The 72089-nt window shown below is 37.8% G+C and overlaps 2 protein-coding genes across 2 annotated transcripts; one reads left to right on the top strand and one right to left on the bottom strand.

Moving 5' to 3' along the window:
• Positions 1-3809: 3809 nt before the first annotated feature.
• LOC142842514 (small ubiquitin-related modifier 1-like) lies at positions 3810-4112 on the top strand. The gene has a single exon (XM_075959239.1). The coding sequence runs from the start codon at positions 3810-3812 to the stop codon at positions 4110-4112; it is 303 nt and encodes a 100-aa protein (XP_075815354.1).
• An 8159-nt stretch (positions 4113-12271) lies between these two features.
• Positions 12272-66013, bottom strand: Rfx6 (regulatory factor X6). Its single transcript, XM_075959238.1, has 19 exons — positions 65794-66013; positions 65353-65509; positions 61880-62003; positions 60046-60107; positions 48184-48261; positions 46898-46925; positions 34734-34841; positions 31592-31669; positions 31389-31502; positions 29618-29667; positions 27866-28025; positions 26279-26423; positions 24753-24862; positions 23164-23281; positions 21648-21770; positions 20805-21011; positions 18517-19029; positions 17516-17728; positions 12272-12447 (listed from the first exon to the last, which is right to left on the bottom strand). The coding sequence occupies exons 1-19, from the start codon at positions 66011-66013 to the stop codon at positions 12272-12274; spliced, it is 2784 nt and encodes a 927-aa protein (XP_075815353.1).
• Between the last annotated feature and the right edge of the window lie 6076 nt (positions 66014-72089).

The raw sequence follows: 72089 nt of genomic DNA, 5'->3' as shown, positions 1-72089 counted from the left end.
TTTGTGGTGTGTCACTTTGATAATGGGGCTTCTCTTTTGGGTGGGGACCACTGAATTGGGAGGAGGATATGCAGTCTGGTGGCATCATTTTATTGCTGAGGTAGCAACTCAGAGATAGTCAACCAGATAAGGAAGTAGATCTGATGTGGGTTTTTACCTTCACTCACCAATTTCCTGCATCATTTCAGTTTTCATTTGCCAGGATGTGGAGACTTTGAAGAAGAAGGCTTTTCAGCAGACAAAGGTTGCAAGTCTTGATGAGACACAAGGAAACACAATCGACAGCATGGGCAGTGGGTGTCATGGTGTGGTTGACGCTGCTCACAAACTTAAAACGTATCTTCATGACCACATGTGTATGCTTCCAACGATTACAGTTCCCAAGAGTTTCATGATGAAAATACGGTAACTGGGGTATATTCCTGCGACACCACAAGGTCCGTCTATTTAAAATGGCTCCTCCTCTTTCTGTTCTTCACCAGAGAGTGCAGCAGGAACACACCACTTCCTTCTTGATCAGTTGGCAGCACCACATGTGTGGTCTCTTGATCAGGTATTTTCCCTCCCATCTCTTGCCACCACCTTCTCTAACACTCAGTCAATATTCTCTGTATTTTCAGTTTATTCTTTATTTTTAGCATTTTGATTTTTTTTCTCTATAAACCCACGATGACCTTAAACTCACTACTCTGTTTCAGCCCCAACTGATAACATTACAGATGCCCATCACCACACCTGGCCAGTATTCTCCTTTTTTTTTTTTTAGCTTATCACATTTATTCTGAGTGTTGGGACCTTAACCATATCATGCTTATAATACAATAGTATATTTGCCATTGATCAAGAAATTATAGTAACCCAAGGCATTTTAGGAACCAAATATAACTTTCATTTTATACCTAAGGCTTTGACCTAGAATTTGTTCCTACTCCAGCAGATGAGACTGTCTCCAGGAAAAATTGTTCAAATAAAAGATTTATCTTCATATGACTCGAAAAACTCTTTGCCTTTTATTTTATTTTATTTATTTATTTATTAAAGATTTCTGTCACTTCCCCGCCACCGCCTCCCATTTCCCTCCCCCTCCCCCGATCAAGTCCCCCTCCCTCATCAGCCCAAAGAGCAATCAGGGTTCTCTGCCCTGTGGGAAGTCCAAGGACCACCCACCTCCATTGGTGAGCATCCAAACTGCCTAGGCTCCCCCAAAGCCAGTACATGCAGTAGGATCAAAAACCCATTGCCATTGTTCTTGAGTTCTCAGTAGTCCTCAAAAAACTCTTTGATGAACACTAACTACTTGCTCTGAGCGTTGATGGGAAATTGGATTTCATTCCTTGGGAAGGTCTGTGTGGAAGATGTGTCTGGATAGTTTCTCTCGTCTAAGGGAATGTGAGATAGCCACCCAACACTGAAAGCGGATGAGTTGCTAGGCTATTGAGAGGTGTGTTTGCATGGAGGAATAATTTCAAGGGAGGAAGCCATATGTTTATAACCTCATCAATACTCACTGAACTTGAAAGTGTGAATTGTGACGTCTCCATTGAGAGTGGGTCAAATTGAGACTCTGTCATGCCTAGATTTCAATAAGCTTGGATACTTATTGCTATTTACTCTCACTTACATTTTTATTTGCTGCCCAGTATGTGTGGAGTTCATCATCTCTTACCTCTTTCATAGATCTCCCTGTCTCCAAAGATACAGTTATAATTAATTTGAACACTGACAGATGTTTGTGGATTGAAGGACTTTTAGGGGGATTTAGACCAACAAAGCGATTGACAATAATCTACTTTTGAGGTATCCTAAAGCAGTTTCTCCTAATGATTTCTCAGCATGAGTATAAATCAACATATTAAATATTATTGCTGTGAAAATTAAATTAATGTGTCTTGTTAGCACTTTAGAAAGAATTATGTAAGAATAGTGAAATGCATTAGTCATAGCCTATGAATTTTGCTTTAAGTATTTTTAATTTGAGTCCTGTTCCTCTAATTCCAAAATAGGTCACACAAAATTGTATGCATACCCCCAAATGCCGTTCACTGGGAAAGTTAAAGGTGGCTGGGATAATACAAGCATTCGGCATGGGAATATCTGAGGCTGAAACTATCCGAGAAGTTGAGCCTATCATCTAGACAACTCTTTGTGATCAGGAATACTTTATACTTGAATTTACATATTAAGGTTCAATGAAAACTAGGGTGGGGTTATTATTGATCATTTCCAGCGAACTAAGAAATTACTATTTTTAAAGACTATTAACCACTTTTAAAAATAACAATAGTTAGGAAGCAAGCTGTGGAGATGTCTCTGCTGGTGAAGTGCCTGCCAACCCAATATGAGGACCTGAGTTCAGATCTTAAGCTAGGGAAACACCCAGAGTTGGGGAAGCAATGACAGGATGATTCTTGGAGTTTGCTGCCCAGCCTACCCCAAATCTGTCTCAAAAGAATAAGGTGCAATTGAAGGAGAGACACCCAATATTCTGTTGCTATGATAAACGTTGAGACCAGAAGCAATGAAGGTAAGAAAAAAGGTTATTTGGTTTACGATTCCATTCAAAGAGGAACTCAAGCAAGAGCTTGTAGCAGAAGACATAGAGTAATGGTGATTTCTGAATTATTCTCTGACTTACAGGCTCATACTTAACTAGTTTTCTTGATAGCTAGAGACTATCTAGGGATAGTACCACTCACAGTGGGTTGTGCCCACCTACATTAATCAAGACAAACTCCCACGGCACACCCACAGACCAACGTGATAAAGATAATTACTTTAGTAAGACTCCATTTTTAGGAGTTTCGAGACTGTGCCATGTACACACACACACACACACACACACACACACACTACCACCACCACCACCACCACACAACCACCACCACCAACAACAACAATTCGCTGATTGGTACTCACCTATAATCCTAGCATTTGGAAGTCTTCTGCTTCCTTCCCTGCTTTAGAGGAGGATTGTGAGTTCAAGGCCATTCTGAGCAAGGTAGTGAGATTCTTTTGAAGGGGTATGTGTGGTGGTGAGATACAGTAGGTGGGAATTGATCGTTATAACATATTCATATGAAAAGCCTATATAGCTACCAATAACTTTCTGTCAAAATCAACTATACTGTACGGAAAGGTTCACAAGCAGTAAGTATATACCAATATGCACAGAGATGTGTTAAAATCATGTATCCACATAGACATTGTGTGTATATGTAAAATTATGTAGACATTGTGTGTATATGTAAAATTATGTAGAGACTTTATTTATGAGTGATTGTATGTGGAATGTCCTTTCTTTTTTATTCCTATGCATCTTTGCTACTGTCATGAAGAAAAACATTCTCCGCTGTTGCTAAGAACGCATTGGCCACTGCCTAGCTCATCTCTCTATGGAGATAAGCATGGTTAATGGGATTCCACTTCTCTTTGACTCTTAAGAGCGCTAGTTCTGCTCCGTTCACTGCCACGTTGTTCAAACAATGTATGTGGTGAAGTTTCCATTTTAAAATTGATAAAGCTCTCCGTTTTTGACTTACTTTTCAATTTTAACTTAAAATAATATGGAATAGAGCTCTCTCTCTCTGCCTCTTTATTATAGATTGGAATGTGGGGACTGCCCCGGCCTGCCTGTCTGCTACCACAACCCCTCCCCCACAATGGTTACAGCCGCAAACCTTCTGGAACCCGGAAGTGACGCAAGATGTACAGCGCTGTTGGGAAGAGTCGGATTTGTAAGCACCAGAAGTTCTACCCCAACGTAGGCGGCTGCTGTTACAGGAGACTCTTTGGGAAAACCATTGGTCGCCATGTATGACGACGAAACAAAACCTTCAAATGAGGTCTTCGAGACTAAGAAGGAGAAAATTATTAAAGTCAAAGTGATTGCACAGGATGGAAATGAGATACACTTCAAAGTGAAAATGACAACGCAACTCAAGAAACTCAAAGAAACCTATTGTCAAAGACAGGGCGTCCCATCGAATTCACTGAAGTTTCTCTTTGAAGGCCAGAAGATTGCTGATAACCACACCCCAGAAGAGCTGGAGATGGAGGAGGACGACGTGATTGAAGTTTATCAGGAACAAATGGGGGGTCATTCAGTGGTTTAGATATTCTTCGTAATTCGTCTTTTCCCTCCATACTGTTTTATTTTTTTTAAATGGTTCTTTTGCTAAGTGGTATTCAGAGTGAAAATGGAATACTGTCTCTCCATCTCTTTCGAATGTCTGGCAATCTGAATTCTAGCGATCAATATTCATTATTGGTTGTTTTCATTGTGCTGATTTTGGCCATCAAAACTCAGCTTCCTTCGTATTGTCTCTTCTAAATGTTCTATGTGTACTGTGAGGCTACCCTTCTCAAGACCAATTCTAGCTTTCCTATGCTGTCCAACCGGCCAGGAATTTTGGCATGCGGCTGCCTCACACATGGCAAGCGATTTTCAGGGGAAGACGGCAGCGTTTTCAGAGAACTGTGAAAAACGGCCTCTTAACTTGAAGCTGCTTCTAAAACCTGAGGATCTGGACCAAGAGCAGAATACCAGGTTTGGCGTTAAGATGACAGATATGGTGATCATAACAACCCACTGCAAAGGAGCCTTCACTGAAGAGAAAGCATCTCCAGATTGAACCAGTCTTTTCAGACGAACCCAGATATGTTCTAGTAGTCATCAGCAGTTAATAATAAAGTTATTTCTGCAAAAATTATATGAGACATGTTAACTCATTGAAAAGAATGCCTGCTGTTACAATAAACAGGGCATTTAACATCAAACTTTAAAAAATACATTCTGTCAAATTTGCTTCACTTTTTAGAACCAAAGTGTTTCCTATATAAAATTCTCAATCTGGTCTTAATTACTTTTCTCTCTTTTATGCTTTTCTTTCTTCTTTAAAAATATTTATTACTTTTAGTTGTGTATGTGGAACATGAGTACATGTGCCCATAGTAGTCAGAAATGCCTGATTTCCCTGGAACTGAAGAGGGAGGGAGAGAGAAGTGGTGGGAGGGAGAGGGAAATGGGAGGCAGGGAGGAGGCGGAAATTTTTTCAATAAAAAAAAATATTTTGAACAATCACCAAAAATAGAAAAAGAGACAGAAAAGAATGGCTTTCACAAACTGGCTCTGTGAGGTTAGGATAACAGTAATAATAACAGCCAGCCCTAATGGAGACTGGGCATGTCAGGAACCATGGTGCTAAATAGCTCAACTATCCCATTTTTCAGATGAGGAAAATGAGCATCTAAGAAGCTAAATTACCTAATTTATTACACATGAATTTGATCCCTAACTCAGATCTGCTCTGCGTTGTTTTGTTTTAAATTGCTGTGTATGAATAATGCACATATAGGAAAAGACCATAATGAAACCCATTTTTGTATGTTAGCCTAAAAATCAGCAAAAATAAAGTGCTGTATGTGTCTGTCCTATCCTGAAATATTTTTGCACCAATTTTTGGCAACTCTGTGCATTTAAAGAGGTGAGTCTGGGACTTAGGAGGCTGGTTTTTGTAAGGAGGCATGGACTTGGCCCTACCATCCTGACACATCTTGCTCCTTACCGAAGACTTGCTGACTCAGCTGCAGCAAACCCAGCACAAGCTTCATAGGCATCACACTAAGTCACACTTTTTAGCACTGAAGTTGTGCCGAAGACTAGCTTGGAGCGGAGCGGGTCTGGGTTTACTAAGCAGTTTCTAACCACTTTGCCCTTGTATTTCTTAGAGAACACACATGGTAAAAACATAGCTGTGCCGGGGGTCATTTCTTCCCCTAGGGGAGATGTACCCTTAGAAGGCTTTCTCTGTTGTTCTATAATCCCCAGGAAAGCGATCACTTAGCTATCAATGAAAATGCGGCAAGGATCACTTCCAGGTACAGTCTCTTGATTCTGTGTAATTTCTTCAACAACAGAAAGCCAAAATGCATGTTACGAATTGTAAGGGTGTCCACACGATGAATAATGAATGACAAAACTGTGTATGTGTCAAACAGCACAAATACATCGCCCCATATTCGCAAATACAAAGGCAGGAGATCTTGCCAGTTTGCAATCTAAAATATGGGAACAGTTTTATTTTCCATAGAGGTCATGTGCAGAGCGTTAATAAGCTAAAGTACACAAATCCAAATGACAAATGCTGATTAACAAACTGCTCACGAAGCTCATATTTGCTTCAGTGTGTTTAAAGACGCCCGAAGGCTGTAAATCTCTGACCCTCACTGTGACTATTGATTGGTAAGAACAGCACCCATGCTTTTAACTAATAAAAGGAATAGTTTCTCTTTACTTTAGAGAAGATATCATAATGAGAAGTTAATTTTTCACTTTTGCAAATGTGTTCACTGAATTTTTTTTGGAGGTTTCACAGTTATCTTAAGAAAAGATGTAAAATCACAGCATTACACGGAGAGATCTTGATTTGGGCCTCTTTTTCTTCAGCTACCTTCGTCTTTAGGATTAAAATCATACCAACAATACAAGGAAATGTCTTTTGAGTGCATTAATATATACGTCTCTTCTTCGCTATTTAAATTTAATTTTCAAAAGATTGAATTTGTAAATATAGAATGGAGAATGTGGAGGACGAGGAGGTGGATCAAATATCAAAGTGCTTACTAGAAAACATGAGGACCTGAGTTTTATCCCCAACACCCACATAAAATACTAGACATGGCTAGGAAATGGGTGGTGGCGCACGCCTCTAATCCCAGCACTTGGGAGGCAGAGGCTGGTGGATTTCTGTGAGTTCGAGGCCAGCCTGCTCTACAGAGCAAGTTCCAGGACAGGCTCCACAGCTACTCAGAGAAACCCTGCCTCAAAAAACCAAATATATATACTTAGTGGTGAGAATATGCAACCCTAGTGCTGGGGAGTCAGAGATGAGGAGACTCCTGACCTGGCCGGCCAGCCACTCTAATCAATCAGTGAACCTAAGATTTAAAGAGAAAGCATCTCAAAAGCAAAGTGGAGGACAGTAATGACATCCAACCTCCACTTCACTCTCCACATGCACACCCAAATGTGTAAACGAGCACCTTCACACTTGTCTACACACAGAGACAGATACAGGTGCACATGGATATACCTGGGACACACACACTCACAAACACTAAAGAACCCTACTAAATTGGCTGAAATCATTCTTTCTGAAGAGATTCCTGTAGGCAAGATTGTGCATGACAGATATCGCAGCATTCAGGATGCTGAGACAGGAGGATCATGTTGTAAAGGACAGCATAGGCTACTTTGCTGAAAGCCTGTCTCAAAATAAAGATGAAAAAGGATCTCGAGGTGTGCCTCAGGGTAGAATACTATTGGAAAATCTTTTATCAAGACAAAAGGGTAAAATTCTCTTTAGCCATCAAATACCTTAAAATTAGTGAGTACATTCATCATAGTCCGCTTACAGTATGTTTTTCAGCCATTTGTCCCTAAAACCAAGGAAGGACTGAAAAGGGTTTTCATTTAATTGATGTGCTTTTTGAAACAGAAAGATTGTGCTCTTTGCCATTTATCAACTCGAAGATTTAATTTAAAGTTCATTTAGTGAATGAGATGATACAGTAACCTTCCATTTAAATGCACCACCTCTTATCTCTCCCGAAGAACACAATGTCCTATGTGGCAAGTCACCACTGTTGACTTTTCTGTAAAGTCTTTGCTAAATTTCTGTAGCTTACCCTGGATTATACATCTGCTGCTGCTACAGCGTGGACAGTTTGCTAACAAGAGCACACAGCTCTTGTGGTGATTGGGTGGAAACTAATGCCTCTCTGTGTTAAGCAGAAAACTAAAGTCCTATAATATCCCCTTTAAGGGGTTCAAGCATACTACTCCATTTCCTTCCTACAGAAACAAAACAAACACCTTCAGGTTTGCGTTTCAGAATTTATTTATGTCCAATGTTTTCTCATTCTCTTTTCCTCCCTTTGTGACTTTTAGAGGCTTAGAGAAGATGAATATCTACCTGCCTTGACTTTCAAGAAATGCATATTTTATAGCTGGGCATGGTGGCCACACTCCATCAATCCTAGCACTCAGAAGGATCTCTGTGAGTTTGAAGCAAGTCTACAAAACGAGTTCCAGGACAGCTAGGAAATCCCGCTTTAGGAAAGAAAAAGGAAGAGAAACGTGTATTTCAAGAAACTGGAAGAAGCACTGGAGAAGTGGCCTAGAGACAGATCTCTTGCTTCACACGTGCAAGTTCCTGAGTTCCTTCCCCATTACTCAGGAGAAAAGAACTAGGAGGAAGTGCAATGATATCTATCATAGATATGTGTTTACACTGACCCAGGTTGGTGGAATAATATGGATATGAAGAAACCTTATCATGTGGTAACCCTTTAAGGTCTCCAACTTGAATCTTTTTGTGTTATCAGTTAAGAATAAACTTAAATTTTAAAAAGCATAAGAGCATTTTTTATCCTATTGTTGTAGATTGTATGAGAACAGATTCATTTCATCAACAATAAAAGGTACCAGCCTAAAATTCACTACTAATCAACTTTATTTTAAGAAGACTTACACACTGTGGTGGACAGAAAGTACCACTGAGGTAGCTGTATCTTGAACATCAGAACAGAGAATGCATCCAGCAAGGACTTGGAGGGCAAATGCCAAGGGCTCAGGAGCACTGGCCCCTGTGCCGCATTGGTCACAATGACACAAGTGCGGCTCCATTGTTCTCTGACATGTCTGGGGACCTGTCTGTCAGTGTCCCATTGGAGAAGCCCACACATTACTGTCCAGGGGAACCTCTTTAAGAACTTAGCCTCTCCCCCTACTTTGCCTCCACCTGCTTATTTCTTGGAGCTATGTTGTTACAGACATCTTTCCTAAAGAGATGCTTGAGTTGGTTAGAGTCTGTCTAATAAAAAATCTTTGGCTAGTCAAAGTTTGGGGGGCAATAATCGCACAGCCTACTGTTCTGCTTTCCTTTATTCATAGAAGTATTCCTGTTTTGTGAAGTGGGACAGTCCCTTAATGTGTAAATCTATCCCACACATCACAAGATACTCAGAATCCTTGGTCCAGTACTAGACCCTGGTGCCCTTGCCCCTTAAAATGCAGTGGCAACCCTGTTTCCATAGCTCTCATTAGGTGAACCTTTCAGCATCCCCTGGATTCTCCTTTCTTAAAGCATGAACAAAGAGAAAGACTTTTTGCATTTGTCATTGGAATTTGTCTTTAAAGTACAAAAGTTATCAACAGTTTATTGGAAAATATTTGTGCAGGCATATAACTAGTAAGATCTGTGATTTCTCCTCGTAGAAAACTCCCTGGAGAGGGAAAAACAAACCAGCTCCATTCTGATCTATGATTCAGTGTAGAAAACTCAGCTGTTTTATTTTTTAAAGCAACTATGTATGACATATGTTTTTGATCTTAAAATTATTTTAAGGATTCACTGACTCAAATGGAACACATACCTGTTTTTAACAGTGGTCACAATTATGCACAATTTGGAAAGAAAAACCCTAGAATTGAGTATAAATGTAGCATTTTAAAATTTGGGTTTATAATCTTAATTTAGTATTTCATGTAAGCAACAGTTTGAATGGCTACTTTTTTATAATGAACACTAGAGAATTTTCATAATGTTCAATTTGAGGCAATGCAAGATCTTTAAACTGCAGTTAAAAATTAACAAAAAAAATATGTTTCAAAATTTCTTGAGCATCGAGGCCTTAGAAGTATGAAGGAGCATTTCCTAAATGATGAGTACAACCAAAGGTAGGTAAGTATGTCATATCATGGTCTCCTGTTCCTCATAGGCAAGGTTTAAGGTGTCTCTCCTTTGAATCATGTAGGATTTGCACTGCCTACCTTGAGGCATTTAGAGATATGATCCAAGAAGCTGTTCCATTGGAACTTAGTGTGTGAGGATCAGGGACTTTGAACTAAATTTTATACAATAAGAATAGTTATACAAGGCAGAGTCAGCTTGTGTGAATACCGGTAGACAGCATTGGGAAATATTGTCTAGCTTCTAGCAATCAGAGACTACAAAACTTATTCTCCAGGACAAGGGGAAAGTTAGTTAGGTATTGTCGGAGTTTCTGTATTGCCCAATTCCTGAAATTTTTTAAGTACCAAAGAAATCAAACAGAGGTCTATATTAGTTATAAACTGATTGGCTCATTAGCTCAGGTTTCTTATTAACTCTTACAACTTATATTAGCCCATTATTCTCATCTGTGTTAGCCACATGGCTCAGTACCTTTTTCAGTGAGGCAGGCACATCTTGCTTCTTCTGTGGCTGGTCAGGACTGCAGAGGAATAGGCTTCCGTCTTCCCAGAATTCTCCTGTTCTCATTGACCTGCCTCTACTTCCTTTCTGGTTGTCCCGCCTATACTTTTTACCTGGCTACTGACCAATCAGTGTTTATTTAAAATATAATTGACAGAATACAATTGTCCCACACCAGTTAGGTGTTGTTTCTTGAAGTTAGCATCAGTCAGGAGGACATGAAGCCCAGAGATGCTTCTTTTCTGTCTTTTGGGTTTCTGTATACACTTTGGTCTACTATTTCCACTTGACACCTTGCAAATAAGTCTGGAGAATAAGCCTAAAGACCAATTATACATGATATTGTCTCCTATCCAGTCTGTTTCTCCTCATCCTGGAACGCTGTTAGATGCTCCTGGAACATCATTTATTCAATGCTATTTTTCTACCCTTGAAACTTTAAGCTTTAACTTCCTATCACCCCATCCTTTTGTATCCACACAGGATGTTTTAAAGTATGGCAGTGCCACTTTAATTTTTATATTTTCCAAGTATGTAACATAGTATCTAAAGTACTAAACATGCCTTGAAATTTTGATTCATAACTCCCAAGAGCTATGTTTAAACACTTCTTAATGGTGTTATTTCATCCCAAGGCTATAGTTTCACCCTTCTTTGTAGTGGCACCATATTATTAGTGGAAGGAATAGAACACCTAGCTTTGTATTTCTCATGATTTCCTAAGACTGCTTTCTCTGCTTGTTCATCAGATCGTACCACATGCTACTAAGCAAATGGTAACATATCCCAATAAGTCCACAAACAGTTGCTAATTTCTTGTTGAAAACAACACCATAGTTTATTTTTACCAACTAAAGAATGATATATCATGGATATTTGGCACTATCAAATCTTATGATGTACCTGGAGCTTGTAGCATAACCTAATTCTCTACCCAAATGGTATGAGGTCCATCATAAGATTGTAAGAGATTCTTTATAGTTAACGGATATCTTCTAGTATAGGTCGTGAACCTCACAGACACAATCTATGGAAAAGAAAAAGAAACATATGTATATAGATGGTGCTATCAGTTGCATTACCCATAATTCACTTCTGAACTAGGCTTTGCATCCAGATGATCCCTGAATACCTATTCCTTCCCTGAGTTTTAGCAAGGTACTTGATAAAAGACAGCTTTTAAATGCAAGGAAGATTAAACAGTCTAATTTCTTGACATGGATAGGTAAGGAGTCTGAAACACAAATGCTCTAGAATTATAATGTCTTAAGCAGCAATCTTTTTTTTTTAATTTTTTATTCATATTCAAAGTACTTCAGCCTGCAAGTCCCCATGTTCTTCAGGAATAGCACCAACCCTAAGAATGATCACACCTTTAAAAATGCTTTTATACTTTCTTTTTAATTTCCTCATATCACTTTAAATAAAGAAGGAAAGTGTTTGTCATTTCTATTCAGTTACATAGAATTGAAACACTGCTATGTAACAGGAATCAACACACTAATGCACAGGGTGAGAAGGTCGAGTCACTTTGGTCTGGGCTGCATACACTTAAGTCTTGACCTTGTAAACATTTCCACAGGAGGTAGAACATAGACATTTGACTTTTTGTCAAGTAAGCAATAGTAAACAATGATTAGGAGAGCCTAATAAATTAAAGATTTGGTAAAGACATTGATTATATTTTCTTGTTTTAGAAACCATAGATAAAGGAACATAGAGATTTTTCAATAAATTAGAAAGTGAAACATTACATTTTGTAATGCCTGCATCTTCAAATTTCCATTGGTTTCATTTGATAGTGTTTGAAGTTATGATTACTAAGGACTTCACATTTTCACCTCTTTGTGCACAATACAAGTATTTCCATTTATTATGGAATTGCCTGAAGTATCAGGATTTGAAAAACATGTTCAGCCACTGCCCCTTCTTTCTTTCCTCTTGTGGTAGCTGGGGATGGATAATGGCATCAATACAAGAGATTTTGAATTTCAGCTACATTCCACATTGTTCATTCAAGTGCCTCCAGCTGCTGTCCCCATAAACACGGTGTTAATGGGTGGTAAAGAGGACACCATTTCTCTACTGCTTGCTCCATTGGAGTCCAGGTTATCTTGAACTGGATACTGGTTGGAAGTTCCATACATACACTGGGATGAAGACGAAGGAACCTGGGTTTGCAAGTTGGAGGCTAGAAGGGAAAATATAATCAACAATTTAAAACAAATTATTCCTTTTTCTTCAAGTGCTATTCACTTAGAACTTCTTTATGTCTTTATGTTTTTTTTTGCATTTAACATGTATCAGTTGTTTTAAATGTGACCATCCATAATTAACCAGGACAATAATATTTTCTTCTATTTTTCCCATTCATTGTCCTGTCAGCTATTATTTCATATAAGAAAATATTATATTAAAAATTAAAGTTATCTTTTAATAAATTGCTTTTGGTTAATATTTAAAGTAATGGGTGTTATCATAGCATCTATGATCTTTATACTTGCTCTGATTTGTTTCCATCTCCCATTAGGCCTTCCCCAAACTCCTTTTCCCCTTCAGCTAATTTCTCCTCTCCCCAGTTAATCCTAATGTCTACTTTCTCATCACATGCATTCCATCATAATATATATATACATATGTGTATATATATTTGTATGTATATATTTCACAGCTATTGAGTTATTCCTTCTTTTTCATGATACTTTATGATCTATATGCATAAACATATATAAATGTACTTTTCTCATATACACATAAGTATATATACATCATAACTACATATTCATATTTATTTACATCCAGGTTCCACATGTGAGAAAAAGCCTATGCTGATGAAATTATCTTTGTAATGTATAAATTTGCAAATTCATTGCCTTACTCTTCCCTTCTAGAACATAAACTTCTTCCAAGCAAAAATTATGTACTGATTACCTCATTATCCCCATATTTAGGGTCTGAAATAGAGTTGCTCTAAAAAACTTCGTTAACATGTTTAAGAGGTCTAGGTCTCTCTGGCATGGCTGATGCCGTCTCAGTGTCAAGGATCGTGTTCTCTGACTCTAAGGATTAGGCTTTATAACTAATAAATATTTAATGAGTCCCAGGCCCCACAGTGCTTGTTAACTTATCCCCTTCTCCTTTCACTCTGAAACCCAGGTTGCAATCTGCTCAGTAGCCAGCTCTGACAGCTAAAGCTTAGAATCCACCCTACTTCCAAGGCATGTTCCATCAAAGCGTCCATTATCTCTACAAGTAAACAGAACTAATAGTAACAGTAGCCACGAGGCACATTTTAGTCTGGTGGTGAGGACGTCCTGAAGTGGAATTTTCTGCTTCATTAGAGTAACCTAGAAGCAATGACTATTAGCAGATAGCAAGAGGTGAGTCGCTAGACCACTCAGGGCACATTTCTGATGGCCACAGGAAGGGAAGAAGTACTTCCTATTGAATTATTGGAAAAGTACACTGAGCGATGAGAGATGGAATTTATTTCATTTTCCCAGGATTTCTATTGGGTGTCATATGCCCTTCACTTATACCAGTGTAAAAATCAATTCCTATGATTCCTAAGATTTGAATTCTCTCATAGAAACATTAAAACTCTTCTTTTGATACTTGACGAATGCACACCTTCCCTGTGTTCCACTTTGCAGAATTTGGCAAATTAAAATATGTTCATCACACCATTGACACTTATTCAGGCTTCCAATGGGCAACTGCTCTAAGTTCAGAAAAAACTGATTCAGTAATCACTCATTTATTAGAAGTCATGGCTATCATGGGTATACCTACACAAATAAAGATGGATAATGGTCCTGCTTATGTCTCTAGGAAAATGAAACAGTTTTTTGATTATTACAATATCAACCATGTTACAGGTATACCATACAATCCTACAGGTCAAGCAGTCATATAAAGATCAAATCGAACTATAAAGGATATGTTTAACAAACAGAAAGGGGTGGAAAACACCCCCAGAAATAGGTTACATAATACTTTGTTAACCTTCAATTTTCTCAATGCTAATGAGAAGGGAATGACAGCTGCAGAAAGACATTGGATAATGGAAAAGTCTGCTGAACTAAATCAACCAGTTTATTTGAAGAATGTGCTAACCAAAGCCAGGAGATGTGCTGCGTTGGGGAAGGGGTTTTGCTCTTGTCTCCACAGGTGAGGAAAAATTGTGGATACCATCAAAATTAATAAAGGTTCAGTTTAAAAAAGAAAAGCCACTTGTAAAAGATAAATAACAATTCATTCACAAGGATGGCGAGTATACTGATGGTAAGAAATACAGATAGGTTGGGGGCAGGATTCTTTTCTTATCTCCACATAAAATACCCATCTTCAAAGAATTTAAGGGACCCTGAATATTTAATTACTGATGGATGGAAACTAAGGATCAACAATAAAACTATACATGTTCTGTAAGTATTATTTTTTATATGTCTTATTAAACATTTCTTTATAAATATATAGAGCTGGTTTTGGAGTTGGACTATGGCTCAGTCCCTCTTCAATCCCAAGCCTGTTGATAAGAGATATCTCATAGTTTCTATCTCAGGTCAGGAGCCATGAAATGGGACAGAATATGAATAATTATGTACTTGATAAACTTTCTTTGCCTTTCCTTATATCTGTGTCTTTCTTTATATGTCACTATATGTCCCTGTTGTTAATGTTTAAAATTCCCATAACAAGCAACAAATTTTCCTACATTAATCTTTGAAGTTTCCAGGATAAAGATGGGGCCACAGGACATCAACTCAATCTGGTTATTATGACGTCATGAATATTTTTTTAAACGCTAAAATTAGACCTTTTTTTTTTTTTGGTACCAACTACACGAGACAATTTCGAATGGTGCACAATTTTAACAACACCCTGGCTGGACCTTCTCAAAACGCTCAGGGAGTAGTTACAATTTTCTTAGGTCAATAGTTAATTTGGTAATTTTACCATCATTTGCTTTCACAGGACCCCCTAAGAAGAACGTCGCCCCCATGTCAGCTAAAAGCAATCTTAGAGGACGACGTCCCCTCTCCCAACAGAGTTTGCCCTCAGGGTTAGGGACATCGTTTACTGGTTGGTTTAGGGTTGAGGGGATGGGGAGATATTTTATGGAACTTGGGATATTTTCAAAAAAAGGGGGGAATTAACTGGTTTGATGGGATGATTGGTATTTGTGAATTACTGTTTTTAGAAAATTGTATTGGTACTGTTTCTTGTATATTGGTATATTGAATATTGAATGTGAGTGGTCCTACCTCTATTTTTGTATAAGAGTATGCTTATAACTTTGTCTATATTGTATTGATACATTTACCATATTACAATGTACATTTCTAACTCTGATATTATTTATATAATAACATTGTTTACATTTGATATGTAATGACATTGTTTACAGTTGAAGATCATTGTCTTCATATATTGCACAGTTGTTCATTCTCTTAGTCTTCAAGTTAGATAGGTATTGAGAATTAATCAGGTCTTTTAGATACATAGAGATTATATTTAGTATAGATAGTATAACCTTCAGCCTCTTCAAAGAGCTGTAAAAAATGGTGTTTAATTTAACTTAGAATTCTGTGCCAACGAGACACAATCACTCCTGGCGACACCACTCTACTCCCGAGAGAACGCTGAGCACCAAAGACACTCCACTGGGAGCTTGTCTTCTTGACAAAACTGGCCTTTCAGTTAAGAAAAGCACATACCTCAACTACTGACAAAGATACAAAATATCCATAAGTGGATAAAACAGGATTGTCTTATCTTGCCAAGACAGGGTAGGATAGTTCTAAGAAAGTTCCTTGCCTTTAATAATGGTATGTCAGTTATGTTAGGCCTTAGCCAAAGTTGGTTGACTCAATATTGCAAACGAGACTTTGGATGATTGCCCAGATAGTCAGTTGTCTCTGTCATTTGTTGCACATTTTGGATATCTCTCGTTTGTTAAATAATTCTCTTCTCAGATCTTTGACAGAGTTAAAGATTATATAATTGTAATTACTCTCTACATTATTTAGACTCCTTGAGATAGAATGTTTAGCAAAACTTTTGTTATATGTTCCTTGCTCAATATTGTTTGTTATATTTATTATTTGTTACTATTGTATATAGTTGTATTTGGTTTAGTTCTGTCTTATTTAGACAAAAGGGGGAGGTGTAGGGATAGCCCAGCCCATTGGGGGGGGGCGTGTTCGCCTCGGGCTAATGTTTATGTATAAATCTGGCGGGAGTGAGCCCCGCTGCTCTCTTTTTTGTATCTCCTGCTCATTGCTGGATCCCTGGTGTTGTAAGCTATACCTTCATTAAAATTTGCCGTTTCATATTAAGCTAGCCTGGTTATTTATGCCACTTACATTTCTCCAAACTAAATGTACTCATAGATTTAGGTTCAAAACCTATTTTTATCAGAAATAACTTACCAATTAAAGTAGACTATGTGTATGAATAGATTTAAGGTTGCTAACTTGGTGCTAGAAGTGAAATCCAAGGCTTCACATATGACAGGCAAGCGTTGTGCCACTGGAGCCATACCCGAAGCCTCTGGAATAGTTTGCGTTCTTTTCTACTCATTGATTTGCTAAGTTTCCGCTGTTCAGACAATGAGGTGGTGCATCTAGTTGCTTCACAGATGAGGCTCAGGTTGGAAGAAGCAGGTAGAAGACTTCATAGCAGGCACACTGATTTGCTCACTTTGACTTGAATTGTATGTTACAGAATAATTAAAAATAGCAACATTTTCTTGCCTGGGTGCTTAATCTCATTTTACAAAAAAAAATTGGAAAAATGCTAGCTGCCACCATCACTGGCTACACTTTTGCAAATACTCCCAGCGGTGTGGGGTGCTGATGGAGATTATGGAGCCTAAAGATAACTCCTGACACTTTCTACTGAGTCCACTGTAGTCATAAAGGAATGAGAAAAATGTATCATTCCTGTTCCCATAAAGCTCACTAGTATTTAGAACGCCTTTGAAAAGCTGTACTAAAAATTTTATACACAAACATAATTTATTATTATATTTGAAAGGAGCAAAAGATCTTAAACTAGGTGTGCATTAATCATACAAAGAATAAGAAATGGAAATTTACTCTTTACTCAAACACAAAAACAGCTTTGAGCCCAGTGATAAATTACTTTAGGGTCACGCATGCCTAGTTCACCTGGACTCCCCCCACCCGACCAGGTCATTCTGTGTATCTGAAGTCTGTCACTTAATGTTTTCAATGGCCATGAAAACAACTTACCTACTACAGGAGTCCGACATGCAACTGGAGAGGATGTGTCTGGATAAAACGAGCCACTCTGTTTCCGGCTGCTGTCATCTAAAATGTTAAGTGGATCATGAATATCACTGTAGGGAGGCAGTGAGCGAACGCTGCTGATGACAGAGACGTGTTGGTTCACCATCGATCCCAGCCTGTGAGTCTCCGAGTAGTTTACAGTGTTTCCATAGTATCCTAGAACAGAACAAGTTGAGAATATTCTGTTTGCTTATTACTGAATCACCCCAGGAAAGGTGAAAGCAACAACGTAGTTGGGTATCATCTTAAAAACATCAAATGATCAATATCATTTCTATTAACTTGAGAGTTGGACTCACACTTTTAGGTAGTATGGTTTAGTATTATATTTTTGAGTTAAAAGGTAACTGACATTTTACTCATTTTGAGACTGACTATACCATTGTCATATTTTCTTTATCTATCTTTACTATGTTTTTATAAAGCATGTTTATGAAGAAAGTCACAAGTACTGTTATCCCTTTAAAGCTTACTTCTCAAACACAAATTCTATTCACAGAACTATGTTCCTGGCTGAAAGACTGGGCTACACCTAGGAGAGAGTCTTTTTAAAAGTTTAATGCATTCAGAGGTCTTTCAGTTTTCTTAACTTCAGGGTTTTGTTTTCAACTAAACAGGGAATAGTGATTTTAGCGCCAGTCTTATGTGCTGCTAATTCTCTGGAAGACATAGCTTCCATAGAAAATGTTATCAAAGGAAAAAATAATCTTATTTGTAGGTATCTGGCATATGTTTTGACTGTTTTCAAATCATTTATGATAAACTTTAATAAATACACAAGAATTAATTGGGTGTGGCAGACCATTCAACAAGAGCTAAAATATTGTGGTTTTTTTTTTCCAGTTTTTACTGGAAGGTGCATTGCTCAGCAGAGGTGATACCCCATATCAGATTGCTCTACTGCCTTCTCCAAAGCCAAGAAAACATCTTTAAAAGTTATATACCATTAGGAGAATTAGAAGGCAAAGGGGCTCCTTGGCAGCTGCCAGCTCCTGCATTACTAAGGAAATTGAAGCTTCCTGTGCTCAAAAACTGCATGCCATGTGACTCTTGCGTGTGTGTGGAGGGTCCATAGCTGGAAGGTGGCCTGGGATTGTATGGAGACCCGGCACAACTGCCACCGAAGAAGTCTCTAGAAAGCTGTTGCTCAGTCCAGGCCATGCATCGCCCATGTTCTGCACGGTGAGGAAAGAGGCTTGATGCAGGGTGAGACTGTGTCCTGAACACAGTCTGATAGTTGGAGTTGGTCCCATACAAGTCATGGTTGGCTGCAGGGAAGGTAGGATAAATCGGCTCTGGATACGTTGAACAGTGTGTTGGAACTGGGAGAACTGAGCCCACGCTTGGGGGTCTGCCCGCCATTGGCCCTTGGTTAATGACGCTCCCTCGGCTTGCCATGGCTGGAGAAATAGGTGGTGTCATCAGATGGCCAGTGCTCTGCGAAAGCTCTATCTGACCTGGCAAAAAGAAAAAAAAGAGCGAGAACATTCTGTGAGCAGCCTTATCTGTAAGCAGATAAGACTATGACTTTAAAAGTATTCAAATGATTTATGAAATTTGTTCCAATTTAGTAATTCCTACTTTTTATGAATAACTGAATGGGAGAATATATAGTCACACATATATTCACCACACAGCTATATTTCATAGCAGTGGTAACTTGGAGTCGGTAAGAATAAAATCTAGGATTGTTTCATTTTCTCACAGGGTAGGAAGGTGGGGAGGATCTGGGGTAATCTGAGAGGAGTTGGGAAGAGAAAGGGGAAGGGGAAAAATGTGATCAAAATACATTGTATGAAAAAAATTATTTTTTGGGGGGGGTGCTTTTCAAGACAAGGTTTCAATGTATAGCCTTGGTTAGTCCTGGAACTTTATAGACCAGAATGGTGAAAAATATTTTTAATTAAAAAAATAGTCACAGATAGGATGGGCAAAGGAGCATGATGCCCACACTGTACTATAATAAAAATTGCAGTGCTCATTGTTTAAGAGACAGCTGAAAACATCATGGATACACGACTGTCAAGCAATGGGATTTACAAATGTCTCCAACTCCCTGGGCTTTCTTTGGTATAATTAAGCCATGGTGTTACAAGGCTTCTTTTGTCTTAAAATTCTGCATGCCCAATGAATTAATTTACAAAATGGGACTTTTATAAAGCCCATGAGCCAATAAGCATATTTAAAATATTCTCTGACATCTAGTTCATATCACTGAAAATTCATTTTGCTGCAAAGCATAAAATTATTGTATAGCAGTCCTTCAGCCAAAAATCAAATAAGCAACCCAGTTTTTAAAGGCAGAATTTTGGGCACAGCTACTACTCAGGCCCACATCCAGGGCCTGGGGTTGGCCCAACCTAACATCTACCCCATTTATGTCCTGCTCATGAAGGGACTGATCCTGTGGAAGAATACTCGCAGGATCTCCATGACTGAGGAAAGTGGCAGGATATCCCAGAGGAGTTTTGGTAAGGGTCCAGTGATGATGATGTACCAGAAACCACAGACCTTGAATCTGACCAATGACTCATTGCAATGAACATTTGCAAGTAAAGCTGATTGGGTAAAAGCATAGACTGTGTGAGGAGGTGTTGGAGAGGCAGGAGGGAATTAGAGTGCATGATGTGAAATTCCCAAAGAATCAATATAGAAATTATGTTTTAAAAGTAGAATCTGAAAATTCTGTCAGTTGAAATGTTCTTTGTGTTAATAGTTCATATACAGTAAGGGATTTTAATTTTGCTTAAAGTGCAATGCAGTGTATATTTTTATGAAGTAAATAATTTGGTGTCAAAAGAAGAAAGAAAAAGGCAGGGTTTTGCTGTAAAACTCAGCCCGGATTGAACTCGTGACCTTCTTACCTCAGTTCCCTGAATGCTGGGAGTACAGATGTCTGCCATCATGCCTGGAAAGCAGCCCACACTTTATCTTCAAAGAATCTTAAAGATTTTAATGCATATCTAAGATAGGTTTTCTTCCATTAGATGAAGAGATGCTTTCTTGCTTCTCATATGAGTTATTGTTAGTATGTGATAATCTCATAAGTAATGTATAAATATAAATAATATTGCAAAAGTGAGAAATCTAAACTCATATGTTTAAAAACCTTTTTTTCTTTTACAATATTTCTCCTTGGTATTCCTGGGTTTGGAAGTGTTAAGAGAAAAGAAGGAATGGGCCCAGTGTGGTGGGCTGGAAGCTACGTGTGCTTTCTTGTTTCTCCGCATACCTGGGAGTGACATGTTCTCAGCGTTCTCAGATGGGAACGGGTGCAGAGCAGGCGGCATGGTTGAAGGCTGGCTGGAAGGCAGAGAGACATAGGCTGTCTCCACGTGGCTTTCATTCTTCACGGTGTCATTGGAAAGTGAGCTGCCCTTATTACGGTTGGCCAGAAAGCACGAGCTCGGGGAAGCCAAGAAGGCAGCTTTACTCGCATCTGCAAACAGTATTAGTATTTTAAAGTGACAAAGAGGAGATTGTGAAATGCTCTTCGTGGACAAGGCCAAGCAAAAGACCCTGAAAGTGGATCTTGGTTGAGTAATGAATCTGGAAACTCCTGCATGATATTTTCCACAGGAGACAGGCTGGAAGGCTTTGATATTGTTGGAACTGGGTTTGAGAGTTGGGTATTTGTGGATGGGTATATTCTGAAGGGCACTAAACAACCCATTCTGGGCTAAACAGGTTTCAGAATGCAGACTTCTCACCTGAAACGGGCTATCCTTCTCCCATCTCCCATTGCATTTCTATATGGCATTGCTACATGTGTTGTTTGGATTACAAGAATTTTTTGCGGGGGTGGGGGTATGGCAGATGCTTCTCTAACTTTATCTAAAGTCTCAGAAATTAAGAAGGTTAAGTTGCGTAAACTTCCAGCTTCCATCGAGAAACTCACTACTATGTCTAAATGGAGGGGAAAAGGTATTACTCCATCTCGGGTCCAGGTACGATGCTAGCGGTGCTAATCTGGGAGGAAAATTAAGACTAGAGAAACCCCCCATGTGTCCCTGCAGATCTTTAAACTTGGGTTTCGATAAGGAAACATGGACAGTATAATAGTTGTTTAAGTTACCTGAGTTCTTCATGTATTTGTCCAATAAATTCTGTAGTTCCTGCTCTTTGTCATTGTTAAACTGAGTCTCCATGGCCAGGAGAATGTATTCATCCAGAAGCATCCGGATCAGGTGGAAAGATCCTTGTTTATAGAAGAGGGGGCGTGCACAGAGAGAAAAGGGGGGAAGGGAGGAAAAAGGGAGAAAGAGGGAGAAAAAAACTTATCTTTGTGACCATCTCACCACACTTTACAAGGAACAAGTGAAATAAACAAACACGTGTTGGACTTTAAATGACCCGCTAAGACCAACATGCTTCACTTGGGTCTCTAATCTTTCTGTGTACCTCCTGCTCAGCTCCCTGTGTGCACTGTCCTGCCAGTCTTTCGGCCACTAATTACATCAAAGGGAACCGCGGATGAAAGTGAGACAGGCTTTATGCTTTAAGAGGGCACACACCAGAGCATGATAAGCTTTAGCTAGGGAGAATGAGCTCTCTTCTGCTTGATTTCTGTTTACATTGTACTAAATAATTAGACGGTGACCAACGTTCTCTGAAATTTTTATCAAATAAGATGTCTTTCTAGCTTGAACCATATTTGATTTAAAAATAAAAGCCAATGAGTGATTTTCATGTGAAAGACAGACCTGGGAACTTTAAAGCTCTTTGAACTGTTCAACCATTTTCCTAACAAAAATTTTCCCTTTATACTATAGTCAGACCAGCGCTGTGCATTTTAAGAAATTTTAAAAATAATTAAAAAATATTTGAAATGATAGACTATATTGTTTTTGACCTGGCAACACATTATTTGACTTCAATTCTTTTGAATCCTAGATGAAACTTTAGTTGACTCAAATCTGTTTTGTAATATGAAAAGTTCTTAAAAACCCAACCCACTGTCTATATATTTAGTATTGTAACTGAAAATTAGTGAGCTCAGAAAGTTTAGGGCAAACAAGATACCAACATTTTGAAAGAGCTAACAACCCGATTTATATTGTGGGTTTAAAAATCAGGCAAGACAAACAGTTCAACACTTAGGAACCTGTGCCTTCTAAGTTACACATGTATTCTTCAAGTGCAGCTGTGTGGATCCTGGGGAAAGATGCAAGAGGCAGCTTTATTATACAGTGAGTAGAGCCTCTGGGGAACTGGGTTGCAGTTACTGCTTTTACTTGTTTGTTTCATGAAGAAAATCTATGCAAGCACTTCTATGCATGGTTTATGTAGGGAAAAGTGTTTTTATTTAGACCACCTCACCTAATACCTATATGTTATGAAAAGAATATTCCTCAGACTGGCTTAGGGAACACTAAGGAAATCCTCAAGGAAAGAAACAGCGTTAGGATTTGAAACTGCAGGGATCTGATTCCAGAACCACAGCTCATCACTACCATTCCCTACGTGGTTGACATTTGTGGTTTTGAGAAGGTAAAAAAAAAAAAAAATCAGCAATAAGGCACTGAAAATGGGTGAGCGGAAGAATGGGTGAGATGCTTCAGAAACCAATCATTATAAAGCACACTGAGTACCAAAACTCGACGCGTTGTTTAAGGTGAGGCTATGCATTACACGGGCACCGAAAAAGCTCCACTTCAGCAGGAAGTCCTGAGCCCTCTTCTTCAGAGATCTTCCATTTTGTTTGCTTGTCTAAAAGGAAAAGAGCAACACGAAGCTATGAGATCTGCTGTCACTGCACATGAGTCCTGTCCAGATGAACAGCAGATGAACTGCCCGACAAGCAGATAGTGTGACTATCATTTGTCCAGCAAGTTTTAACTTCAGCCTGTGGATAGTATTTTGTTTTGGTTTTATTTTTGCTTTTGTTTTTGTTTTGTTCTGTTATTTTGTTTTATAATTTTAAAGACACTATATCTTTATTCTTTATAGCTTGGTTTCCTATCAGAATTAGATTATAAAGTGAAATTTACAGTGTATTTTTATCTTCACTTGTTTTTGATAAAGCTTTAAGAAGGACAGAAGGTAAGGTATGAAGCGAGGGTTTCACTTTTCTGTAAATGATTAACAGGCTTCTCTGGTACTGAACGAGAGTCTGTTTTCCTTCCCGAACAAAAAGTCCCCAGACTATAACCAGTTTCCTTGATATGGAGTGGCTCGCGCCAGCTAGTGAGAGACATATTTGTTCTCAATGCCTTTCTTCATGATGGATGACTTGAAGGTTAACTGAAAGAGTTGAAGAAACCAAATAGAAAATGTAAAATTGTGACCTTGTGGAATCAGAATTTTAGTGCATAAAAATCACGGTTCCAATAAGTATAAAGAAAATTTGCTTCTTTGGAAAGATGCAAATCTTTCCATTTCTAAGTTTATCTTTAATTAATGCTGTTGTTCAGGCGTAACTGTATAAATTGATGATAGAGAAAAAAATAGTATCCCTGAGCCTGTGATTAAGAAAGAATCAGAACTGACTCCGTGTTCAGTGCTTTCAAACTGGTTGTATTCCTAATTCCTAATTTTAATATTTGGGACATTCAATTTTATAGGGTAGCAAAAACTTTACAAAGAATTTTAATATTTTAAGATCAGCAAACAAGCCACAAAATCTCATTATGGCATTGTTGAACAAAGTATATTTTCGTAGATGCTTCTTCTCCTCATCTCTTCCCCTCAGCTGCTACCCTTGAACTCCCATAATTCCACCCTCGTCTCTTATCTCTCTCATGTGCCATGTATCCTCTTCCCACCTTCTCCTTTCTCATCACCAGTTTTTACCCTTCTTGCCTTTACCCACAGTTACATGTAATGTGTATGGAGTTTCAGACTCCATCTCAGGCTCATGTGTGAGGAAAAACACATGGTTTTGTCTTTTGGGGCTTGGATCACCTCAATTGATACTATGTTTCCCAGATCCAGCCATTTTTCCAAAAAATTTCATCTTTCCTAAAAGGTGAAAAAATTCCACTGCATAAATGTGCCACATTTTTCGCTATCCATTTATCTGTTGATTGCCATCTAGGTTGGTCCCTGTTCCTTGTTATGACAAATAAACAAATTACAGTTTAGAAATACACAGTGCGGACCTTTTCCACACCAGTCAAAAAATACAGCCAGTTTAGGATTTTTTTCTTAAAAATACTTCCTGAATTTTTCATAAAATTACCTTAATAACTCTCTGCTCGACCACAGTATCCAACCACTCAATAAATGCCTCGACCGTAGCGTTCTTCTTAAGGAGATCCTTCAGTTCGTGGAACACGGTGATAGAGTCATCTACCGTGTCAAAAGGAAGAAAAGGGGGAGCAGTAGGAGAACACACAATAGTTGGGAAGAGGAAGGGAATCAGTGGGAGTGGGAGGAAGAAGAAGGGTAATTAATGATAAATATGATCAAAATACATTATATGCATAAAGGAAAATCTCATAACAAAACTTGCTACTATGAATAATTAGCATTGTGGTAAATAAAAATTAGAATATACCACAACTACTTTGAACCTAAGACAAAACTTTGAGCTATAAATCAATACAAATGCGGCATAAAGAGAGATGGATCAATGTGTGTTAAATGCATTAACTTCTTATCCTGATAATAGTAACAAAAATGCTTAACATAGTCATCAGTGTATCTGTCTCAGGATATACTGAAATATAGGTTTATACTTTATATGTGTACATTTACACATGTTCTTGATAGTAATAATTAATATGATGAATATTCCTTTTAAAATCAGTCCTTTGACTTATTGAAAATAACTCATTAGCTACACAGAAAGCTAATGAATGACCTAGGCTAGGCTTGTTGGTTTTCTGATTTCTGAAAGACTATCTTCTACAAATTAGGCTCTGTACTGCAGAACTGAACCATTTACACAGATACCATCTCTCAAAAAATTTAAAGGGACAGTCTAGGATTATTATCTTGTTGAAGGGTTGCAGTCTTATAAACCATGGAATTAATAGAGCTAACTGAAATGAGGCTTGATGCTGGACTCCAAGATCAAGCCATTGCCATGTTCTGTAGGAAGCTGCAGGGTCTGTCTTAGCAGACAGAAAGTAAGGGGAAAATAGGCTGCTGCTATACCTTAGTATTGAGCCCAGATGCTTAACCACACACATGGGTTTGGCTAACTTGGTCAAATCATCTAAGCCTGACTCAGATCTGTATTTTTAACAGCATTATGTTAAAGCACAATCTTTATATGTGTCAAAAACAGTACAATGACAGGAACATAGGACATAAGCAAATATTATTGTATCTCATATAAAAGTGGAGGCAAGTTCAGAAAACTCAAAGCCATGTGGATCGTTTCCTGGTTACTTATGTTTTGGTTGTTTCTGGACAGTAAAATGATCAGTTACTTTCATTTTCTTCAGTGTTTTCTACAGCAAGCATAACTTTTCAATGAGCACAGTTTTTGTTTATTTGTTTGTTTTTAATTAAAATGTTTCCATAAGACTTTCTCCAACAGATGTCATTTGTTGTCAGGGACATTTGGTATCTTCTAGAGGCATTTTTGGTCGCCGCAACTGGAGGGAATATGCTGTTTGTGACAACTAGTGCACAGACGCCAATGATGCCGATAAAGGCCCTATAAATAATGTCACAGCCTCCCTGCCCCCTAGTTATCTACCAAAGGGCCAATAGTGTCAAAATTAGGAGACTCTGTTGTTAGCTAAACAGACTCACGTTCATTGTAGATGTCAGACTCCGTGTCTGTACTGCTGGGTATGGTGAGAAGCGCCTGAGATCCGATGCTGTTTAAGTCAACCTTTTCTATGTCTGATACCATGGAATTCACCACATGCTGGTCAAAGAGAGCTGGCCTGGCAATCTGCACATGGACAGAAAAAGGCACTACAGTGTGTCAATTATAGTCTCTCGGAGAAAGTCTTTAGTTTTGATAAAAGTAGCTTCTTGAAGGAAGACAATCATAAATAACTTTGGAGCTTATCTCTGTATAAATACACTTTTGTGTGTATTTGTTTGCATGTCTCTCTGTGGGGGCCAGAGGTCTACATTGGGTGCCTTTCTTAGTTTCTCTCTACACTATTTTTTGAGACAAAAATTTTCATTGAACCCAGAATTTACCGATTCAAGTACACCGACTGGCCAGAAAGTCCCAGGGACCCTCGTCGCTCTGTCTTCTCTGCACCGGCTTTATGGGTATAAGCTGCTGCTGCCATGCCTGACTTTTGTGTTTGTGTGAGTGTTCATCCTTATGTTTGTATGGAAAACACTTAATGACTGAATTATCTCCTCTGCTCAAACTTTTTCCTCATTTTAAAATTAAAAGTAATAGCTGAAACTCATGGTCATCTTTAAAATAGATTTGAAATTTTATTTGAGATTTAGAAGATGGAAATACTATTTTTGATCTATCATCACAAAGCAAGGGTGATTAAAATGATGATTATTTTAAAAATAACATCTTAATGATACATTTTTTTTATCTGGACCTATCTAACTAGTTTTTTGTTTGTTTATTTTTAATTTGGGACACTGAAAACCTTCATAAAGGCAACAATTAAGTTACAGTGACAACTGCATGTGGTTTTCCTACTTATGAATTAATTTCCTGCTCCATATTTGACAGTGACTGTCGGTAGCCGTTTAGAGTGAAGAGGGCTTGGAGGTTTAATAACATTATATATAGCACAGCCAGGCTGGGGAGATGGCTCAGATGGTAAGAACACATATTGTTATTCAAGAGGGTTAAATTTGATTCCCAGTACCTATGTCAGTTCGCCACCACCTATAACGCTAACTCTGGGATATCCAATGCCTCTGGCCTCTACAGACACTCTACTCCTCTACACATACACAGACACATTCATACTCACTTTAAAAGATAAATGTAAAAAAGGAACCACACAGCCTCACTCCTCACAACTTTAACTTATACCGGTTGGTATCTTGCTTTTGAGATTGCAGTAATGTTATTTTTATTTTGAAATAAATTAAAACCACAAAAGCATCGCAAAACCAGAGTAGAGAATTAAAGAATGCTCTCCATCCAACTTCTTATCATACTATACACATCATCTCACATGGGCATTGTCTATTTCCAAGATCAGGATATTAATCCTTATGCTATACAGTTAGCTAAAATACAGACACACAGATATAATTCTATATCTCTCAGGTCTAGTATTTGCCCTAGGTTTCACATTACATCTTGATGTTGTATGCTTGGTTTCCTTCAAATTGTGAAAGATCCTTAATTGGAAGAGTCCCTTTGATTTGGGTGACTCAAATTCTTGGAGGACCCCATACCTGAGCAAGATGCAAAAAAGACGTCTGTCGCTTCAGAGACGATACAAATCTTCGCACGATGGGAATTTTCTTGTCAGTAAGGGCTTCTGGCAAGTTTTCCAAGGATGAAACAACCCACTGTTCCCAATTTTTAGCAAAATTTCTTATGTCTGCTAGCAAACTAAAATGAAAACTCTGGGTTAGGTTCTACACTGTTCAAAAAAATGTATTGAATATCTACATTTTTATGGCTGGATCATGTTGGTTAGGACTTCTAAAATCATAAATTCGGAGGCAACAGACTTAGCCTAGAGCTGCTAATATATGATCTGAATTCAAAATGATCAATTCCCTCAAACTCCAGTTCCCTCACCTATTTAATAGGATAAAAAATAGTAGTTGGCTATGAGATTGTTTTAACTCATGGAAAATGCCCTTGTTTGATCCTAGCACAAAATCAATAGGTACCTTATTATTAACTCATAACTCATTATTTTCTATGAAATACATTTCTTGGAAAATTATGTCAGCTTTTTATTTTGTATTTTGACTTCTTAGATGATAAATATATTGACATAAGATTTTATGTGTTTAATCAGTTTTATTAATATATTCTTATAATCCAAATCTAATCTTATTTAACAGATGACTCTATACTATTAATAGAGTCAACTTAAAACTGCAAATTGTTTCAGCATCTATGTAAGAACATATAAATGTTTAAAACTCTAAAATATTCATATTTGTTTCACAGAAGCAGTCTAAGTATAGCTTATGTGGTTTGAACATGGGAAGCAGTGATAAAACGTAATGGAAAGACTAAGCAACATTTGGGGTCAAACTCTGGAGTTTAGCTACCTCTGGGACATTAAGTGAACTCTCTACTTCTAGCTTTCCCATTTGGTAATTTTGGATTATAATATCTCCTATTGAATAGTATTTAAGCATTTACTTATCAATCAATGACAATGAGTCTACTAAATAAATTGCAGTGTTCTTTGGGTGAAGGGAAAGTATGTCTTCTCTTAAGAAGAAAGTGCCCAACTATATGCACTGATGTGGAAATGTTCTCAGAGGAACTGCTATAATGTTAATATTGAGCGTTTGGTTTTTCAATTGTGCATAGTCAAAGGTATTTTGAAAAATATGATTTAATAAAGCTCAGCTGTTTCTACTGTTAGAAATAGTCACCTAACTAGTTGCTTGTCATTAAGAATAGCCATTGGGCCGTAATACAAAATTGCCGTGTATAACTAACTTGTGCAAATTATATGCCTAAAGTGTGCCAGGGATAACTAAAAGAAACTATTGACCAGACCAAGGACAACTATTATGTAAAGAAAGAAAGCATTCTGATGAAAATATGTATTTTTGTCAAGCTGTATGCATTGAGTATGCATCAAGGCATAAATTAGTTTGTGTTATCTGTTTAAAAATAACTTAAATTATTTTACAGACTGTTTTCAAGGAAAATTTTGTTTGTTTCCCCCCAAAGTTATATCTTCACCCTAGAAATGGCTGTGTGAAAAATCTCCCCATATATTTTAAATACAGCATTTAAGATCTTAGTTCTTTGCTGAAAGACGGTTGTAATTTCATTATGCTACTTTCCAACTTTGCAGAATAAATTAAAGTTAATCATAAAAGTACAATAATTTAAGATTTTTTTTATTCTTGAAATTCAAAGTCTTTTTTTTTTTTTCATTAGCATCGTATATGATGTGAAGCTGCCATTCTTCTGAGGACCTGTCAGGTTTTATTAGCTTAACATACCTTTCAGGCATTTCTTGCATCGTTGCAGGAATGAGGACATCTGTAAGAACCTTAACCAAAGCAAAACAGGGTTAACATAAACCTTATTTATGTTAACAAATTGCAATCAGAGTTTTGGGGAATGAGCTTGTGTTTTACCACCCAGGTTTAGGCAGAATTGAGACTGAGCCTGGACCTCTAGGATGAAAGAGCTTCATTCCCAAGAACAAAAATGATTATTTCTAAGGCCAGATGCACTATGTATTAATTACATTTACTTGTTACTTTCCTAGAGAATAACATTATTCCTTTCTGAAGGTTAGCTATTTCTCCCACAAGAGTGGATATATGTGATGTGTCTGCAAACATAGGAGATGGTCAATCAACAGCCCTAGTGAGAATTACCCATGAATTGGCCTTGTTCATCCCTCACTGTTTTGCAAACTAGAAGCTGATGCTCTCTTTAAGGGGGGGAAAGACCTCAGAGATCTCAGCTTGAACTGTTTTGTTTACTGGGCCCTCTGTGCCTTCCTGGTTCTATCATGAGGAAGAAAACCAAATGTTCTTATTGATACTTAAACCAGAAATTATTGCATTGGGCTGAAATTTTAAAAATGATTCTCTCTCTCTCTCTCTCTCTCTCTCTCTCTCTCTCTCTCTGTGTGTGTGTGTGTGTGTGTGTGTGAGAGAGAGAGAGAGAGAGAGAGAGAGAGAGAGAGAGAGAGAGAGAGAGAGAGAGAAGGAGAAAGAAAGCTATTTCTCAGAAGAGCTGAGTTGTCACCCCAAGAACATTGCTCTGACAGCTGTGTACCTGAGCCTAGGTCTCTCCTTTGTTCACACAGAACTACCTCTCCTCTCCTACCAATTGCTTTCCCAAGTGGTAAGCATTACAGACAATCACATAGTGCAAACTGAACCTTTCTTTGTAAATATTGGCATTTATTCAATAAAAAAACAAAACCAAGACAGTCCTTGCTCTCTCTTGTCCATCAATGTGAGCTTGAAGTGGAGGTGAGAAAACCCTGCACTTAGCTCTGCTTTCTCTCATTCTGTGGTTACTGAGTGGAGAAAGAAACTGTGGCCCCTAACTTCTTATCCTCAAGTCAATCCGTCAATCGTTTGTAAAGCTGCCTCTCAGTGATGTAGCTGGTGTCTCCTCTAGTTTTCCAAAAAGCTAAGAATAAAAAAGTAACTCATTTGCCCAACGTGTCTGAACTTTTATGCAAATGTTCTCAGACTATGTTTTCAAATGATACTTTTTGTTTTTCCATATGACAACTTAATAGGCAAATGCAGGCAAGATGATTTTAAGGTGCAATATTATTTCACCCTTCATTTGGGCTTTCTTACTTCTCAGCTGTGGAAGATGTTCTTTCCCTTCCCACTAAATATTTGGCCAGGTCAACCTGGCCATCTGTTCCAGGATCTCTTGCAATGATTCAAAAGAAATCTGTGGACTCTTACTAGGTTAAGGACAGAATTGGACATTAATTTATTCAAGCTAGAGATTTTCAAGGTGTTAATCCTATGAGGGTATTTAATTCTGCTTTCTCCTGAGAAAGCCAATGTTGTAGTATGTAAATATGAAAACATCTCATAAAGGTAACAAAATTTAATGATTTTTCATATATTAGCCATCTTATTTTGGATTGTCCTTAGCTATAAACAAAAAATTAAGCTGGTTTTGTTTACTGTAAAAAGTTTTTAAAATAATTGTGACTATGTTACAAGCATTCAGGGTGTCATTTAAGGAAATAAATTCTTCATGCTTAGGGCATCCCAAGGAACTTACCTTATAAAGAATTGAGTCACAAACACAGAAAATGTCAATGATAACAGGATTTTCTAGCAGGGGAAGGAGATGGTCAGGCATTCCTTGCCAAAAGTGGAGTAAGAAATGCTGGATCTAGTTGTAGAGCAAAGAGCACATTAACTTATTAAGAACAGGATGTGAAAGCTTGCATAATGCCACAGAGAAGCATTCTGTCACCTCACCTCTTCAAAGTTTCCATTGATAGCGTTGTCAAGGATGCACTGGCAGTGAGTTTTGTACATCATTATGAGAGTATCAACCTATGTTAAGGAAGAAAAAGCTTAACTAAAGAATTTTTTAAAATTCCATTGTTTGTTTCTTTCATACTTTGAAGTTCCTGTTTTAGACCAGACATTTTATTCAATGCAGAGGACCTGGAATAAGGAGCAGATCCTTATTTCAAGATACCTACCCAATGAAGAAATAAGATGAGGAAATTGGTGACCTGATGCCATACGACATGCTAAGATGCAAGATGATACAACAAGATTGTGATGAGAGCATTTAAAAAGGTAGTAGCAAGGAAACTATTGACTGAAATATCATTTAATTTTCTGCATAAGACAAAACAATGTTTTATTGGAAAAACAGAATGTAAGATCTCAAAATGCATCAACTTGTTGTTGTTGAGACATGGTCTTGCTTTGTAGCCCTCGCCAACTTTAAATTCAACTATAATTCAACTTTAAATTAAACTATATCGACCAAATTGACCTTAGACTCACAGAGATCTGCCTGCTTCCCCCTCCCAAGTGCTAGAATTAAAGGTATCTTACCACATATCTGGACTAAAATACATCAACTCTTTGCATGTTAGGAACAGTGTAGTGTAGTGGTTTCAGGTGTTAATTTTAATAAAATTTTTAATAAAAATTCTAAATGAATTAACACTGATTAGTATGTGTTTTAAAAATGGTGAGTGTTAGCTCTTTGGATCACAGCAGCCTCTATGGTGATGTGGTCATTGTCTGTCCTAACATTTTGTGTTTTGCCTCTTTTTCTGGGGACAGCATAGGTCTTTATGGTCTAGTTTGCCAATGAATAATGATGTCATGAAAATTAGCAGTCTCTCTCCAAAGAGTTATGTTGATCACAAACTATCTCCAATGGGATGTTTTTGACAAAACAAATGAAACTTGTTCTACACTTTAGGCAAAGCTATTATTTTTAGATAGATCACCAAGGCAAATCTTTTAAATGAGAATAAGGACAGCATGAAGAATGGAAGGGAAGTCATAAGACTGTCAAAACTTTATATCTTCATATTGTAAGGAAATACAAAGGGGATAGTTGAAGGAGGGAAAGGAGAAAAGTGTAGGCAACTTGGGTACAAATATGAGCAAAGTAAATAATATGCATGTATTAAATTTTTATAATGCAATGAATTATAAAAATTAATTTTATTTTTATTAATTTTACATGAGTTAATAAAGGATAACTTGTTGGGATACAAGATCTACTAGCTAAAATTCTAGTTCACATGTTGCTTAATTTATTTTTTCAAATATGTTGTTTTACACACAACTCATCAGAAATTTTATATCTTAATATTTCATGTGTTTATTTAATACTTACATGTCTATGACATTAAACTTTAATTGTAGTGTTCTTGTATTCTTTAGAAACATAATTCAATTTTATTTTTTGAGAATAGATATCATTTTAGACAGTACCAGAAAGAGTAAAGTTTCATCTCAGTTATGGACAGTAAACATGTCGTGGAGTTGACTACCACCTTGAGTGATGGTCACACTCAATGAAAGAGCAGCCCCCCCCCAGCTGCTGGCGCTGATATCTACTGGAATCAGATTCTCACTGCACATTCTCCACTCACTCTGCTTTGTTAAAATGGTGCTTCAAGCCCTTGGCTTCAGTCCCAACCTCTTTCTAGGAACTGATCGGTCACCTGTGGATCTTGGCAACTGTTAAAAGGTAAAAGGGCTAAGCTATCCTTCAGGAAAAAGAGAAGGGTGTCAGTCCCTGGACTCATAAAAGAGTCCACTGGTGATAAACTTTGAAGCCAGGTATCTCATAATAAATCACCCTTGGTACCTGAGTGAGAAATGATCTGCCAGCATTTCAATGTGAAAGATTAGAACTCCTTGGAGGCCAGCAGAGAAACTGAAATAAACTATTGGCACACGTTCCTCGCCTCTCTAGTTTTCTTTGTCGCTTGCTTCCTTCTATGGCTCTCGCTGGGTATATTTACACAGCAAACATCTTCATAGCATGTTGGCAAGCAAGCAGTCCTCTCCACAGAGTAGAGCCAATGCCACTCTTCCTCCAAGAAGTGAAGTCCCACTATTTGCCACAACATTGATTGGCAACTTCTCTAGTTAAAAAGTCATCGTATCTATAAATAAAAGGTATGGTAACCTTAAGAAATGTGATTAGAGGTGAGAATAAAAGGAAATGGATGTATTCAACATCTGAAAATTGTCTTCACTACTTGACGTCTTCTTACCTGGCACGGTTCATCTGGCATCCAAATAGAGTTACTCTGCATCTACATGTATCAATAGCTTTAAAAATCAATATTCTAGTTTTGCTTCCTCTTCCTACAAAAATGCCTATTGCTAAAAGGATTCAGTTGAATATTAATGGCATCTCTGTGTGTTTGCACTTCAAAATATGAATGTGTCAAAAGCACTTCTATCCAACATGAATACAATGACTTTTACTTGAAAGAAACATATAAAGATCATTAAGTTCTGATTCAACAATGGTACCCAGTAATATATAGGCAATGATTCTCCAACAAATGATTTTAGAAGTGCAGAAATAAAATAAGATTTAGGATGAGACTTTATTAAAGAAACATTGGAAATTCTTATTGGGGGATATTTATAGAATTAACTCAATGAAAATGATTCTTCTTTTTGTCATCTTGTATAACCCTTACATTTTCTAAGCATCCCCCTCATTGCTAGGGACAGACTCTGTCCTAAAGAAAGGCTCAGTGACAATTGAAATGAAATGATATTAACAAAAAAAACCCTATAAAACTTACCTTTGAAAATCTGAACGCAATAGACACAGTCTACTTTATATCCTCAATTTTAAATTTTAAATAAAAATAATCTTTAGCCTTTTGAGATTTATTTTACTACCTTCTGATTATACACTATCAGAAAGATGTAAATAATTAATTGGAAAGTGTTTAATCAATGTTAGTAAACATTTGTCTCTCCTATAAATCAATCAATTCTGTTTGATAATGCGGATATCTGACTGCTTCCTGCAAGTGCCACAAGATCCCCCAGCAAAAGGAGATACGGAGCCAGCATATCAGAAAATCGATAGAGAAGTGTCTTTAATTGATACCTTGTCCTTAGAAATGCATCCTTGGCACACAAGATGTTGAGCACTGGGGAACTCTGGAAGTAGTGTTCCTGTTTTTGAGCTAAGGGAGTATTTACGAGTAAAACCGCCCTGTAGTTAAGAGAGGCACAAAAAGAAGTGTCACGGTTGTGGACTTCAAATTCGGCAATGAAACAGAAATGAACATTTCAAACTGTGTACATTTAGAAGTTTGGGTAAACTGTGTAATCGAATAAACCAGACGCATCAGCCAATTTGCCTCAAATGTTAAGTAACTTTGTCATTAGAATATTTTCCCTCTCACTTGGGAGTTTTGTTTTGAATATTTACCATTTTTTTTATAATTTTTAGAAAGTAATGGTGCATTTTATAAGATTTACTTCTGGAATTGCTGAAAAGATTTTTGCTACAAAGTCAGGGGCTGCTGGATCCCCACTGCACATTTGCCAGTCACATAAGCAAGACGATGAGAACTAAATCCCCTTGCTGAGTCTCAGGGGGGTTCATTACTGCTAGGACTTCATTAACATCTAATTCCTTTGGTTTCCAGACTCGTAATTTGAACTTCTCTACCATCAACACCCCTACACTGAATTCAGAAGTTTGTCATTCTTTTGCATCGCTGGAGGAAAGCAGTTTTCAGCAAATTACAAAAATACTGCAAATACATATTTTGCAAGGAAGTGTAATACTGCCGCGTGGAGACCTGTGGGAAACTCACCCAGGAAGAGTGAATGTCTGTTTACTGTGGCCCATAGACCAGACTGATTGTTCCTACTCTGAAACAAGTTAAACTTTTCAGAAGCGGTGTTGTAATAGGAGCGGCGGGGCTGCGTACCTGGCACCCGGCCACCCCCACGGCTAGCTTATGCCCCGAAATAATTATACGGAAATTGTATTCTTTTGAACGCTGCCTGGCCCATTAGTTCCAGACTCTTATTGGCTAGCTCTTACATATTGATCTAACCCATTTCTAATATTCTGTGTAGCACCACGAGCTGGCTTACCAGAAAAGATTGTAACCTGCGTCTGTCTGGATTGGGAGAATCATGGCGACTTCTGACTTGGCTTTCTTTTTCCCAGCATTCTGTTCTGTCTACTCCGCCTACCTAATTTTCTGTGCTATCAGAGCCAAGCAGTTTTCTTTATTAATTAACCAATAAAAGCAACAGATAAATACAAGACCCACCTCCATCAAAGCGGTTACCCTTGGGAGGAAGAAACAGAAAAACTAGTAGTTCAAGGGTGATCTCAGCTGCATAGAGAGCCTGGGGTAACCTGGACCACCTGAGACTTTGCCTCAGAAAACAAAATTAAAACTAAAAGGAAAAAATCAAAAATTTGAGTCAAGAATAAAATTTATGAATATGGTAAAGGATAGGAAAAAAAGGAATTTTGTTCTGCCTTCTAGTTTCTTCAGACTTTTGAGTTTCTCATGTTTCCTTGTTCATCTAGGTCATGTTGAGTATGTTTATGAGACATATTACTGATATACATAGGCAGGGTTTCCACCCTGTCTTATCAGTACCAGGCGTTATATATCCTTCTAGATTTTTCATGGTAAAACAGGAAAAATGTTCAGGAGACTCTTGAGTCTTTAAACATCAAACACAAGAAAAATCACTAGTTTCAAATGGAAAGATTTTATATAAACTTTAAATCAATATTAGATTAACATGAAAATCAAATTTTCCTAATTGTTATAAATTTTAGCCATATCCTCTATCAATAAAAATTTAAGAGTAGTCAAGAACTATTACAGAAATAATCCTCATCTGCTGATATAATTGCAAGTTGATTTCAACCCACTCCATTTAATTAGTCTTCACGATTTAAGATCTATTTCAAATACCTTCTAGCTTTGGGTTTGCCATATATGACCATTGTCAGTGTACCCTCAAAGATGGGTACTGTAGGCCAAAAAGAAAAAAATGCCAACTGTATGAAAATGAAGAATTTTGTTTTGTTTTTGTTGTTTGTGTATTTTTTGTTGTTTGTTTTTGAGGCAGGGTTTCTCTGTATAACAGCCCCAATTGTCCTGAAACTCACTTTGTAGATCAGGCTGGCCTCAAACTCATAAATATCCATCTGCCTCTGCCTCCTGAGTGCTGGGACAAAAGGCATGCAGCACCATGCCTGGAAAGAATTTCATTTTTAATGAAAGGCCAAGTTATAATCTCATTTAAAACCTGAAACATCAAAACTTGTAGGAGAAAAAAAAACGCAACCTAGGCAGTATTCTTTCTGATGTAGGTGTAGGAAAGGGCTTTCTGCATAGGACTCCATGTGTCCAGGAATTAAGATCTACAATTCATACATGGGACCTTATAAGTCTAAAGCCCTAAACAGCTAAAGCAGCAACTAACTAAGTAAAAAGGGAGCCCACAGACTAGGTAAGGATCTTTGCCATCTATACGCCTGACAGAGGAGATAGATGCAGAATCTATAAAGAGCTCAAAAAACAGTTAAAAACTATGAACTAATTAAAAATGGACTTTAGTTTTGAATAGAGTTCACAATAGAAAAAATAAAAATAGGTAAGCAGTATTTAAAAAATATTAATTTTCTCTAGCATTGATGGAAATGAAAACCAAAGCAACTATGAAATTTTATCTCACCTGAGCTGGGACAGTAAAGATCAACAAAACAGCTGACAACAAATTCTGGCGAGCAGGTAGGGGAAGGGAATGCTCACTCACTCTTGGTGGGATGGCAAACTGATTCAGCTACTATCGAAATCATCATGGAAAAATCTCAAAAAACTAAAAGTATATCTACTATATAACTGAGCTATTTCACTCTTTGGAATATGGCCAAATGACAAGACATCCTACTTGACAAATACTGGCTCAGCTGTGTTTATCGCTCTATTGACAAAAGCTAAGAAGTGGAAATAACCTAAATGTTCTATGACTGCTGAATTTTTGATGAAAATGTGGCATATATACACTGTGGAATACTATTCAGTACAAAGAAAACCTAAAATCACAACCTTTGTAGGTAAATGGGTGGAACAAGAAAGTATCATAATGAGTTAACCTAGACCCAGAGAGACAGATACTTGCATATTCTCTCTGATGCATAGTTCCTAGCTCTAAACGTTTAGATGTGAGTATATAACCTAGAGTAACCACAGAAACTAGGAAAGTAGAGAAGGACCAAGGAGGAGGAGGTGGGAGAAGGTACTCTAGAGACAGGACTAGCAGAGCCAAGTGCTATGAAAGGGGAAATTAAAAAATCAGGGTAGACGCTTTTAACCGAGGAGGGCAGTAAGAATGAGAGGGGGAGCGGGGGGTAAATAATACTAAGGAAGTTTGTAAAAGCCGTAGTAATCATTTTATGATGACCTAAAATTATATATAATGTATACAAGTTAATGTATATATGTACATATGTCTGTATAGCATATATATATCTGTATATGAATGAATGAATGAATGAATGAATGAATGAAGTTATCTCATTTGGGGAGATAATGACCCCTCAAAAGCCATACACTAGTTAACAAAACCCTCAGTACCTGGCTTGAAAAATCTTCCAAGTTGTTGGTCAGGGGCTGTCCACAAGATTCTCCTAAAACCAGTATAGGGTATCACTGTTGTCCTTAGCTTCCTCCCATAACTTGCAAGTTAGGCCTGTATTGCTGAAGACACCACACACTTCATATGCAAGACTTAGAGGAATGGAACTGGAATTACCCTTGAAGACTCCTTCCTGAGAACTAATCTCATAGTACTGGGGGTGCTATTCAAACTGCCAAGGGAGGAAAACAAGTCCTACCCACCTGTGGACCTATGAACCACAATGATGACCATTGTGGGCAAGATACCCTTGACGGTGCAATAGTGGTACTCTTATCCTGGGGGCAATCAACATCTGTCTAATTAGATTTAGGGCCCATTCAATAGGAGGGATTTCATACCTACTGCTGAAAGTCTAACCAACTACCCCTGGCTGGTGAGGCCATGGAGCTTAGAAGAGAACCACTGTTGCCATTTTCCCAAACCAGCATAATTTTCAACTGCATTCTAAGTACTACACTTATCTTTATAACTGCAGATAAGTGTAGCTTTCCCCCTCATCAAAGAAGCTTCCTTTTGCAGTAGGTAGAGATCATTACAAGAAGACACAACTAATCAAAATTTAGAGGAAAAACTGACTGTGAAGTGCCCAGTCACAATTGATAAATCGTAACTCCTGTACTTAAGCCTCGGAAACATGAGGGAAAGGGAGCCAGACAGGTTGTAAGAGCCAGAGGACCAAGATATCTTTGAAAGACTGTGTCTTCTACATGCAACAGGAAAGATGAACTATGAAATTACAAGATTATGGTTGCCTGAACAAGATCTGTACAATGACAACACCAGGTGATATGTCAGTGTAGACAGGGGAATTCTCACAAGGTTCTACCCCTAGATAAAGAGAGCTATAGATAATAAATGTCTTATGTGAGTCAAAGAATCAGTCTTTCTCTGGGATGAGCTTTCTAATTAGTTATCCAAATGGTCAACCCTAAAGGAATATTAATATAAGCAACACTAAATAGACTCAGCCGGTTGTACTTATGTATTTATGAGCATGTATGCATGCAACAATAATAATTAAAGATAATGGGGGAGAAAGGGGAGAAATAAGGGAAGGGGTGGAGAGATGGGTGGGTAGATCAGGGAGGAATCAGTGGGATCAGTGAGGTAGTGAATATGATTGAAATAGACTTTATTAATTTCTCACAGGTTTAATAAAGTATTATTTAAAAAGCTAGAAGAAAGTAAGGCATTCTCAGAGACATGGGAAGAAAATAGTTATCAGTAGAAACATTTGCACTACTATAACTTTTGTTTGTTACCTCCACATTTTGTTTTCTATATAATTTCATTAACTATTAATTTATGTTTTGGAGCACATATGTATAAAATGTAATATGTGGCATAACTGGGAAGGATGAAGATGGAGGATGTAGCAGTCATTTTTATGCGTCACTGAGATTAAGCTGGTATAAACTCAGTCTGGAGTGTTATACCTTTAGGATATTAAATATGATACAAGTGGTAACCAGAAAGTGTCAGAGAATATACACAAAAGGAGGTAAGAAGGGAATTTTACTCTAAAAATTAACTAATATTAAATATGATACAAGTGGTAACCAGAAAGTGTCAGAGAATATACACAAAAGGAGGTAAGAAGGGAATTTTACTCTAAAAATTAACTAATATTAAATATGATACAAGGGGTAACCAGAAAGTGTCAGAGAATATACACAAAAGGAGGTAAGAAGGGAATTTTACTCTAAAAATTAACTAAACACAAAAATGGATATAGTAAATTGAAGTTCAAGTATGCTACAATCTGGAACTCCCATTCCTATATATGAGCATCTGGAAATGCTCTTATCGATATTGCTTTCCATATTTAAAATAACTCATTAAATATATAATGAATAAATGCATTTTGGTGTTTCCCTATAGTGGAGTTCTTTATAATAGTAAAAAACACAGGAACTGAAACTTTATATTTATCATTTGTAAACAACAAAAATTTGATAACTAAATAAAAACAAATTCACAGTACAAATGTGAAATGTATAGAAAGTAAAAATGAACAAAACATAAGCAACATATTTGAATAGGAATGTATTCATCAGTCATAAAGCTGAGACAGAAATATAGCATTGTGTCCTAGAGATCACTAACCTTTGCTTAGTAGAGAGGAAAGAGGAGGAACGCTATACAAAGGACTTCTCTCTTTTAATCAGTGCAGTAGGTCATACATGCATCTCTCTGTGCATTGGGGTGTTATAAAGAGAAATTTCCTAGCAAAATTGCTTAGCATGCTAGAAAACATTACAGAGCAGAGTATATGCTTTTATCTTAATAGTTTAAAGTTTCCGTATGGGTAATACCTTTGTGTAATTTTAGCTAGCGATACAGGTAGAAGATGTGCAAGAAGCAAAGCAACCCGAAGACTTTTAAAAATACATTTCTTTGTGTATGCTAGAAATTGTGGACAAAGATGGAAAAAGTTATAAATGATACTATGCTCTTCAGAGTGTGTGGCACAAAAGTAGCAAGGACTGGCTATTTTTTGTGTGTGTGTGTGTGTTCTTATTGCTATGCGGCTGCTCCCAGAGATGCCAGGTTATGTACTACAGACTGGCCACAGAACTAGTCTGCTTTCATTCTTTGGGTTTCTCTTTTCTTGCGTTTTGTTTGATTTTCTTCTTTCTCCGGTGGTGACTTCAATATTTGTGGGTAAACTATTAATCTTATTTCTAGGAACAAAAAAGAAGGACCCTACAGAAAAGAGACAAACGTGATTATAAGGGAAGAGTGTCTGACTTGTGAGGAGCACAAAGAGAGGGGCTAAGTGGCCCAGTGTGCCTACGTGATGACAAAGGGGGACGTGATAACAGTCTGCAAATATTTGAAAAGCATATCCCAAGGAGGGAGCGCTTGAGATTGGTCTTGATACAACATTGCTCAACTGCCCATGAACACTTAGTGTGAAGGAGAAACAAGCTGGCTATTATGGAATTTTCTTCACTTTATAAAAATAGAGATAAATAATTTGTGAGAAAGAGATTATTCTCTAAGGAATGGTGGTGACTTTGATATTTCTAGATATCTGAGACAAAATTTACTCCAAACCAGAAAAGCTACAGGGAAAGGAACCTACCCTACTATCACGATTTTTTTGACTAAGATGCCAAAAATACTCATTGGAGAAAGGGCAGAATCTTTAACAAATGGTGCTGGGAAAACCTATTATCTACATCGTGAAGAATGAAGCAAGTTCCTATCTCTCTCTCATCCTGCTAGAGAAAAAAAATCCAGGAAAACCCTTGAAGAGAATGAAGAAATTTCTAAGTAGGGATCTGGTTGTTTGTGAAATAAGGCTAATGGCTAATAAATGGGACCCTATGAAATTCAAAAGGCTCCAAACAGCAAAACAATCAGTTAAATGAGTCAGAGACAACCTGTAGAATGGAGAAATCCTCCCCGGGTATACATCTGACAGAAAAATAGTATCTGCAATATGCAAAAAACTTTCAAAACTAATCAAGAAAACAACCCAACTGAGATATAGAATGAGAAAATGAAGAGTGTTTCCCAAAGAAGAAACATGAACTTTACAGCTGAGATGACTTGGTGGTCAAAGGGGCTTGCTGTGCAGGTGTGAGGGGTTGAACCCTCATGAGTCACCTTCAGTCTCAGAGAGGTAGCATGTGTCTATAACCTGACACTCCCTAGGCAAGAAGAGAGCTGGAGAAAGGCGGATCCCTGGTCCCCTCTGGCCGGTTGACCTCTTAGACACAGCAGCAAAGAGCAAAGACATCCTGTTCCAAAGTGGAAGGTGAGAACTGACATCCACTGTTTCCTCTGACCTCCATAAGCACACGGTGGCATGCGTGTGTCCTCGCTCTCACACACAATTTCACACACACAGCACATGAACACGCTGACACACTGAGATTCCATCTCAACCAGTCATCATGGTTGGCCTCAAGAAAATAAATGTCAACAAACGCTGGTGAGTGGGTCGGGAAGGGAAAGCTTATTTACTGCTAATGGGTGTGGAGACTGGGCAGCCTCTGTCAGTATGGAAATTTTTCAAAACAAACTAAATATAAATCTGTCCTAAGGCTCAGCAGTACCACTCCTATGTATCTGCTCAAAGGGTCCTGTATCTTATGACAGAGAAATATGCACATCCAAGATACTCGAGTTATAGCAGCAAGAAAAGGAAAATCAGTGTAGATATACACCAACTAGAATGAGTGATATATATATATATATATGTATATATATACACATATATGTTCTACTATATAGACCATATATATATAGTAGAAATTTATCCAGTTGTGCATAAGGAAAAGTGAAATTTGTGGTATCAAAATGGAACTAGAAAATATATTAAGTTAGGTAACCTGAGCTCAGACACACAAAAATCACATGTTTTCTTTCATATGCCAATGCTAGTTTGTAAATTTTCTAAATGTATATTTTTATGTAAAGAAAAAAGAGACCATTAGAGTTCTTGGAAAGAAGAGGTTTGGGGGTTGTTGTAGAGGGTAGTAAGCACAGGGGATATGAAAACAAAAGGGGAATACTGGGAGGGACATGCTGGAAGTGAGAACACAGGGCAGGGACAAGTGAAAGGATGGGGCGAGGAGAGGGTCAATCAAAACTAAGTCTGTATTTTAAAACCATAAGGTAATCTGCTACTTTATGAGTTAAACAAAAGCTAAAGTTTTAAGAAAGAGTTTGACCAGAGGTATTTTGCACGGACAGATACAGCTACTCTCAGGAACAATAGGATTATTCAATTAATATACCAGTGCCTGGAGTAGGTAACCAATGAGCTGTTTATCCACGACACTCTCGAACTCTCAGTGAGTATGATTGCTTATGTAAGACCTGTACAATATTGGGCACATCTGTATTCATCAAGGAGTTGAGAGGGACTCAAAAGGTCTTGTCCTTTACTGGAATATTTGTAGGAAGTATATAGTTGGTGTTATGTAAGACTGCATTTTTCTAAGACTATAGCTATAGGTAATTAGTGGTTTCTAGGAGTAGATGAGATATTTCCTTCCATAGTAAGCCACTAATAAGGTCAGCACTGGTAAATAACTCTCGTCCAACCTTCTTCAATCAACTCAAACTAAATTCACTGAGTCACCAAAAGGCAAAACCAAAAAAACATAAAAGTGTAAGTTGAGCTAGATGGAAAGATTAAAGGGATTGTCTGGTGTGGTAAGGAGATGAGAGAGTAAATAAACAGTCATTTTATTCACTCCATTGAGTAATAATTCCTATTTGTACAAAAGATAACCTTAAACTAGAAGGAAAATGGTAACACATATTATTAAAAGCACTAAAAACAATATTACTCCAAAAAGAAACCAAGAAGTCAAACATCAATAAAACTGGTATCTTGTGGAAACCAACTTGGCCAAAAACCTTTGACCTAATCTGTCCTGAGTGCAAAATATGCTAGGGACACGAAGGCATAGAACTTATGGGAGTGGTCAACCAACATCTGATTTAACTTAAGGTCAGCTTCACCAGAAGGAATGTTTGCCTGGCACTGTTTGGGTAGCCAAGAACCGGAGACTAGATGGTCCGATGACCTAGGGTAAAACCAAACACTACTGATCTTTAAAAAAAGATCCATAAAATGACTCCTTATGGTTTTCTATAGATCAGTGCCTTGTCCAGTCACCACTAGAACGCTTGCAGAGACCCACAACCAAGCATTACAGGAAGAGAAAGAGTCTAAATGGGAGGTCCCTGCCAAATCCCTTGCCTTGGAGCTTAGGGAATCCTATCCAAGAGTATGTGGAGCGATTATAAAAGCCAGAGTAGGTAAAGGACATCAGCAGAGCAAGGCCCTCTGAATCAACTAAGCAAGGTGCATATGATCTCCCAGAGACTGAAGTGCCGAACACAGTGCATACATGAGTATACACCAGGTACTCTATATAATATAGGTATCAGCTTAGTATTTTTATAGGACTCTTGACTGTGAGAACAAGTGGGTCTCTGACTCTTGTGCCCACCCTTGGGACTTTTATCCTCCTGTTAGGATGCTGTGTCCAAATTTGATATGGTATTTATAGCTACATATTATATTTTATTTTACCATGCTGGTGGTTATCTCTTAGAAGACTGTTCTTTTCTAATGAGAGACAGAAACAGAATAAATTTGGAGGTGTGGGAAGAAGGGAGAAACTGTGAGGAGCCGGGGGAAGGAAAATTATAATCAGGATATATTGTATGAGAAAAGAATCTATTTCCTTTTCTTTTTCTTATTTTTATTAAATTTGTATTTTAAAACAATCTTTTCTCATGTTACATACCAATCCCAGTTCCCACTCCATCCCCTCCTTCTGCTCCCTCCATCTTCCCCCTACGCTAGGGCCCCCTCCACTCCTCAAACTTCTTTCTTCCCGTGTTGCTTTATATCATGTGACCTGAGAGAGAGACACCACCTAAGAGAAGCTGCCTCGGCTTGCTGTCACAGAGTGTGCATCCACCCTCTGAATTTGCCTTTCCTCTTTCCAGTTTGAAGGGGAAATGTGCACCTTCATTCTCAAGTCTTAGTTGGGATGGTGAGTATATGGGATTTTATTATTTATTCTTCATTAGCTTTGCCCAAGCTTTAAATATTTCAAAAATATAAAAGCAAACAAAAGTTGGCCACAGCAGAAGCTAAACAACAATTAAAACAAAACAAAACAAAAAGGGAGGGCTGCAAGCACAGATACTTTGTGATCTTATGAATTTTGATTATCTTAAAATGTTAATTCATAAACACAGGTCTTAAATTCTACAGAAAGAGGGAGGGCTGTAAGCACAATTACTTTGTGATCTTATGAATTTTGATTATCTTAAAATGTTAATTTATAAATATAGGTCTTAAATTCTACATGAATATCCACATGCTACCTTGTCCCCTAGAGATTGTAGCACCATAAATATGTGAATTAATTACTTTGACTGTGGGTTTAAAATGCAGAGCCCTCTTCCGATTGTTTTAAAGCCCATGCGTCTCTCAGACCAACTTGCTCTGGCTGTAAATCAACAGTATTGGCAGTTACTCAAGCTATCTCAGCGTTATTAGTGTTCAAATAACCTGAACTATACATAGATTTGCACCGATTGTTTCTTGCCCTTAGCAAACAGCGATTGTTGATTACCTTAAGCACAAAATAACTTTAAAATTTCAGTTTTGTTGAGCAAATATCATTTAGAAATTGCTTTAGGTGGGTAGGGGTGCAGCTTAGAAACTGTCTGACAGACGCAAAGCCTTGAACTTGGTCCTCTACCTACAACAAATTACTTAGTTTTGAGCCTTTAAAAAGCTCTTTTGTGTGTCGATTTGAATCATCTTTTCAAAGATGCTTTACTATTGTTCCAGGTGCCTGTAGAAAACACACAATCCGTATGATATGCCTTTATTACTACATCTGCATTAGTAATGTAGTCACCGCAGGAGGAAAAGGTAGATCTGGGAAGCAGTTTCCTTTTCCTCTGGGAGCTAAGATGTGCTGTACATGTGGCAGATCACTGGATAGATCAGTTCTGCTACCTCATTGGATGGGAAGAACACCTGAGCAAAATCGTTTAAAACCCCTAGTAAAATCACTTAAAATCCCTATTGGCCTAGTCTTTAATGAACCAAAGTGTATTTCTAAGTCAATATTTTTGCAGTTTCATAATTGTTTATTTAATGAAAAGCTATTATTTCCTTGATAAAACAGCAACCTGTAGTTTATTATGTAATTAACCATTGACTGTTTTAAAAGTACTGCAAAGAAGCTGGTCATTTCAGAAGGTTGAGGGCTTTTATTATTTTTTAAGATAATGTGCTTGCGTTATTTCATCAAACTAATGGAGTTACACTTTACCTTTAGTTAGGATTTACCGCACAACACACTGTCCCGTGCATTTAGTTCTGTGGCACCTCGTTTTAATGATTAGTTAAACTGGAGATAATGAAGGTCTTATCATGTGCCTAATTAGCCATGCAGTCCCTAATGGTAGCCTAACTCATTTAGATAAAGTCAGTTTGCTGATCTGTTCTTTAAGGAGAGGTTGGAGAGGAAGCCAAGGGGAAAAGATCACTTACAGTGTGTGTGTTGAGTGCATGCATATGTGGGTGTGAGACAGTACATGCGTGAGAGTGTGCATGTATGTGTATGCATTTGTGCATGTGTGTGTGTGTGTTTGTTGAGTGCATGCATATGTGGCTGTGAGACAGTACATGCATGAGAGTGTGCATGTGTGTGCGTGTGTGTGTGTGTGCAAAGTAGCAGTACAGTGTGGCACTGTGGCTTCTTGACAACTGTTAATACCAATTCTTTCTGTATTCACTACTAGAGTGCTTCTAATTGTTGAAGTAGAAGTTCTTAGGTCAATGGCAGTCTACTTCTCAATTTTCTAAGTATGTGGTATTAGATCACCAAAAATGATCTCTTCCAAGTGAACTGGAAGCTGTTAAGCAGGTCTATGCAAACATTTTCACTCAACATTTGACTTAACTGTATTTGGAGTCTTTGGTTTCTAGAGTTCCCAATGAATAACATTTATTTGTATGTTTAAGGAACAAAACCCTCTGAGCTAAAAACACATATGTGAAACAGAGATAAAAAGCATTCTTACCTCATTCTTCAGTTTGCTCCCCGAAAACCTTAAAAATCACATGATTTCCATTAGTTTGAAAGAAATTATAATTATAGCATCCAAGAAAACAAAGAGGACATGAAAGTAATCTGTTCATAACATCATTACTGCTCAAACATCTAAGAAAATGTGCTTTGTGGGGGAAATTAAAATAAAGGGTATCTCAGGAAGTCGGATAAGATTCGAGGTAAAGAAAGATTCTTTATACTAAAAGTTTGTATGTGTCCTAGCCTGTATTTACATTTTATTGTGAATATTCACTAGTAACCTGCTTCTGTAACATCCAAATTAATCTTAGCATAACGCAAGTGATGTATTTTCCCCTAAGATGAATTCTTCTTTTAAGAACTACAAGTAATTCTCAATAACCACACCAGGAGGAAACCCAGGAGCAGTTTAATTAGTCCTTTCCAGCATTCTTCTAAACGTTGTGTACCCAGAGGTTTTATTGACTATAACCTCACATATTAATATCCTGCTCCTGAGAGTCACTGGCAGCTTAAAACAGTGGGATCTTTAGAGTAACATGGATTTTTATCACAGAGACTCAAATGGGACAATTGTATCTTACTGTCATACTAAGTAAGATGGTACTCAAAGATTACGTGGTTAGTAATTATCATAGCAATCTCTCGTGTTGGTAAGGTATTATTCAGATGCACAAAATTTTAAATCAACTGGCTCTTCAAAATTCTTACATTTTAAACTTTACTTTTTACTGAATCCAGCCTGAAAATAGATCCAATCTTATGAAGAGAGGAGAATATTTAGAAGATATTTATTTTTATGTTACGTGTATTGGTGGTTTTGGCTGCATGAATGTCTGTGCACCATGTATGTGCTGTGCCCATGGAGGCCAGAGATGCACTAGGTGCCCTGGACTGGAGTTTTGAATAGTTGTTAGTTGGAAGATGTGGGCCTGCTGCAAGAACAAGTGTCAACTCTTAACCCTTAAGCCATCTCCCCAGTCCCCGAGGAAGAGCAAATATAAAGGCAATTCTGTTTCCTTGAATTCTCCTCCTCATCTTTTGGGGGCACTTACTTTACTGTAACAGTTCACTGTTACTTTCTCATTAACCATTAAAATTATATAATTTACCAAGTGGTATAGACCATATCACAACAATAGTCTCACAAAGCTGATGTTTGATGATCAGAAGAAAAAAAATTCATAATAAGCAAGGTTACAAAGTCATCTTATTGAATAGACATCGTACATATTTAAAGAAGCGCAGAGATGCATCTTGAATATGACGTCACTCTACCTTGTCAGGCCCTTTCCAGAATAAACGGAGTGGTAGTATGCACTGCTCTCTTTGATGCCAATACCATAGTAATGATACCTACAGCAAGACAAGAGCCATTTCTGTGTTAGTGAAAGAGAAAGGAGAAGTAGGACTAACTGAGCCAACCCAGTAAGGATTGCCACCCACGAAAGACACTCCCCGGGCAGTACCACTGCCTACCTTTCCTCCATGTTTTCCCATCCACACACATCTAAGGTCAGGAAGTGGATGAAACTAAAGGATGAGGACATTTCCCCTGGACTCCAGACTAACTGTATCTTAAAATGTTACTTTTGGCATTGCCATTTAAGTTTAAAGTGGATAGAGCAATGACAGATGTGTACTTCAAGCAATTCTTCTGACAACAGGAATTTTTTTTTTTTAAAAAGAACTTGGTGTAGTAGCTCCATACCTAAACATTTCCATGGCCCAGAACAGAAGTACATATAGAATACCAAACTACTTAAAAATATAAATCAACTAAATGAACAGCTACATAAGATATTACTGTGCTATTATACTTATACTGCACACTCATAATGACCTAAAAAAACAGACTTGATTTTTACCACAGCGTAGTACTCTAATGTGTATATATTCCATGCTTTCTTCATCCATTCTTCCATTGAAGGGCATCTAGGTTGTTTCCAGGTTCTGGCTATTACAAATAATACCGCTATGAACATAGTTGAACAAATGCTTTTGTCATATGATAGGGCATCTCTTGGGTATATTCCCAAGAGTGGTATTGCTGGGTCCAGGGGTAGGTTGATCCCGAATTTCCTGAGAAACCGAAACACTGACTTCCATAGTGTTTGCACAAGATTGCATTCCCACCAGCAATGGATGAGGGTACCCCTTCCTCCACAGCCTCTCCAGCAAAGGCTATCATTGGTGTTTTTGACTTTAGCCATTCTGACAGGAGTAAGATGATATCTCAAAGTTGCTTTGATTTGCATTTCCCTGATTGCTAAGGAAGTTGAGCATGACCTTAAGTGTCTTTTGGCCATTTGAACTTCTTCTGTTGAGAATTCTCTGTTCAGTTCAGTGCCCCATTTTTTAATTGGGTTAATTAGCATTTTAAAGTCTAGTTTCTTGAGTTCTCTATATATTTTGGAGATCAGACCTTTGTCTGTTGCGGGGTTGGTGAAGATCTTCTCCCAGTCAGTAGGTTGCCTTTGTGTCTTAGTGACAGTGTCCTTTGCTTTACAGAAGCTTAGTGGGATGGGGGTAAGGGGAGATGGGGAGAGAAAAGTTAGAAGGGAAGGAGGTGGGGCCTTGAGGAAACAGGAGTATTGGGATAAAGGAAGGTTGGACAGGGGAGCACGGAACCACAATTCTTAGTTAGGGAGCCACTTTAGGTTTGGCAAGAGACCTGACCCTAGAGGGGCTCCCAGGTGCCCAAGCCGAGGTCCCCAGTTAGTTCCTTGGGCAGCTGAGGATAGGGAACCTGAAATGATCCTATCCTAGAGCAATACTGATGAATATCTTGCATATCATCATAGAACCTTCATCTGGTGATGGATGGAGATAGAGACAGAGACCCACACTGGAGCACTGGACTGAGCTCCCAAGGTCCCAATGAGGAGCAGAAGGAGGGAGAACATGAGCAAAGAAGTCAGGACCACGAGGGGTGCACCCACCCACTGAGACAGTGGAGCTGATCTACTGGGAGCTCACCAAGGCCAGCTGGACTGTTACCGAAAAAGCATGGGATAAAACTGGACTCTCTGAACATGGCGAACAATGAGGGCTGATGAGACACAAAGGACAATGGCATGGGGTTTTGATCCTAAGTAATGTGCTGGCTTTGTGGGAGCCTAGCCAGTTTGGATGTTCACCTTCCTAGATATGGACGGAGCGGGGAGGACCTAGGACTTACCACAGGGCAGAAAACCCTGACTGCTCTTTTGACTGCTCTTTGGAGGGGGAAAGGAGTGGGGGGAGGGGGAGAAGAGTGGGAGGAGGGGGAGGGAAATGAGAGGCTGGGAGGAGGTGGAAACTTGTTTTTTTTCTCCTTTTCTCAATAAAAAAAAAAGGAAAAAAAAAGAAAACCAAGGAGACTCGACAATTCAGAGAAAAAGGGAAAAAAAACAGACTTGACTTTAGGATTCTTAGACTCCAGGTGATAGCTTGATAGTGTGGGGGAAGGGCACACCCTTACACCACTTATCAGCTCTTGCGTTGTTCACTTGTGGGGAGGAGTACTGCACACCCCAGATCTTTCCACCACTCACAAGTTTCCCATAGCCACTCTTTAAGGTCATGTACACATGAGTAGGACAAGGTGACCTCCTGTGAATGGATTGGGAGCAGGTCTCCAGGGCTCAAGGAAACAAAGCTGTTTAGATGAGAAGTGTCAGGGCTTCCAAGGCCCCAGGGAAGAGATGCAGTCAGGATGGAGGCATTCATTCTGAATATGGAATTCCTGATGCTCTAGGAAAGCAAGCAGCTGAAGGTCACTGGGATCAGAACGTCCAAACACAAGACCCATAGCAGTGAAGCTGTTTCTATTGACTCAAGGTTACTTGAGTTAGATAGTAGTTTAAAATCTAATGTGTCTCTATATATACACATCTGTACATTAAAATGATGTTATAGATGAGAAACAGGTAGACCGATATTTTGTAAGTATGGAAGATTTAAAGTCTGTTTGGGATAGGAAAACTGTAATCTGTTAACCTGGACGGAAGACTCCCATAACTATTCCACTTTTATAGACTGTTAAAAGCTATATTTTGTGATATGACACAAGAGGATCCCTATGGTGTATTAAAACAAACAGAGAGATGGAAAAATAATAAGTCTATGAAATCTCAGAAATGTTGAACTGATTTTATGGTAAAAGAAGCTTAATTAATAAAGACCTGATCAAAGAAAATACAGTAACAGAAATCATTAAACAGTGAATAATAAATAATAATGACAGCAGTACCTAAACTATTCATAAACTGTCAGATTTTTATGAGTTTGGTCAGAGGAATTAGGACTATGATCTTATGGGTTTGAAATAAGTATTGTTATTTCCATTTTAAAACTTTAGAACTAAAACACCTGTATAATGTCACTGCATTTGAAGAAATAAACAAGTGACAAAGACAAGAGAGTCTTTTCAAATGGAAAAATATCATAACTTTGTGTTCTTTTGCAAAGTTTACTATTTGTTCTCTAGAATTTACAATTTAAACAACTGTACTTAAGTCATTTGCTAAAGCAATATATGCTAAGTATGACTTCAAACGCCGATTAACTAATGAGAACTCTTATCTTCTTGTTTCACATCTCCAACCCCCGTTTCAACCTATAATAAAATAATTTTATCCCACAGTAAAGTAGGTTTGCCATACAGTCTATAAAGAACTATATGGCCTTCACAAGTGGAAGACAACCAGATAAGTCAAAGCGGTAGCCATGAGTTCAATAAACATTAGAGTGTGTCTATCATGTCTGACCATTGTGATAGTTATAGGAATAATGATGAACAAAACAGACATAGAAAGTAAGCCCAGCTGTTCATCCCAGTTCATGGCCTCTTGAGCTAGATGCCTGCTGGTCCTGCTCTGGTGAGCACACTGATCAGCACAGAAGCAAGTACATTTCCAGGTTCTAAAATTACCTGTAGTTGGATTTGTTTTAAATTGCAACATCCTTCAAGATCTTGGCTAGTGTTTATGTGTATTCTTTTTCTTCATGACATTATGATTGTTTCATGTGCACTTACCACTTCCTTATTTTTAGAAAAATGATTTTGTTGTCTACTTTTCTTACTTATCCAATCATTAGAATAATAAAGTTCACAAATAGAAGATTCGTTTCTACTTGAGTTCAATGTCAAGATTTTGTGCATTCTATTCTATAAAGAACTGTAACTGACATATCAACACAGACACGAAAGAACTGACTTGGTCAGTGCCTTCACCTCCACAGTGGAGAAGTAGCAGCTTTTCTCATTAGTAGTGTCTCCTTGTTTAGGATCGATGAGATGACCAAACTTATGCTATCTATGCTGTCTTTCGAGCATGCCTGGAGATAGGAAACTATTGAAAGAGAATCTTCTTTTCTTCAAATGTATTCTGTGTTCTGTGTGCTAGAGGAGGATCTCTGTCCTGGAGGAGTTAACAGTCTTGGAGAAAAAAAAAACATGTAAAGAAAGGTGGTTCAAATTAACACACGCTACAGTTGAAGTGGGTGAAAGCAAATGATAATAGAAGTTGCCGCCACTTATTGCGTTCCTACTAGTGCAAAGAACTTTGTACATACATGATTCCAAATGTGTTCTATAAGGAAAATACTATCTCAAATTCCTAACAAAGTTTGTAAAAATAAGTAATTTATGTTAAATTTTATTAATTATCTTTTTGTGTATGTGGGCACATGATGTGCAAGTGTGTGTGTCATGTGGTATGACTGTGAGTGCCTGTGTGTGGAGATCGGAAGGACAGCTGCCAGGAGTCAGTTCTCTTCTTCCACCATAATTTCTAGAGAAAGCTCTCAATTGTCAGGCTTGCATGGCAAATTCTTTCATCCCATGAGCCATCTTACCAACCCTGTGGTTCATTTAAAGGTTATTTAACAGCCTTATGGGTTTGAAGGCAAAATTCAAAACCACAGTTTCAGAGAGCTTCACTCCTGAAATGTAGAAGATAGAGTTGGTTTTGGATCCCAAGCTTACTCACAATTAGAAATTCTTAAGTCAAATATAGTTTGAATATGTGTGCACTCGCGTACACTCTAGGAGTCACTCTAAGTCAGAGTACCACAAATCACAGCAAGAATCTCTAAGACCTGCAACATTGATTGGGATGGTTTATATTTGACCTTCCATGTGTAAACAAAGCCTTCTAGATTGCAAGCTTCCTGTAACGGGAAGTCAATAAACATGCTGAATATATGGGAAAAAATTGAAAGGTAACAACGTGCCATAGAGAAACTATAAAAAAAATAACTTGCCAGTTAAGGTCAAGCATATACAGTCATGTACCTGTTATCAGCATAATTGAAACTTTGGTAGAGATCAACATATTTTATCTCCTGTGATATAAGAATATCTGATTACTCCTTTCAGCCAGTCATGAGCATGTTGTAAACTTATCCATTTCTGTCTGGATTACTTGCTCTCCATAAAGAGCTTGTGCTGGCTCCTGCCTTGGCTTTGTTGAATTTTTCACTGGGAATGTCTTCCTTCCTTCCTGGGACAGGATCTCTTTAGGTCAACTTTGAGGCATATTGTTATCGTGTGGAACTGCCTAGTTCTGAAGGAAAACTAATCTCTCTGTCCACTGAATTCCACTCTTGGCTATTTATCCCATTGTGGCCTTATCCCTGTAATCATTAGTATCTCCATCCATGGCTTAAGCACTAAGATTTGAGGAAATCCTCAAACATTTATAAATCACTGTGTTCTAGAGATTTGAAAACCAATAAAACATAAACTCTCTTAAGGCCAATAGTTTTTTTTTTTTTTGTAAGCAGCTGTCACTGTGAATTTCCATGTTACCAATAAACCACTTGAACAAAACAAAAGTTGTATGTTTAAATACTATGTAGGGCAGACGTGAGGGTAGTATGTTTAGATAGGAAGCTGCTGGCGACACATTTCTCAGAGTTTTATGCTGTCCACTGCTGGGCTTCATACCTAGCTTCTTCAGGAGCAAATAGAACAATTGTCTCCCCTTAAGCTTTCTTTTGGTCTAGCAAAGCACCTGTTATCGTCTTAGTGATGATTTAGTGTCTTTCAGAAAAGAGAAGAGATAGTGCACGAGCTCCCCTGCCTCCTTAGAGTTAAATATAAACCCCGTAAACCCGGGAGGAGCGGGTTCATGCAGGGCACGCACGGATCCTGCATCTCCGCTGCAGCCTTTTATAACACCGTTTTGTCATTACTAGGTTCTGCTAAAATAAATCTTGCTAGGAAATGTTTCCAGGAATATTACAACGGAAGAACATATGCTAATACGTGATAAGTAAAAGTGAGACCTGCTTGACTGTTTTGATCTATGTATCTCTACCTGCTGCTTGTTTAATGGGCCATTCTAACAGTGAATGGTCCTTTATCACTACATAAGTACATCTATTTCACTAAGGGAAAAATGTTACAAATACCACTAAAATTCTGAGTATAATTAGCTATGTTCTCTAGGGGAAAAAAGCTTATCCCCAAATGAGTCTTTCCTATTTTCTAACACACTTGTGTTCCCTCATTAGCACCAACTGTCCTCTGACATGTGCCTTATGTCAAGCGACTGATCTTGTTTTCAAGTTATGAACACATAGGAATGATTAATTCTTGGGCTCATAATTTAACTATAGCAGCTTCTCAGTACGCTAAGTGGAACCATTATGTTTCTCTTTCACGGCTAGCACGCTCACGTTGTCTCCAGCGCGTCCCTTCATTGGCTGAGCGGCATATACCTATGCTTCCATTGCTTCTCTTTCTCATGGGTTCTCACATAGAATTCCCGCAACATATGTTTCCGAGCGAGCTAGCCGCCCTGATGTTAGCTGTTTACACTACACAAATGATAACTGATAAGGAAATGATGCAGCTAAGCTGCTCAGGGACTTGCAATAACTTGCTGTGATAAGAGCAGCTGTCATATCAGTTTTATTAACCCACTAAATCACCACTAATAAATAAGATAATAGCTCTTGCCCATCATGTCTGAAAACCAAGATTTGGTTGATCAAAGTCTACCAGAAATTAAAATGTAACTGACTCAAACAGTTCACCATGTGCATGCTATCTATAAATGAGCTCACCTAGACCCCCCCCTTACTTTGTTAGGCTATTTTGGGCAAAGACCAAAACAGGCTCGTTTTGTTCATTTTGTATCCCCAGTGGCTAACTACCACTGAGATTGCAAATATAATGCTTATTAGTTAATATTAATAGTGAAAAATTTTGACAGCAGATAACCTATCTTATAATTCTTCATACCTCCAAAGCTCTTTAGAACCACACTTTGTACCTCACTTCCAACTGAATGTATTATTCTTGAAATATTCATAATCAAAAAATACACTTCAGTTTGACTCTGTGGTACCTATAGAATTTCATTTTTGAAAACGTAAATTTAAAAAGGTTAAAGAAAGTACAGCTGTATGTATTGTTTTGGAATCAAAGGAGAAGGAGAAGAAACGTGAAGATTAAGTTGGTTTCTTTCCTGCTTTCTACTGATATGCAGAGTATGTTATTGAGGCTGGGAAAATAAGATTTAAAAACCAGTAAGGAGTTCACTGGATTCAAAGAGCCTATCACTGTCACTTTCCTACCCAGATTGGGGTTTCTCACTCCTGGTCACTGAGGCCATTGCGCCCCAACCTGTAGGTTCCACATATTGCTATTAGATGCAAAGAGCCTTCGCTCCATGAACCCCAAGTACATCTGAGGTCAGTTTCCGACACCATGCAACACTTTTCCTGCCCAGAACACAGAAGAATCCTTTAGGTCAGTCATCTAGCAACAGTTCCAACTGACAATCACAAATGAAATATTTAAACATTAGATACTCTGTGAAAATATGATAACATTAAAATTTTACTTCTGGAAGCAATGATCATCAGAATATTGCATAATATTAACATTTTAACAAGCCATATGATGAAGTTAAAATTAATTTTTGACAAGTTCATTTATATTTTAAAGTAATTTGACAAATACTCAACAATTATTTAGAGTACTGTGTTAAATACTACAATTGCAATAAAATGACTTGAAATTCTGGAAGGAATCATGATACCCTGATTTTTCTAAATAAAATTATATCATTTGTATTTCTGTTTCAGTTGTCTATATTTGTATAGACATAAGGTATTTTTATAAAATTCAAATCTACTAAATATTTAACACCTAGCAGAAATAATGGAAGATAATGTATTTGTATAGAGAATTCTTAGGGTTAAAATTAAGGGTCTGAGAATTCATTGGTGGCACAAATTTGCTTTCATATAAAATATATATTTCTAGAATTAGTGAGATGAGTAAATTACAGAATTTATTAGAGAAAAATGTATTTATCAGAAATAAATTAGAGAAGATTAATAAAATATTTTTGTCTTTGAGGAAGAATCTAATAGTAATAAATCTTAAGAACTGTTAGAGCAGTAAAGAATTAATAAAACTTTTAATTAAAAAGATAAAAATAGTAAAAAGTTTAATAAAGTAATCACTTTGCTAATTTGGTTGATATTAGAAACAAGTGGGTTTCGTACTTTTACTACTTAGAGCATAAACTTTAGAGCAGTTGAACCGTTGTATAAATGCCACTATTGTTAATAGGTTGTATCTTTGTGGCCTTAGGCTAGTCAATAACCATCTAACTACAGTTTCCTTATTTATTAAACATAATAGTTCCTATCTTGTGTTATTATTGGAAAGATTAGACCTAATGAAAATGCATATATACTTCTGGGTACAATTCAATAAACAATAACTTTTCATTGCTTTGTCAATTTTGATGTTTTCAGTCACAATTTTCTCTTATAAAAACATCATTTCAGCCTGGTGGTGGTGGCACATGCCTTTAATCCCAGTACTCAGGAGGCAGAGGCAGGCAGATCTCTGTGAGTTTGAGGCCAGCTTGGTCTACAAGAGCTAGTTCCAGAACAGACTCCAAAGCTACAGACAAACCCTGTCATGAACCACCCCCCAAAAAGTATCCTTAAAAGATTGAAAGTATATTTGATTTTCCATTAATATTAGTCATATATTATTTAATTCTCAAAGCAATGGTATAAGGTATCACACAGCCACTTTACTGACAGAGGCTGAGTGGTCTGTCCAATTGTCACACAGCCATATATGAAAGCATAGATTTTACTCTGATTTACCCAACTTTAACTCATGTTCTAATTATTAATCATGCTGTCTTATCTGTATCTTCCAAAATAAAATCCGAGGATGTCATTAGAAACAAAATCAGGTAATGTTTCCTGGATAAGAATAATCACATCAAAGCATTACCATTTCCAAGATGTATCTTGCTATATCTTTCAACATACATAGTTTACACAAAGGACATTGTTTCTACTTACAATATATAAATGCCTGGAAGGGTGATAGCCATGTCATAAAAAGCAAATGGTATATGAATAAGGCCGAAAATTTCAAATTGTTAATGCCTTGAGCATGTCTATGGCTCTTAATTATCCAATAAGTTGCCAGAAGTCACCAAATGTTGCTATATCAACGTAAGAACTAGAGTGTGGCTGTGTCACAATGGCGGGGTTAATGATTCATCCCTAATCCTAAAGGCTCCTTCTGGGATTAATTGACGTCCTCTGCAGCCTGCCCACCCATCCTCTTGTAGATCCCGTCAAGAGGATTGCTGGTGTTGCTTTGCCTCTTTGCCCCCTATCTCTCTACTGCAAACACTGTCATATCTCAGCTCCACTTACACAAGACAGTACTTTAGAAATCATCAAACCAATCTGAGCCAAACAACATAAAACTGACTTGGCTAGAAAAAAAAAAGGCTTTTTCCCCTTCTTTTACTATTGTGGTATTTTATTCTTCTTTCACAGGCCATAGTATTTTCTAAATTAATCAAAATCAGCAAAATAAGTATTGATTTATATACATTATTGTGAAATAACAGAAAGAATTAAAAGTGAATCAGACAAAGTATCTGTTTTCAAATTATATCTTCCTATTATAATATAGGAAGGGAATAAATGTCACATTGAGATAGATACTAATGAACAGTTATGGGAATGCAAAGAGCCTATGCAAATGAATAGAATAAGAGATTATTCAGAAGAAAAGGTTCAGGAACCATTCCTTTAAGTATCTAAGATTTCAAAATACATATAAGGCTCATGGGTGTCCTCAGAAGGGGAAGCTGCCACAGAAGAGAGACAAGACAGATGGGGTGATTTAAAGGCTACTGCAGTGGTAATCTAGTAACAACATAGAAATATCCTGAAGACTGAGAAATAAACAGGAATACAGGAAAATGGGTTGAAACTAAGTCATAATAGACTTTGAATATCGAGGTAAGAAGTTGTCTTTAAGAGTAGAAATTGTGAAGCAGTGAGATGTTTAGTTGGGAAAACTAAAACTTGCTGCCAAACCTGATGAACTGAGTTCAATCCCTAGAATGTATATGGGTGAAGAGAACTGACTCTTGAAACTTATTATCTGTTGTCCACATGTGTTGTGCATAGTACATGTATGCACACACAGGAATGCAGAGAGAGAGAGAGAGAGAGAGAGAGAGAGAGAGAGAGAGAGAGAGAGAGAGAGAGAAACAGAGAAACAGAGTTAATAGATACATGATTTTAAAGAGTTGAAATCGTGAGCCTGTGAAAGTCATTGAGCATGGAAGAGATATGATTCAGTCAGAACTTTGGAATCTCAATGTAAAAATATTGTATTTATTTTGAGAAAATTAGGAAACAGCCTACCTCAAGACCCAGCAATACCACTTTTGGATATATACCCAAAGGATGCTCGCTCAATCGTATCACAATGACATGTACTCAATTATGTTCATAACAGCATTGTTTGTCATAGCCAAAACATGGAAACAACCTAAATGCCCCTTGAACGGAGAATGGATAAGGAAAATGTGGTACATTTACACAATGGAGTACTACACAGCAGAAAAAATAATGACATCTTGAAATTTGCAGGTAAATGGATGGATCTAGAAAACATCGTACTGAGTGAGGTAATCCAGCTCCAGAAAGATAAACATCATATGTACTCATTCATAAGTGGATTTAGACATAGAGCAAAAGAAAAATAGCCTATAATTCATCATCCATGAGAACCTAGACAACAAAGAGGACCCTAAGAGAGTCATACATGGATCTAATGTACATGGGAAGTAGAAAAAGACAAGACCTCCTGAGTAAATTGGGAGCATGGGGTCCATGGGAGAGGGTAGAAGAGGAGGGGAGAGAAACAGAGGGGAGTGGAGAAAAATATGTAGCTCAATCAAAACAAAACAAAACAAAAGATCAGACTAGACAGAATAATGCCTTAGGTGAGGAGTAACATTGATGCATTACTAAACCTGTGTAGTATGAGTGAGGGTTAACCTGACCTTCTGTGGGACACCAAATAGAAACATATTCTTTAAAATTCTGCATGCAAATACCCAAAGGGCTGAAATTGACAAAGGATATCTCTTTGGAATGGCAGTTGAGGGGAGAGAGTAATGTAAATCAGTATGCCATTAATCCTGAGAACAATGTAACTTTTTTAGACCAGTTAAAAAAAAAAGAAAGATCTGATTCTGCTAGAAAATGAAAACATGGACAGAATAATCACTGTGAACATGAGCCTGTAATGGAGATCTACAGAGAAAAATATGGAAGAAAGCCAAGGATGCCAAGAGGCAGGCTGCATACTGCTTAATGTATGTTTATATTTACAGTGATATTTATAGGGGTGAGAAAGCAGGTTATTATGAATGCCATTTGTCTTGAATGGGGAAGGAGATGATAAATGACTATAATGATCATCTGAGTGAGAAAAGGCTAGGAAAAACTTGAATATATGGCAGGGCTCCCCTTGTCCTTTAGGGGATGCTGTCAGTCATCCTGGTTATTAAATTTTGTCTTGCATATTCATTATTCATGACCCTGGTGACTTCAACAATAGCTTAAAATCATGAAAACTATTCACTTAACATATTTCAGGAGAAAGCATGATAGATGCTGTGAGTAGTCTTTGTAAACTTTTCTTTCTAAACCTTATTCTTTTCTACACCCTTTTATTTTTCCCAGCTTATCTACTTCATCAAGAAAGAAAATACCTGATTCTAGTCACTGATAAAGACAACAGTTATAATATGTCTATAAGTATAAAGGAGAAACCTATTGTCCCATTCTTACTTTGAATGTCCTCTTGTTCCAAGTCTTCGTGTTGTCAAGAGGGGAAATTTTTGGCGAATTGTCTAAAAAAGAAAGAAAAGGTTTCTAACTTGTGTAGTTCTAATACAAGCCACTCATACCATTACTCCTACTTAAGAAAGTAAATGGCAGACTAAAAAGAACACTTAAACTACAGGAAAGTAATACATGTATGTTGGTAAGAATTGCACCAATTACCATGGAAGTGCCTACCAAGATCTATTTTTGCTTGATGTAACTACTAAAGCAAAGGTTACTTTATTTACACACACAGGAGGGCTGTTTAGATTCCTCTATGATAATTCCATTCAGAGGTTTACCCACATTAAATATACATCACCATTCAGAAAGGCTCCTTGGATCTTAAGGGAGCTCCATGGAAAATCGGATGAGTTAATTGCTTCTAGTTTTTATCAAATGTTCAAAGTGCTCTATGATTCCTACTTAAGGACCGTTGACATAAGGTAGACTCAGAAAAATGATAGTGCTAACATGGACATCTGAAACTGTCTCATCCAGCTTCAGAGGGTTCACTGAGCCATGAGGAGACTGATTATTACGTTATCCAATAAGCTAATCACAGGCATGGTTAGATTCTAAGTCCACGAGTACCACAGTGTATATCACACTGTCTGTGTAAGAAAAATTGTTTTCAAAAATAATTAAACTACTTTTTAGCATCATTTTATTTTACATGTATAAGTATTTTATCAGTATATATGTCTGTGTATTACATTTCTGCAGTGCCCATGGAGTCCAGAAGAGGCATGGGATCCCCTGGAATAGAGGTTCATCTGGAAGAGTAGCCAGTTCTCCTAACCACTGAGGAATCTCTTATGCTCCAAAATAAATTACTTCTTGAAAGTATAGAGTTGGGCCACTTTTAAAGTGGGTTTTTAAAGTGGGGGACTAAGAATAATGATACATGCCTATAATACCAGCACTCAACAGACTGACCAGGAGATCACAAGTTCAAGGACAATCTGAGCTAAATAATGAGTTTAAGGTCAGCCTGGGGTACATAGGAATATCCTCAAATCACTTGCCTCATCCTTCCCTGAAAACCCACAGAGCTGGACCATAACACTCATTGTTTTCTAGACAATGAGTCCTCTAGAGGCTAGGATCTGAACTTTGGAGATAAAATACTTGAGATCCAAACTTTCTACAGTTCTACTAATGTGTCCTAGATTATCAGAATACTTTAAAAGGTTTCAGTGATGAGTTATTTTACCAAGAAATTAATATTATTTCCTGGTTCTCAAAATGACATGAACATATATAAGTCATCTAATATCAGATTCATAGATTCCCATCCTGAAGATAGAATGTTAAATGACAGAAATTTAACCAATCCTTTTATAAAAAATACTATGTATATAGCATAAACATATTCATACTGAAACAAAGATTTAGAAAGGCTACTTAAGTAATAGAATAAAAATCTATTAAAAACTCAAAAGTTTGGACAATATGAATAATAAGGAGAGCTTGCATTTATGGGTCTCCTTCGTTTACTTTTACTTCCCAATGTAATTTAACTATATTCTTGAATGCATTCTCTTTGAAGCAATATGCTACTGTTTTATGGAGCTTGCCTTGAGCTCACATTAGATCTGATAGCCCGTACTCGGTGACTCAATAAATCAAGATATAAACATACACCGCTCCAAACAAACACTAAGGAATTTCACTCATGCTTGTAAAGCAAACGCTTTAACATTCTGTAAGAGAACTCATTCAGATGAGTTGGCTTACACATTGTCTACCTAATATGTTAGTTGTCAGGTAGTATTAGCTAGTATATGTCATATACCTTTCCAAAGGTGGCCGCACAAGCTGGCTCCAATTTCTCTTTCCTGCAGAAATCTAAATAGTGAGCGTACAGAATGCACCGTGGGAGGCAAACTCCTTCACACACTATGTAATTGTCTTCAAGCCTGAGAGAAAAGGCCAAGAATTAGGTCAAACCTTTTAACCATTACCTCCCTGCCCCCTCGATTACTTAATGCTCATTTTGAAAACAGACTGTACAAGGGAGTCAATGAGCAGACGTAAGTGGGCTTTGTTTGTTTTGGATGCTCTTTAAAATAATACCAGAATAAAATTGCCCAAAATTATGTGCTATAAATCTCAGAATTGTTGAGAGAAATTTGAATGTGCTGTCCATAAAAAAAAAAAATCACAATGGTGATGGATATACTCCTTACACTTCTGTCACTCTCTGGTGGTTACATAATTAAAATGTAACCGTGGACTTTAAAAATGTGCACAAAGGTTATGTATAAGTGTTAATTAATTTCCTGAGAAAGGAAATTCTCTTGATGATCCAACTTAACTTGGCAAGCCCTAAAAAAAAAAAAAAATATTTGAAAGTCAGAAAGAGAAGGAAGGTCCTGCCTCAAGTGGGTAAGCCAGACCTTGTTGATTCCCCCCTAAAAAGGCCTTAAGCCCCTCTGAGGAGTGGGTGGGAGATGGGAAGGGGAAGTAGGGGTTAGGAGAAAGGGGGGGGTGGAAGAACTGGTGTTGGTATGTAAAATGAAAAGTATTTTTTTTAATAATTAAAAAAGGCCTGAAGTAGTAGCAGACACCCTCTCCTGATCTGGAGAAGCAAATGACAGCTTCTAAAGAGGCCACCTCTAAGAGAAAGAACGGCAGGTGACCTCTGGGAGCTGAGGGGCTGAGTTTTACAGTTCAGGGAACAAATTCTCTCAACAACCAGTGAGATTCGAGAAACAACAACTGAATGTCTCGTGAAATTCCAGCATCAAATAATTTCTTAATTGCTGTCTGGCCATGAACTTAACCTGTCTAGACTCCTGACTCACAGAGGCTCCGAAACAATATGTTTGTGTTGTAAGCAAACACACATGTGCCACCACATAAACACAAACAAAACATAAGGACTATTTTTAGAAGAGTGAGAACCATCGTGATCACTTGTTAGCACCATTACAAAGTGATGATAAGGTAGAAACCACTTCTTGCCACCGTGGCAAATACCTTGTCTTACTTCTTTTTAAATCTTCAGTGTTCAGTAGGTTACTATTTGATCTAGGACTATGAGTGATGAAATTGAAGATGCTATGTTTTTAAAAGAACATCCTCAATTCAGAAATAATGCCAGATTTCAGCTTGTCAATGTTTATACATCCTTACTTTCATCCACCAACTATTTCTGAATCCTGAACAACAAGAGAAAACACGGTACTGCATTTGTTTGGAAAAGACACCAGGGTAAACTCACTTTATTGAAGCTGAAATGACAATCTATTTCCACTCTCAAACCCTTTTAATGTGATTAAATCTTTGATCATCTAAAGAAGCAATGTATCACTATGGAAGTCTCTAAATATAACACATACTCTGCAGTATAGATGTAACTATATAAACTTTGGAAATCTGGGTAGATTTCCATTTAATTTCAACTAAATGTAATGTAATAAATATATTCGTGCTGCACTTATCTGAATGACAATCTAGAAATGAAAACTTCTAGGTTCTATTCCCACTTTTTCTAATAGTCCAGTAAATTGTTTTTACTAAAATGTAATTATACTAATTTCATGCTTAATAAAATCATAATCATTTGCAAGATAAGAGAAATACAATATGTAGGATTATTCAGATTAAAATTGGGTGAAGTCTTAAAAGACTTCAGATTTAATATACTCTCAATATATACTCTCAATACACAAAGTAAAAGTCAAGAGACCCATTCAATGGGTTTCAGATGCCAATTATCCTTTTAATTAAAATTATCCAAACCAACTAGGAAGCAGTATTTCAAAACAAATAAATTTGGCTACCCAAAAATGAATAGCAAATTCAAAATAAAAGTTTAGTTAATAAGCCATATTTTTAGTTTGATTTTCAGTTCTAATTTTAACACTCTCAAGACTCTATGGTCTTACAGATTTCTCAAAATCCAGATACCTTAGTGTTTTAACTTATTTTTTTAGAAGACTGGGAAAATAAAACAAAAATTTAAGTGCTTTATATTCTTAAAAATATGATAATTATTAGGAGAAATGACTATTTAAAACTTGCATTTTTAAAAGTAGGTATATAATACCCACAATTTATTTATTTGGGTAGTTCTTTTTATAGTCATTGTTTGGTTTACAAAATACTGAGTTAAGCCAGATATACCTATGACAAGAATTTTAAATAATTCCAAGATTGTTTCTATTCACTCGATTTGGACTAAAACCTGATGAGATCATACAAAGTCCTTTAAAATAAATATAAAATCAAAAAATTTCCCAATTGTCCTGATGAGAGTAGTTGTTTCCTAAGTATGCCAGATAATTTTATTCTCAATTGTTTACACCTCCAGAGTATTTTCAACTAGTAATTGTACCAACAAACTTCAAAAATCACAACGCAACTTTAAAGGAATATTTGTTTTGAATTTCAGATGTTGGAAGGGTTTAAACATACAGTTTCAGAAATTCCGGCTATGCAAATTAAAACTTAATGATTAAATAAAAATAAGGGTTACTAGCATTTATAGATTTTATTTTTCGAATTTTTTTCTAACCTCTAGATAATACTAGATATATAGATAGATATGTAGATAGAGAGGTAGATAGACAGACAGATAAATGATAGATAGACAGAATAATCAGTAAGTAACCTTATACTTATTATTCAGAATTGTGGGAGAAATTTGTGCCCTTAATTCCTCATATTATGCAAGGTTTCTTAAAGACATAGTCTTACTTTAGATTCCTCTTCCTTTTAGACAAGTGTTACCAAAACGTTCTTCATATTTAGACCTGGTGATAATCTCTTAGTTTTAAAAAAATCTTGGGGCAAATTCAATTGTGCTGTGCTACAGTAAATCATATGTATGATTTACTATAAAACTGAATTTTTAAAAATTATGACAGCTTAGCTGACTTGTCCATTTCTTACTTCTCACTCAGTCTACCTATTTTCTAACTGACACAGTATCTGCCCTGCTGTGGATTAACGCAGAATTAAGGACCTTCCACTTTTTGTTATTTTCAAGGATCATATCTCGAGAGCATAAAAATACCAAATAAATACATTTCATGTTGAGCAAATCATAGAAAAATTCCTCACTGCTTACATGTGATGAACCTGTGGTTTTAGTCAAAAATATATCCCGTTTTTCATCATGATCCAAATACAGATCGTGCGAATAGGCAGTGAAAAGAAAACGGATGCATTTCTCGTGGGTCTTTTAAACTTTTAGGGAGAAGCAAGGTGGGAAAAGCCAGGGTCCTAGAGACACAGGTGCGCGCGACAGGGCCGGCTTACCACTGCAGGGTGAGCTGAGTCTGCTTCTTCTTGTCCTTCATGATCTGCGTGATGCTCTTCTTCTGAGAGAGCTGTGGGTCGGGTGCTTTGGTCTTGCTCTCGTGAGCGTCCACATCCTCTTCTTCCGAGGAAAAGTTACCATTGCTTAAATGTATCTCTGAAGGCGAGTTTAAAGGGTGACAAAGAACAAGGAAACATGAGATCAGTCCGGTGGCTTCCACATCTACTTGCTGTACGTTGGATGGGGTGCCCGAGCCAGCAGAAGGAGTTGAGCAAAGCCCTCGGAGTTAACAGTGTTTTCATTAACATTTTTCCTGGTGAAATGAGATGGTCCCAACAGAGTATCCTACTTCTATGTGTATTCGGAGTGGGTTTATATTTATTGTTGGGCGCCCTTGGGACTCAGCCTCTGCCTGGCAGCCAGGCGAGAGGAGCACTCACCTGATTTGACTCCCACCTGCAGCCTAGGGTCTCCGCCTTTCTCCCCGCTGCCTGCGGCGCCTGCAGCTGCTCCGGCAGCAAGGTACGCACTGTTCTCGGGGTAGACTAGCAAATCCTTGCCCAGCAGCTGCACGCAGCACTCCTCCGCGATTTCGGACGGAAGTTGGGGTGAAGGCTGCTCCTGCACGAAGGCGTCTTCCAACTCGGGGACCTTGTCCATCCTTTCCAGCGCTTGGAACTCTGCGTGCGGAGCTTTGCCCAGCTTAGTGTAGAGCCCCAGAGTCCTGGGGCGGGGCGGGGCGGGGCGGGGCGGGGCTGGGGATGTGTGGCCTCTGGGCAGGGAGGAGGCCGCAGGCTCAGAGCCCCCCTGATGGCGGAGAGGGGACAGGGTGAACAGGTACCGCACAGATGGCAGGGTGTAGGAGGGCGGAGGCAACGCTGCTTTTTTCCAAGCATCTCGGGTCTGGACAGAAGCTTGCTCCCAGCTTACTTCCTCACCTGCTCTCAGTCACACCTGAGCTGCTTTCCTCTTTGCTCGTTCTCTCTCACCATGTTCTGGATCCAGAACTACTTCTCTATGGAAAACTTGCTGAAGGATCCCAGAAAGCTTAGCTCTCCTCTCTACTGGGATAAACAACTTAAATTGTCCCCATCTCTATTCCCAGGTGTCCTAACCTAGGCACCTGTCAGGGCAGTCTTGACTCTGCAAGCATAGAACAGCAGGGAACAAAATTCAGAGTACCACCCAGTCTTCGGCAGTCTTTGCGCCACCTTGGTCAGGTATGTTTCTGGAATAATTCAAGGATAGAGGAGCACCCTTTTGAGTGACTTGACGGCAGAACGGTCACATCACACTGCTTTGCACTGCACACACTGACTTGGACATTTGGGCCTCATAGCCCTCTCAGCTGGGGAGGTTGAGGGAAAAGATGCATCCCTTACCTAAAAGATTTGCATCCCATACAATTCCTCATTTCATGCCGAGCAATGATAAAAAAAATTAAATTTTTATCTTAATTTAATAACATTTATTTATTAACATAAATAAAATTTAATAGCATTCCAATTCAAAATGACAAAAGTTATGTTTGTTTAAAGGTAAGTTGGATTCTCTTTAAAGAAGGGTGCTATGTGCAGATCTAGGATCCAATTGCCTGGCTGTCTAATGATTTTCCTCTTTCTATTCTGTGTCCTTTTGATCAACAGATCCCCAGGAAAAGACAGGATCCAGCACTGGTTCCATTGTTTCATCACAGGCAATCCTATATCTTCTTTGGGGGGGGGGTATTAGAAAGAGATATCACCCTTGAATTTAGCATGAAATAGCATTAAGCTGACATCACATCGAGAAAACAAAAGGAGACCCAGAGTGGCAGATAGAGCTGAAGGGCCAGGTACATGGAGGGAGCAGTCTACTCAAGAGCAGTGGTTCCCCCAGGGCAGCTGAAACTGTTCTTGTGTTGCAGCTTCCTCATGTTCAGTAGCACTTGCTGGAAAAGGCATCTCCTCTTTCAAAGCCCTTCTCACAGGCTTTCTGTGGCTGCTGAATGCAGGCTGGAGCCACATACTTACCCACACACCCAATGCTCTGTAGCTATTCCCTACGTAGGACCACTTGGCATATTTGTCTTCTCTACCTAGTCCCCTGAAAGCCTTGGAGCCTGCTTAGTGTGTAGGGTTTTTCACTTCAATGCTAACATGCACAATGCACTATCTTTACCAAGACACACTTAGGTGCATTTTGCAATGGAAGTCCTCTTTGTGTTCACAGAGGGGCTCTATCCACTCATGCCACATAACCATGAGGAAAATGTTCAGAAAATGTTTGGCATTTCTCCTTTAACTTTAAAATGCAGACCACTTGATATCCAGAAGGTGTGCTTGTGTGTGTGAGTCATAAGACACTAAGTGAATATTTGGCAATTTCCCAACTGAACTGATCGATGGAAGTGCAAACTAATATCTTGTAAGGCCCTAAACAAATTTTTGACCATAATTTAAAGTAAACCGTCTACTTTACAAAACAGCACCGAAGTACTTTGTGCTTCTCTTCAGAATTAGGGATTGTTAGTAGATGTGAAACAATTAAAGGTATTAAATCAGTAATCAATAACCTTCCAACTTTAAAAATCCCAAGATGAGGTGGCTTCAACAGTAAATTGCACCCAAAGTTTAAACAATTGCTTCCTACCTTTCCTACAGGGATACAGTGACAGCAGTGCTTGGATGATGGGGCAAGTCTGCTCTCATCCTAGATGACCATGTGTGGTTTTAATAGCCCCAGTTTCCATGGGGATGTGCTCCAGGATCTCAGGTGTCACTTGAAACTGTAGGTGGAATAAAACTCTGCTGGTGTTTCTGTTCCCTATATGACATGCAGTGTTGCCATATGGAACCAAAGCCATTCTGTTCTTTCATGTCTCGTGTACTGGCGTCTCCTTGGTCTCTCTAGGCTTTCATTTGGGGGCCATGAGAAAGTAAAACATGGGTTAATGGAGCCCAAGTCATGTTGTACTACATCAGTCCATCATACAACCCAGAAAGCATAAACAATGAAGATATATGTTATCAAAGGGATACTGTTCCTTACCTAGGACATCAAGATGTACTAGTCTCTACCAAGTCCTTTGAAAGCCTGCAAGCCTGCTTAGTGTATAGGGCTTACCTCTTGGTGCTAATGTGTTCGTATACCCAGACACATTCCATAATGGAAGTTCTCAGTGAGAACATCCTGGGGGTAACTGATATGTGAGTAAGTAGATTGACCAAGGAAGACAGGCACTGAATGTGTGAGCATCCTCCAGTGGGAAAGGGGCCAGAGCGAGCAGACAGGAAGAAGGTAAGATATGTGCATAATCATTCTGTAACCATTGCATTTCTTGCAGGGATGCTTGCCCATAGGTATAAGATTTTACACTCTGCAGCCTTTGAATATGAACTTGTACCATGCCTCTCTAGGAGAATTCCAGGCCTGCTGTCTCAGACTACCACAGCCTCTTTTCCTTGTCCCAAGGTTTCCAACTTCTTGAACTAATCTGGTACTTGTTTCCCTTGTTCCTAGCCTGAAGTTGGCCACTGTGGAACTATTTCTGCCTAAAACTACATGTACTCATACAATGAACCCTCTCAGTACAGCATGTATACCATTGGTTCTATTCATCTGGGAAACAACGCACAATTTTTGACAAGGGAAGAAAGACAACCCAATGAAAACCTTTCAATTTACATTGCTAAAGCTTTATAAAAGAGTGGATGTAGACCCATATTTCATACAATACTCAAAAATCAAGTTAGAGTAAAGCTGTAAGAATATAATATGCAACTGTACAACCTTCGGAGACCTTGACGTGAGTATCCCTGGCTTTGACCCAGGCTTTTAAACACAATGAGATGCAAGCAGCTAAAGCAAAGTATACAAACTGGATTCCTTTCAGAATTATACACCTGAAGTCTACCAGAAAGGTAGTCAATCTGTGTACACAATGGGAAAATATTTAAAAGTCATTTTATAAGATTTGAATATTCATAATATATGAAACCCTTTGCAGCTCCAAAATCAAAAGACAGTACCCTGATTTCTAAAATGAGCAAAAAAGGACTCAAACTAGGGAACGTGGAAGGATTTAATATAATCAAAATCTATTGTATTAAATCTTCAAAGATATATATATATATATTATAAAACAATGCTGTGAAAAGATGTTGAGCATCACTCAAATTAGGAAAATGTAAATCAAACCCACAGTTAAGGACCTATTTATACCCACAAATGTTGCTACAATCATAAATACAAAGCACAGAAAATAATTGTTGGTAAGATTGTGAAGTCATTGGGACTTTCATCCACTGCTGGCAGAAATATAAAACAGATGAAAATAAAAGGTGAACATACAATCCCGTAATTTCATTCCTAGATTCTCATTCCACTCAAGCAAGTGGAAACTAATATAAAAATGTTCATGATAGCATTATGAATAATACTAAAAAAGGTGATGAAATACAAATGCCTTATCAGTTGCTGGATAAAGAAATTCAATGTGGCATGACATACAAGTCAATAGTATTCAGTCATAAAAATGAGGTATGAATATATGGTATTGTCATGTGTGATCGTTAAGAACATTTTCAAACTGTCCATTTTACAAAGGACAACATATTATTACATTCACAGGAAATAATCAGAGTAAGCAAATCCGTAGTGACAAAAAGTAAATTAATGTTACTGTCAGAACCAGAAGTTGGGACAAATGAAGAGTTACTCTTAAATAGTTACAGGCTTCCTTTTAGGGCATAATAAGATTTTTCTTGAATTACATAGTGGCGACGGTTGAATAGTGTGTGCACATAGAGAACTATACAATTGTACACTTTCAAATGGTTCAACTGGGGCATTTTATCTCTATAAAAATACTTTAAAACAAGGAAGGCAATATTATTTAAAAAAAAAAGCTAAGAATCTGCTACATTCTGGCCAAGTAAGGAATTACTATTTCATCTGAGAAGGGAATGTACAATGCTTGAAATTTTTCAAATCTTGAGTTTTAAAATAGGAGCTATCAATCTTGAAGTATACAGGCCCAGGAGATAATTTAGTGTACTAGAACCCTCACATGGTTTGGTGTTATGCAAGCACACACGTGCAATCTAAGTAATTGGAAGGTGGAGTCAGAAGGATCAGGAAGTAATTCAAGGTCATGCTGAAGGCCCACCTAGGCTACGTATGTGTGTAACAAGTGTGTGTATGTATGTATGTGTGTATGTATGTAATATATGCATATATATGTCATATTTTGAAATTTGGAAACCAAATTTATTGTGCTGATCTCCATGTAGACTTAACTGTTCTCTTTTCCTTAACCATCCATCCATGTAAATAATAAATGAACTGGAGTGGAAGCCAGGAAAGCAGGTTTCACTGAGGCTGCAGACAGGCTCCAGGGGGACAGTGAACGGAGGTGGAGTTGGGCACAAGGCACAGAGTGAATGGCGTGTACTGGTGATGGTTTCCACAAGAAGGAGCACTTCCTGGTGACAAATGGATGGAAATGAAGTTATTTTTCAGGAAGGTAAGTAGTATTTTTCATGTAAATAATTTTTTGGCTAGTTGCAAGAACTCACCACAGCCATGGAAAAGCCAGTTTCCAGGTGTTTTCAAGCATAACAGCTTCTTTTCAAGAAATCGTTTCAAAGACAGATGGGACTTATATCTTTCAGGTCCAGAACAGGGATTTCCCCTGAGAGTAGGTCCTGAGTCACAATCCTTCAGTACCTGTCTAGACCTCATGAAGCAATCTTATTCCCCTGCAATTCTTTATCATCTGACCCTCATGAAAGGCTGATTCAATCGTTCATTTCTTATTTAATATGTTAACTAGAAAAATTACAAGACCAGAATAGGTTGCTATAGGTGTCTGCTACTCTTCGTGCTTTTCTCTGGATTAAAGTTCTTTCAAAGTAAAAAAAAAAAATTAAGTCAAATGATTTTTCAGAATCATAAGTAAACATGATCTCCCGGTTGTTTATTAATAGAAGATACCTCCATAATTCTAGAGATGCATATTTGCACAGAAAATATGTTAAGACTTGAGAAATACATTCTTATTTTAATGTCCTTGTCGAAAATGGAAGGAAAAGTACATTTAAAATATTTGAATATTCAATTCTTGAGTCAAAGGAAAACTATTTTTACTATTTTCAATTGGATGTTACTTTGTTGAAGCTTAGCATCCATCACCTCCATCAGTCAGTGTGGTCTGCCTGTAAAAGAACTGTTTTCCATGGAGTATCGGAATTGGTACACAGCTAAATGGGAAAAGTACAAGTTGCAGATTGAATAAAATGCTAAATATATGTGTTAAATGGCATTTATCAAATGGGGGAGTACCTAGTAAGTAGTTATAAGTGGAAAGCAGTGGCAGTTTTCCACTCTTTCTTTCATTTAACCCAAAGCTAAACTTATCATAATCCTGACCCCAAAGTAAGCCAGCCAAGTTACTCTACCTGTGACACTCTTTGTATGGTAGTGGGGGCAGATTCAGCAGTGTGCAGGGTGGTAAATACAGCATGTGTTACAAATACACAAGCAAGGACAGTTGTGCTCCACGGAAGACGAGTGATAATTTTAATGAGACTATAATTTCTCTGGACTTAAAGGAATTTTATTCATTCACAGTGGAACTGAATATAAGATACATTCCAGGTACAAGAAATGGAATTGGCAGAGTCTCAGAGCTAAGAAACACGGGCAAGAAGAGTCAGGACAGCGTCAATCCTCGGGACAGTTGAGTAAAGAGCAG

Source organism: Microtus pennsylvanicus, chromosome 1, assembly GCF_037038515.1.
Source record: "Microtus pennsylvanicus isolate mMicPen1 chromosome 1, mMicPen1.hap1, whole genome shotgun sequence".
Lineage (NCBI taxonomy): Eukaryota > Metazoa > Chordata > Mammalia > Rodentia > Cricetidae > Microtus > Microtus pennsylvanicus.
This window is presented reverse-complemented; position numbering and strand designations above follow the sequence as displayed.

Coding starts and splice junctions, on each gene's coding strand:
- Rfx6 (XM_075959238.1), bottom strand. CDS start 66,013: ATGGACAAGGTCCCCGAGTTGGAAGACGCCTTCGTGCAGGAGCAGCCT. Junction 31,503..31,591: donor TCAATGGAAACTTTGAAGAG/GTGAGGTGACAG, acceptor CTCTACAACTAG/ATCCAGCATTTCTTACTCCA. Junction 17,729..18,516: donor GCCTTCTAATTCTCCTAATG/GTATATAACTTT, acceptor GTTCTGTTCTAG/GATACTATGGAAACACTGTA.
- LOC142842514 (XM_075959239.1), top strand. CDS start 3,810: ATGTATGACGACGAAACAAAACCTTCAAATGAGGTCTTCGAGACTAAG.